Below are 72089 nucleotides of genomic sequence, written 5' to 3' on the forward strand. Positions count from 1 at the left end.
ATCTGGGATCAAAAACTAGGTCACTAGGTCAAATGAAAGAAAAACCTTGTGTATGCGATAGAGGCTGTATTTTTCAATTAATCTTCATAAATTTTGGTCAGAATGATAACCTTGATAAAATCTAGGTCGAGTTCGAAAATGGGTCATCTGGGATCAAAAACTAGGTCACTAGGTCAAATCAAAGAAAATGCTTGTATATGCAATAGAGGCTGTATTTTTCGATTGATCTTCCCGAAAGTAAGTCAAAATAATAACCTTAATGAAATCTAGGCCGAGATTGAAAATGGGTCATTTTAGATCAAAAAGTAGGTCACTAGGTCAAATCAAAGAAAAACCGTGTGTATGCAATAGATGCTGTATTTTTCAAATGATCTTCATGAAATTTGGTCAGAATGATTGCATTGATAAAATATTAGTCTAGTTTGAATATGGGTCATCTGGGGTCAAAAATTAGGTCACTAGGTCAAATCAAAGAAAAACTTTGTGTATGCAATAGAAGCTGTATTTTTCAATAAATCTTCATGAAATTATGTCTGAATAATAGCCTTGATAAAATCTAGGTCAAGTTTGAATATGGGTCATCTTGGATCAAAAAGTAGGTCACTAGGTCAAATCAAAGAAAAAAGTCCTACCTGCGAACACTTGTTTTCCTTTACTACCTGTGAGCACTTGTTTTCCTTTACTACCTGTGAGCACCTGTTTTCCTGTTCTACCTGTGAGCACTTGTTTTCCTGTTCTACCTGTGAGCACTTGTTTTCCTTTACTACCTGGGAGCACCTGTTTTCCTGTTCTACCTGTGAACACTTGTTTTTCTTTTACTACCTGTGAGCACCTGTTTTCCTGTTCTACCTGTGAGCACTTGTTTTCCTGTTCTACCTGTGAGCACTTGTTTTCCTTTACTACCTGTGAGCACCTGTTTTCCTGTTCTACCTGTGAGCACTTGTTTTCCTGTTCTACCTGTGAGCACTTGTTTTCCTTTACTACCTGTGAGCACTTGTTTTCCTGTTCTACCTGTGAGCACCTGTTCTACCTGTGAACACTTGTTTTCCTTTACTACCTGTGAGCACCTGTTTTCCTGTTCTACCTGTGAGCACTTGTTTTCCTGTTCTACCTATGAGCACCTGTTTTCCTGTTCTACCTGTGAGCACTTGTTTTCCTGTTCTACCTGTGAACACTTGTTTTTCTTTTACTACCTGTGAGCACCTGTTTTCCTGTTCTACCTGTGAGCACTTGTTTTCCTGTTCTACCTGTGAGCACTTGTTTTCCTTTACTACCTGGGAGCACCTGTTTTCCTGTTCTACCTGTGAACACTTGTTTTTCTTTTACTACCTGTGAGCACCTGTTTTCCTGTTCTACCTGTGAGCACTTGTTTTCCTGTTCTACCTGTGAGCACTTGTTTTTCCTTTACTACCTGTGAGCACCTGTTTTCCTGTTCTACCTGTGAGCACTTGTTTTCCTGTTCTACCTGTGAGCACTTGTTTTCCTTTACTACCTGTGAGCACTTGTTTTCCTGTTCTACCTGTGAGCACCTGTTTTCCTGTTCTACCTGTGAACACTTGTTTTCCTTTACTACCTGTGAGCACCTGTTTTCCTGTTCTACCTGTGAGCACTTGTTTTCCTGTTCTACCTATGAGCACCTGTTTTCCTGTTCTACCTGTGAGCACTTGTTTTCCTGTTCTACCTGTGAGCACTTGTTTTCCTTTACTACCTGTGAGCACTTGTTTTCCTTTACTACCTGTGAGCACCTGTTTTCCTGTTCTACCTGTGAGCACTTGTTTTCCTTTACTACCTGGGAGCACCTGTTTTCCTGTTCTACCTGTGAACACTTGTTTTTCTTTTACTACCTGTGAGCACCTGTTTTCCTGTTCTACCTGTGAGCACTTGTTTTCCTGTTCTACCTGTGAGCACTTGTTTTCCTTTACTACCTGTGAGCACCTGTTTTCCTGTTCTACCTGTGAGCACCTGTTTTCCTGTACTACCTGTGAGCACCTGTTTTCCTGTACTACCTGTGAGCACCTGTTTTCCTGTACTACCTGTGAGCACCTGTTTTCCTGCTCTACCTGTGAGCACCTGTTCTGCCTGTGAGCACTTGTTTTCCTGTTCTACCTGTGAACACTTGTTTTCCTTTACTACCTGTGAGCACCTGTTTTCCTGTTTTACATGTGAGCACTTGTTTTCCTTTACTACCTGTGAACACCTGTTTTCCTCTTCTACCTGTGAGCACTTGTTTTCCTGTTCTACCTATGAGCACCTGTTTTCCTGTTCTACCTGTGAGCACCTGTTTTCCTTTTCTACCTGTGAGCACCTGTTTTCCTGTACTACCTGTGAGCATCTGTTTTCCTGTACTACCTGTAAGCACCTGTTTTCCTTTTATACCTTTGAGTACTTGTTTTCCTATACTACCTATGAGCACATGTGTTCCTGCTCTCCTTGTGTACACCAGTTTCACTGCACTTCCTGTGAGCACCAGTTTCACTGCACTACATGTGTGCACTAATGTCCTTGTACTTACTGCATGTGTACACCAGTTTCCCAGGACTTCTGTTTGCACCAGTTTCCTTGCGCTTCCTGTATGCACCCATTTTCCTGCACTACATGTGAGCACCCTTTTTCGTGCACGCACCAGTTTCCCTGCACTTCTGTGTGCACCAGTTTCACTGCACTTACTATGTACACCAGTTTCTCTGCACTTTCTGCATACACCAGTTTCACTGCACTTTCCGCATACACCAGTTTCACTGCACTTCTGTGTACACCAGTTTCACTGCACTTTCTGTGTACACCAGTTTCTCTGCACTTTCTGCATACACCAGTTTCACTGCACTTCCCACATACACCAGTTTCACTGCACTTCTGTGTACACCAGTTTCACTGCACTTTTTGTATACACCACAGGGTTCGAATTTAAGCTCGCATACTCGCGAAATGCGAGTGCAAATTTCAAACTGCGAGGTGTGATTTCAGACACCAGCATTTTTTTGCGAGTGAAAGTTTTTGGCCGAATAATGTGCATTTCTAATGGTCGTCTCGATCTTACACTGTTCTTTAACACCTCGCGGTCATTACAGTGCATTGTCATTTGCAGAACGAATTTTGGAGCACTCTTTCATCTTTCGTTGTAAACGGAAGTTTACACTCGATAAATGTCCCGTGCGCATATCTTTTCAACTGCTGACAAGTACCTGTGCCAATTTTGATGACGTTTACCGCATCCGGTGGGTTTTTTAGTAATCTATAATAAGTTACTCTTTATATAGCGCAAATACGATTGGCTGGACTCGTCACGTGGATGTTTGTGTTATGTTCTAATAAAGTGACAAGTCGCGGAAAATGCAAGTAGATTTTTCATATAGCAAGTTAAAAAAAATACCACTTGCGAAAAAATGCAAGTAGAAAATCTGGCTAAATTCGAACCTTGACACTAGTTTCACTGCACTTCTGTGTACACCATTTTCACTGCACTTTCTGCATGTATACACCTTTTCCCTGCACTACCTGTGTGCAGCAGTTTCCTTGCACTACTGGTGTTCACCAAATTCTCTGCACTTACTGTGTACACCAGTTTCCCTGCACTACTGTGTGCACCATTTTCCCTGCCCTTACTGTTTGCATCTGGTTCTCTGCACTTTCTGCACCAGGATCAGGAGTGTTTTTCTCTTTGAATACTGTTTTGTAATTTGTTTTTATCTTTTAAGAGGCTTTACAACATAAAAGTGAATCAAAGTGAGATGTGTGCAGTAATATTTGCATTCTCTCACAGCTCTGAGCAGCTGCATTGATTTCATTTATTTAAGTTATTAAAGCTGACAACTTTTGCCTGTTACACTAAATGTTTTCATAAAAAAAGAAATGTTGTTTATTGCAGTTTGTTGCTCATCCGAACTGTCAACAGTTGCTAGCTACATTGTGGTACGAAGGTTGTCCGGGTTTTAGAAGACGGAACATTGTGTGCAAGCTCCTTATCACCGTGACGATAGGGTTTATGTTTCCATTGTTGTGTATCACTTACCTCATCGCACCAAAGAGTAGTTTTGGAAAGCTCATACGTAAACCATTCATAAAGTTTATCTGTCATAGCGCATCATATATTGTGTTTCTTGGTAAGTTGTGTGACCTCATTAAATTTTTTGAAATTAAAAGTACAAAGTTTTGTCAAGATTTGCATCAAAATAAATGCTATTAGCAGTGCTATTTTTGATAATATGTAACAGATTACCCAGCTGTACAACAGATTCATAAATATATGTTCCTACAAATGGATCTTATACATCAGGTGGCCTGATGGTCTTGTGGTAACATGCTTGACTGCCAGTTCAGAGGTCTGGGGTTCGAATCCTGGTCCAGGCACTTGAAACTTCTTAGATACTCTTTGAGTGTCTCCCAACTAACTAACAGGCTAGTATGAGTTCTTCCCAGGAAAGACGGCTTTGGCTGTATCAGTGCTACACATTGGGCACGTTGAAAAACCAGTGTCAATTCTCAAAGAGTTAAGGCTAATTAGCTTGACATTTCTTGCATACCAGACAGGGATTTCCGGTGTTTTCACCAGTGCTAGAAAATTCCATCTTACAAAAGTGGGTGCAGTCAGAACACAAAATACCATGGTCTATCCACTATCATCTAACCATTTATAGGATAATATAATCATAATATGGTGCACCTCTCTTGGGAAAATTGTTTCAATCTAATGTATTTTTCAGAACAATTAGTTCTTTTTGTATTAGCAATAAAGCCAATCTATCCCTCATGGACATATCCAAGCTTTATGGAAATAATAGCAGAAAATTGCTGTCATTTCCGGTAAATTTAGACATAACACAAACCTGTTTACAGGAAATGAGATAGAAAAATGTGTGTGTTACAGCTTATAGTAAATGGTGTAAACTGTCAATGATTCTTTCCTCCTGTCTTGATTATCTCAGCTTGTCTGTATTGGTGAAGCTTACCGAGTCATTCTCGCTCCAAATAAAATATCCAGTTGTTGTGCTTCCAGTAAAATATCCAGTTCTGGCACTCCCAATAAATTGTCCAGTTCTGGCACTCCCAACAGAATATCCAGCTCTGCCACATCCAGTAGAATATCCAGTTCTGCCACTCCCAATAAAATATCCAGTTCTGGTGCTCCCAATAAAATATCCAGGTCTGGTGCACCCTGGTCCCAGTAAAATATCCAGTTCTGGCCCAGTTGACAGCATTTAGTTTGATCCCTTGACCTCAAGGTTGAATAGGTTCAAGGTTAGTGTTTGACCTTTTCAATTGATAACTCATGTAAGCAGTTGCTAAACTTTTCAGAAAAGTCAAATTGGATAAAATCTGTAAGAACCATTGGTCAAGCAAAATAATAGCAGACTTGGTTTAATTGATTCTGTTCGTGAGAGGTTACGAATGTGCAACACACCTCACACCTCCTGTCATTGACTTCAGTAGAATTGAATAATTATTACTCCACAATCCTAAAGGACCAGAAAATATAGAAAGGCTGAGTGTTGCAAATGCCATGGTCCTTATCAGCACTTTCAGCTCTCAAATAAAACTGTCTTTTAGCTATTTAATGCTATTTACTATTTTTACAGTAGTTTCTTTATAAAATAACTTTTAAGTTACAGTTGATGATTTCACTAAAACTATGTTACTGATCAGACCGGAAAAATAACCATTTTATGAACACTTTTCATATTCAGAAATAAATTCCATGATAGGTGTTAATTTTAAGCTCCTTTTTTTTACTAGCAGAAACAGACAGAACATTGTAAATGATATCAGTACTCATGAACACATGTACATCTGTTTACAGTTTTGTTGATCCTTGTGTCTCAGCGTATAGAAATACCAAATATAGACAACCGCAGCTCATCCTTTGTAAAGGAAACCAAAACGGAGCTTCGTGGAGCACCAGCTACCACTATAGAATGGATGATACTGGCTTATGTAGCAGGTAAGACTGTTCAAAAATGGTGAACTGTGTCTGTGAATGGGACAAAAACAGCTTGCTACAACTTTAGAATGAATGATAATAGATTATGTAGCAGGTAAGACTGTTCAAAAATGGTGAACTGTGTCTGTGAATGGGACAAAAACAGCTAAATGCTACAACTATAGAATGAATGATAATGGCTTATGTAGCAGGTAAGACTGTTAAAAAACAATGAAGTGTTTGTGAATGGGACAAAAGCAGCTTGCCACAACTATAAAATGAATGATAATGGCTAATGTAACAGGTAAGATCGTTCTAGAATGTCATGTAACAGAGACAAAAATCCAACACTTTGAAGCACATTGCTTAAGCTGCAGAATGCAGAATACTGGTAAGACTGTTGTTTTAGAATTACAAACATTTGTAAGGTGGCAAATACGTGGAACACCTGCTACAAGAATGAAACAAACCATACTTTTCTGTCTGGCAGAGACAGTTGTAATACAATGTTGAGTTGTAAAGGGGGCAAAAGCAAAGTAACATGAAACACCTGCTTCAACTATAGAATGGATGATACTGGCTTACACAACAGGTTTTTTTGTAACAGAGACAAGAACTGAGCTATGTGAAGCATCTGCTACAACTATATAGAATGGATGAAACTTGCTTATGTGATATATAAGATTGTTCTAGAATGCTACATTTAAAAGAAAAAAACTCAGCTACGTGAAGCACATGCTTCAGCTCTAGAATGAATGGTACTGGTTTATGTGGCAGGTAAGTCTGTTCTAGAATTATTATATGTGCTCTAGACAAATACAGAGCTACAAAGCACCTGCTACAACTGTAGACAAATAATTTAGGATTATTAAGGATCTAAAATGGAGATGCATGTAGCAGTTTCCGCATCTGAATATGGAATGTAGCTGGTAGGACTTCAGAGATATATACGCCCATATTTTAAAAGAAAGGTAAATATTAAGGAAATAGGATCTCGGAGAAAATAAGGTTCTGGTTGTTGAAGTATTAGCTTCATTTACCTTCAGACTAATCATCTCAGATTGTACAACATGCAGCCATTGTTGGAGGTCAAAAATCACACCATATTGTTCCTGAAAACCTACTCAGTCTAACTACATTTTTGAGTTGTTTAAAGGTGCCAAGATGATGGCAGTACAAGATTTAATGGCTGTTTGTAAAGGGAGATGTAATTGAACTGTCTCAAAGACATTATTTCCTGCAGTCCTGTGACATTTTAATAAAATCTGCAGAAGACTAAAAAGTGCAAAGAAAAGACTGTGTCAGACATCAGATGATTTACTGACTTGAGAGTTTCTCTGTGAGAAGACCTTGATCAATATTGCTATTCAGCTTCAGGGGTAGGTAATACAGATTAGAATGTAGTATCTAATGTTTTTAGCTCACCTGAGCTCAAAATGCTCTAATGGTGAGGTGTTGTGATCGCTCTGTGCCTTGTCCTGTGTCATCCATTGATCAGTTTTACTGTTTGCACTCTTAGAGTTTATAGTTTTAGCCAGATCTTAATTAAACCTGGTCAGAATGTTTACCTTTTTGAAATCTAGGTCAAATTTGAAAGTTGGAAATCTGAGTAATGTGTTCAAAACATAAACATGATGTAGAAAACATTGAAATACTGACAGATCTGTTTTTAACAGTGTTAGTAAAGTCACACAGTTATTAGCATGCATTCTCTGCTTATACCTCTAGAGCAAAATTAAAGTATTAAAAGGGACATAAAATACTGCAAATTGTTCTAGACAGGCACTCAGTATAGCTAAATACAAACCATTGTTACATATAGATGTCACTGATATGCTGCCCTATCCATATAATATATATAATATATATTATATGCATATAGTTAACACAAACTGAAATGATTTTATCACACTGTGGAGTGTTTGGGGACCTCAATGTTTTGATTTAGATATACTAATGGCAATTTTCTGATAAACTAAAATATAATCTTGTTTCATCAGTCAGTTTTGCCTAAATTTTCTTGTGTATGTTAATTACAGTAATACTATATGAACTTACAAATGGCACTACCAGTAAAATAATTATAACTGGCACCAAAACATATATATTTGCATTTTAGCAGCTGCAGCTAGCGTTATCCAAATTTCAAGATTTATTTTAAGAGTTTTGATAGGATTTCAGTAGTTAGAAACTTCATTCAGATAATACAACATAACTTTCTGTCAGTCAGTACTGTCTCTGATCACCTTTCATTTGTTTAGTCATATAAATAATACAGCTGAGTGTTTATCTTTTATTACTGTTGCATGCAGAAAAACAAGAATAAAGTAAACGATGAACACAACTGTAGGAACTGTCTCTACTTGATACCTCTTCTTCATGTTTCTACTTTACGTCTTTACTTCTTGTTTCTGCTTCATGTCTCTACTTGTCATGTCTCTACTTCTATGTCAAGTTGCTACTCATGTCTCTACTTCATGTCCTTACTTAATGTCTCTAGTTAAGTCTACTTCATGTCTGTATTTCATATTTCTACTTTATGTCCCTATTTTATGACCCTACTTCATATCCCTACTTTTTGTCTCTACTTAATGTTATTACTTTGTGTCCCTATTTCATGTCTCTTCTTCATGTTATTACTTTGTGTTCCTATTTCATGTCTCTACTTCATGTCTGTATTTCATATTTCTACTTTGTCCCTATTTTATGACCATACTTCATATCCCTACTTTTTGTCTCTACTTAATGTTATTACTTTGTGTCCCTATTTCATGTCTTACTTCATGGCTTTACTTCTTGCTTCTACTTCATGTCTCCACTTCATGTCTTACCTCATGGCTTTACTTCTTGCTTCTTACTTCATGTTGCTTCATGTCGTACTTCATGGCTTTACTTCTTGCTTCTACTTCATGTCTGTGCTTCATGTCTCCACTTCATGTCTTACTTCATGGCTTTACTTCTTGCTTCTTACTTCATGTCTGTGCTTCATGTCTCCACTTCATGTCTTACTTCTTGGCTTTACTTCTTGCTTCTACTTCATGTCTGTGCTTCATGTCTCCACTTCATGTCTTACTTCATGGCTTTACTTCTTGCTTCTTACTTCATGTCTTACTTCATGGCTTTACTTCTTGCTTCTTACTTCATGTCTGTGCTTCATGTCGTACTTCATGGCTTTACTTCTTGCTTCTGCTTCATGTCTGTGCTTCATGTCTCCAGGTCATGTCTTACTTCATGGCTTTACTTCTTGCTTCTTATTTCATGTCTGTGCTTCATGTCTCAACTTCATGTTCTTACTTAATTTTTCATCTTCATGTTATTTCTTTGTGTCCCTAATTCATGTCCCAGCTTCATGTCATTACTTCATGTCTGCTTAATGTCTCTATATCCCTTTTTCTAAGATTGATATACTCTGCCTCAGAATTCAAAGGTTCTGCTAAATTATGTAAAACTTTAACATCTGTACATTCTAAGGTTTGGAATATTAAAATTGCAGTTGATAGTCATTGTGCTAGTTAAAAGGGGATTCATTGTACACCTTGTTCCATGTGAGGAAGTTTCTGATACATTACAAATAAATAGTATCCTCTTAACTAGCTGGCTATTGATGTTAATGTGCAAATACATTTAAATCCCAAAACTCTGTTGTTCTGATCGGGCATAAAACACATTGGTTACTATTTCAGGTTTGATATGGACAGAGATAAAACAGCTGTGGGATGAAGGAGCAGATGAATATTGTCATGACATGTGGAACATTCTAGACTTTGTCACCAATTCATTGTACATTGCCACACTCACACTCAGGGTTATAGCCTATTTACAGGTAATAATTTCATAATGTGAGGAACATTCTAGACGTTGTCACCAATTCATTGTACATTGCCACACTCACACTCGGGGTTACAGCCTATTTACAGGTAATTTCATAATGTGAGGAACATTCTAGACGTAGTCACCAATTCATTGTACATTGCCACACTCACACTCAGGGTTATAGCCTATTTACAGGTAATAATTTCATAATGTGAGGAACATTCTAGACGTTGTCACCAATTCATTTTACATTGCCACACTCACACCCAGGGTTATAGCCTATTTACAGGTAATAATTCCATAATGTGAGGAACATTCTAGACGTTGTCACCAATTCATTGTACATTGCCACACTCACACTCAGGGTTATAGCCTATTTACAGGTAATTTCATAATGTGAGGAACATTCTAGACGTTGTCACCAATTCATTGTACATTGCCACACTCACACTCAGGGTTATAGCCTATTTACAGGTAATAATTCCATGATGTGAGGAACATTCTAGACTTCGTCACCAATTTATTGTACATTGCTGCACATACACTAAGGGTCATAGTCTATTTATATTTCAAATTGTGTATAGATCATTTTAGACTTTGTCATCAATGTATTGTACATTGCTACACTATTTTCAGGGTTCTAGCATGTTTGTACAGGTTATACAGGCATGAAACACTCTCAACATTATAACTAGTTTATTTCATGTTGCCACTCTAGCACTTCAGTGTTATAACCTGTTTGTAGGTAATATCTCCATTATGATTTGAACGTTATTGACTTGTCTTTTTGTTTCCAATTCATTGTGGTTTGAGATACTTACTGTTCCTAGTGGCATTTCTGTGGGTGATATCTAATATTGTCACAGTAGTGAAACATTGTAGACTTTGTCACCAATTCATTGTACATTGCCACACTCACACTCAGGGTTATGGCCTATTTACAGGTAATTTTGCCATAATATGAGGAACATTCTAGACTTTGTCACCAATTCTTTGTACAATGCCACACTCACACTCGGGGTTATAGCCTATTTACAGGTAATTTTGCCATAATGTGAGGAACATTGCAGACTTTGTTACCAATTCATTGTACATTGCCACATTCACACACAGGGTTATAGCCTATTTACAGGTAATTTTGCCACATTCTTGACTTTGTCACCAGTTCATTGTACAATTATATTAGAATTATTCCCATGCATATAGCATTGACTGAAGTGAGGGTTATATTTTATACTAACAGTTCCTTCTATTATGGGATTGCATATCTTACTTTCATTTTAAAATGGGACTGTTTATGTAATTGTTTAACAATCACGTATTTTGCACTATCAAAAGACATTTACAGTAGATTCTTCAAATAACTGTAACAGGGGGTTTCTATCTGGGGTAGTTATGTATGCAATGACTTATGACTGAAACAGATAGATTTATGGGGGAAAATTTTGACAAGTATGTTATATCATGAAATTTCTTTGCATGATTGGGTGCTGAAAGGATATCTTGTTGAAACTTCCTGTAAAATACAGTATGAATTGTGTTACATTTGCCAAACAATTAACCATAACATAGTATCTGCAGCAACCACATTGTGCTTCCAGTAACTTGGCACATGGTACTTGGGCTTTTACTAACATAAACTAATGATAAAATGCAAAAAAGAATATACGATTATACAGCTGTATTGAGTCAACAGGCATCAAGGTAATAAAACAGGTACATTGAGTGCATGCTTACCACACACTTGCCTTTGAGAACAAGTTCATTAGACTTTTAAAAGGTTTGAACAAAATGAAATGTCCCAGTTGTCAGACAGTTTATGCTCGAGTATTGAAATCATTTAAAGCCATATTTTTATGCCTTTATTTGTAAAGTCTCTCCCAGTCATTTTTACAGGTTACATTAGATCATTTGCCTTTGGCTTCCTGGTATTTTACATTAATGAACAAGTAAACAATAGGAAAGCAGAGATTTAGCCTCCAACCACACATGCATTGTTTACTGAGAACAGCAGGTTTGTTTCTGCAATTTCCTGTCATACTCCAGACAGTGGAGGAAGTTTGAGATTTTATATGCATATACTGGAAGGCTTTAATTATGATGTATTCTTCTTACAACTTGAGAATATTGCAATACTGTAGAATCATGGTATTCTTGGTGGACTTATTTTTTGGGGGATTTAGTGGTTGTTACAATCCACAAAATTAAATTCTAACAAACAGTAACTTTCTCATTCATTTTCATCTTCAGAGATTCATAGTCACACAAAATAGACATATTGACCATGACCACACAATTTCATGCACATAAATATAACTATTTTCACAGTATATTGCAGTACACTTGAATTGTATTTCTATATATGTCACAAAATATTGCAACAGTCAGCAGCTTATTATTTGGTGGTCCTTCACAGACCCTTTACAGTGCCTGCCAATGGCAACACCTTCCTTTGATTGTTATCTTGTGACAAAAACCTATTAAAATGCCACTTTTGATCTATGAACTATATTCAGGGTGAGCTGTTAGTATAGGTGATGACTCAGCATCTGCTTGCTTTACTTATACCCCCACAAAATGAAGTTTGTGGGGGTATATAGGAGTGAGATTGTCGGTCTGTCTGTCTAGTCAGTCGGTTGGTTGGTTTTCATGGTTTCCAGACAATAACTCATGAAGGCTTGACAGATTTAAATAATTTTTGAGACACAGGTGTAACATCATAAAATATAGGTCAAGTTTGACTTTGAGATCAGTAGGTCAAAGGTCAAGGTCGCAATGACCCAGAACACTTAAACGGCTTGAGAACGCTTGGGCCAAGGATCATAAATTTCGGTATACAAGTGTAACATCATAAAATACAGGTCAAGTTCAACTTTAAAGCTACTTTCCATAGAATCGCAAGCAATCTTATCATTTGTCTATATTTTCTTTATGTTTCAGACTACGCAAATAGCAATTATTTTATCTAAGTTCCATTTTGTTACTTTGTAATCGGTTATTTTCCTCGGAGTACCGAAACCTATTTTTAGAATGTGAAATTGAAAGTAGACTATGATAATCAAAAGAGCACACTCTTAGCTGGCAAACAGTAACAAAATGGCTGCCCTAATGCACAGTAAGGTTTCTGGGTAAAGAAATTCGTTACTTAACGGCAAATATTCTAATATATGGCTTTATATGCAATGTAAATGTTTGTTGGGAGTATATTCAACAGCTTAAAGACAAACTGGCAGGGAATGTGACACAATTTATTATACATAAATTTAAACGTGATGTTAATTTCTTCTAAATGCATGTAGGGCAACGCGCATACTTGGAGAATGAATAGGGTGTATTAATCAATTAGTCAATTTTGTATGTAGCTGTCAAGGGAGAAACGCCATTAGTGAACATAATGAAGAGCAAACAATTACTATGCCAGGGAATATTACACCACTTACTGTACACCATTTTAAATGTATTTATATTGTCTTAAATTCAAATGCTTGAACATGCAATGTTCTATCATGGGGAAAGTACTTCTAACGGCATTCTCATAGAAGACATAAGGTAGAAGATTGAATGAACTACCTAAATCATACCAGAGATAAAAACCTGGGCCATAATGAATTTTAAAGACAGTAAATATCTTTAAAATGATGTATGATGAATTGTATTATATATTCCCTGAAAAGGAACCTGTGCCACACATTTTTAAGCTCTGTCGACCAATAAACAGTGTTTGCAAACGGTGTTACTACTGTTTCTGTTACTGTTGGCAAAAAAGTGGTTATCTTATAACTGCTAAGTGTTGTTGACGACAGTTAGTAGTTTACCATTGAAATCTTTGAAAGTATGCCGAATTTAACAATTATCAATATTTTACTATTGAAACCAGAATTATTTGACCATGTACAAGTAGAATTATTTTTTTCTTTAACAAAATTTAATTAGAGTGTGGAAAGCAGCTTTAAGGTCAGTAGGTCAAAGGTTAAGGTTACAATGACCCGGAACAATTAAATGGTTTCCAGATGATAACTTGAGAATGTTTGGGCCTAGGATCATAAATCTTGGTACACAGGTGTAACATCATAAAATACAGGTCAAGCTCGACTTTTAGGTCAAGGGTCAAGGTCAAAATGACCCGGAACAGTTAAACGGTTTCCAGATGATAACTTGAGAACACTTGGGCCTAGGATCACGAAAGTTGAAAAGGAGGTTGGTCATAACCAGCAGATGACTCCAATTGATTTTGAGATCAGTAGGTCAAATGTCAAGGTCACAGTGACCCCTGAACAGTTAAACCATTTCTGGACGATAACTTGAGAACGCTTGGGCCTAGGATCTCGAAACTTTATAGGGAGTTGATCATGACCAGCGGATGATCCCTATTGATTCTGAGATTTGACTTTGACATTGGCTTACTTCTGTAACAAGGCCGTATTGTGGGGGTAAAATTCATCACTCCTATTACAACTCTAGTTTCTATTTTTTTTTGTCATATTTATTAGGGCTTTGATTATTTTGGAAAACTCAATCTATCTGGGATAACGTCTTCAAAAATGTATTTCTTAGTGTCTTCACTCGGCAACGTGGCCATCCACATATTTATCAATATAATAGTGCTGACTTTTGTTAATATGATAGAGTCATTAAAGTCATTGTTATGTAAAAAGAAGTACCAATCTTTGTTAATGCACAATGACACTTGTCAGTCTGTGCTATAACTGACAGTGACTTTGTTCAAATTTCTGTGACTTTCAGTAATGTATGTATACATTATCATCGTCTTTCTACATAGCACAGCATATCACATGACAAAGTTGGAAAGTTAACAGATCTTATTTAAATTTATCATTGTGATCAGTCTTGATATATAGGGGATAGTTGTTGAAATATCTTTCATGAATGAACACCAGATGCAACAAGATATGGTGTTCATTATAGAGTGAAATATATTTTGATCTTACATGTAAAACAAACATATTTTCTTTTTATTTTGTGTTTTGTCTAAATATACCCATTTTACAGTTTCTTATCAGTGAAAAATTATTATGTTTGATATTTTTATGCCCCCCGGCATCTACTGATGCGGGAGGCATATAGTGATCGTTATGTCCGTACGAGGTTAACCAAATGGGACCGTTTCGTCTAGCATCAATACCCCTAACTAGAACGACTTGATACTAATGCAGATGTAACCTGTGACCATTCCTCATCTTCAGACATCACCTGACCTCAGTTTGACCTTGACCTCATTTTGGACTTAGGTTGCCTTATATGGGCCATCTCTTGGTTAACCAAATGGGACCGTTTTGCCTAGCCGCAATACCGCTTGCAAGAATGAATTGATACTAATACAGATGTAACCTGTGACCATTCCTCATCTTCAAACATCACCTGACCTCAGTTTGACCTTGACCTTGACCTCATTTTGGACTTAGGTTGCTTTATATTGGCCATCTCTGGGTTAACCAAATGGGACCATTTCGTCTAGCATTAATACCCCTTACAAGAATGAATTGATACTAATACAGATGTAACCTGTGACCATTCCTCATGTTCAAACATCACCTGACCTCAGTTTGACCTTGACCTCCTTTGGGCTTAGGTTGCTTTGTATCGACAAGGATGCCACCGGGGGCATCAAGCGTTTATTGAACGCAACTCCTTGTTCACTGTGAAAATACCAGTAAACAAAAACATGTAATAAAAGGCAATCTTGAATGAAAAATAATGATATTCATAACAATTTTTATTTTGTGTACTGTAGGCCCTCGACAATTTTTATATAATGTTTCCTATTTATTGGAATGCTGCTATATACATGTACAGTTTAAGTAGAATCAATTAATGTCAATTACATCTCACAGATTTGTCACTGAATTATTTAGAATGTGTCAGATTACTCAAAATTTTGTATTGATTTTCAACACAAGTTGCAACATCTATAAAGCTTCCTAAAGTACCCTTGCATTACAACAACAATCAATTAAGAAAAGTCTTTAGTGCATCACTTTCATGGTATTTTATTTAAGATTACTGTAAAATCATTAATATTCGCAGGGGACTAATTTTCGTGGTTGAGTCAATCCACGAAATTTAATCCCAACGAACAAGTAAAATTCCCATTCATTTTATGTCCAAAAGTTGAAATCCACGAATTCATATCCCCATGAAATTGCCGTTTTGACCAAAACCACAAAATTTCGTGCCCACGAAATTAAATGATTTCACAGTATATTCATGTTTCAGCCATCAAGTCTCTGTGCTAATTTTGATTAATCTTCTCATACAATTTATGATGACATTCCCAATCATCTTCCAGGTCACAAAGCCATATTTTCGTATGTGGTCCATAATTTAATTACTGTACTTTCTTTTTTTATGTGGTCAATATTTCCATTACTTCATGCAAACTGTTTATTGTATTATGACTTATGATAATGAGGATTGTGATCTTACCAATATTCAAAGTCAAAACTTTAAAGGTCACATAGCATTTTGTGCAAACTAAACTTTGGAGTGGATGTGACACTTAGATTTGCCCTTGTCTGTCTATAAGATGATGCATCACACAAGTTCTCAGACATTACAGTAATGTTATTTAGTAAGTGAGGTTGTGTACCCAGGCTTTTTATTGGGATTTTCCTCTGCATGACCAGAGGTATGGCCCTTGACTTAGTCAAAATTTACATAAAGGGTCTAAATGTTTGTGTCACGTGTGCCTCAAAATGTATTTGACCTAGTCATGAAACTATAGAAATGTTTTTCAGCATGTAAAAGTGTGCACCTTAGGTTTTGTTTGGGATTTCTTTTGGCATGACCAGAAGTTTTTGTCCGTGTTTTAGTTATGAAAGGCCTAAAGATTGTGTTATCTCGAAAAGGTTTTGACATGGAGTCATGGAACTTTATAGGAATGTTGCCCAGCTCAATGTCTTCTGTTTTATTTTTTGAAGATTTTGAGGTATTCTTACACACATCCCCACCACAGCACCCCACCACAATGTATATTTTGTACTTTCAGTTGCTGGCTCTTTTTTATCACTTGTAGTATCATCATCAAGATTAAAAATTTTCTACTCTTGAGTTCTTTACAATAAAGATGAGATGAAAGTTGGTCAGTAAGTAACATATTACTGTATAATGACAGTAGGGGGGGGGGGGGGGGGGGCACCAGTGTCCTATGGACACACAACAATTTATCCCTGCCAGTGCAGATGCAGCTAGAGCCATTTGACGAGCCAAAAACCCCAGAACAGAGAAAGAAATTTAGATAGTACATGTCCGCCTATCTTAGCTTGGTTCTTTGTGTATAAATAGTCTGGTTCTTTTATGTGCATGTTGTAGAGCACCAATCTTTCCTAGGAAGAACCAGTACTGGCTTCTCAGTTAAGGTGGAGACACTCGGGCTGAGCATCTCAGAAATATCCAGTGCCTTGACTGGAATTCAAATCTAAAACCTCTGGATTGACAGTCCAGTAAGTTACCACTAGACCACTGTATCACCATATAATGCTGGTTGAAGATGATCAGAAGTTACTGTATTAGATAAATGCTAACTTTGCAGTAATTCGTAATGTTAATATATTTCAGGTTCAAAAGGAACGGGAGACTGGTCAGATGGAACATGCCAATCTCCAGCGGAGAGAGTGGGACCCGTATGACCCAAATCTCATAGCAGAGGCGTTATTTGCAGCGGCAAATATATTCAGTTCTTTAAAACTCATTTATATATTTACTGTGAACCCACACCTTGGACCCTTACAGATATCACTGGGGCGTATGATCATGGATATCATGAAATTTGGAGTGTTGTATATGCTAGTGCTGTTGTCATTTGCATGCGGGTTAAATCATTTACATTGGTATTACGCTACACTTCGATCAGAGGAATGTCACTTGCAAAGTGACACACAAGCCACACGGTATACGGCTGCAACAAATTTACCCTACTCTGAAATTGACCCATGTGATAGGAAGTACAAAAGCTTCGCAAAGTAAGTTATTTTCCTGTCTAATGACTCTCTCTCTGACATTTGCACTGAATGTATGAAAATTTGACTTTCAAATGTAAAATCACTTTGTAAAAACTAGCATAATTCATCTTATTTATATTCATTAGATGCATAAAAATGTATTAAATAAGGGAAGATAGCTCATAATGTCCTTTCTGCTGCTATGCTGAAAGCTAATTGCCTGTTGTCATGGTTATTCATGTTTGAAGACAGTTATTATAGTGCTCGCACACAGGTTTTGTGTCTGCAAGAGAACATCAGATTTGTTGGCTGTATTTCAATTTTATAAATAATTGATAATGATAGATGCATTCAAATTGATCATTTTTAGCTTGACTTTTTGAAGAAAAAGTAGAGTTATTGCACTCGCCCCGGTGTCCACGTCGGCCTCGGTGTCGCGGTTGGTTAAAGTTTTTGATAAAGTCAAATATCTCTGTTACTATCAAAGCTATTGACTTGAAACTTAAAATACTTATTTACCATCAAAGTCTACACCAGGAGAAACAATCCCCGTAACTCTGATTGAACTTTGACGGGATTATGCCCCTTTTAAACTTAGAATTTTTGGTTAAAGTTTTTGATAAAGTCAAATATCTCTGTTACTATCAAAGCTATTGGCTTGAAACTTAAATAGTTATTTACTATCAAAGTCTACACCAGGAGAAACAATCCCCATAACTCTGATTTGAATTTTGACAGATTTATGCCCCTTTTTAACTTAGAATATTTGGTTAAAGTTTTTAATAAAGTCAAATATCTCTGTTACTATCAAAGCTATTGACTTGAAACTTGAAATACTTATTTACTATCAAAGTCTACACCAGGAGAAACAATCCTCATAACTCTGGTTTGAATTTTGACAGATTTATGCCCCTTTTTAACTTAGAATATTTGGTTAAAGTTTTTGATAATGTCAAATATCTCTGTTACTATCAAAGCTATTGACTTGAAACTTCAAATACTTATTTACTATCAAAGAAGTCTACACCAGGAGAAACAATCCCCATAACTCTGATTTGAATTTTGACAGAATTATGACCCTTTTTAACTTAGAATTTTTTGTTAAAGTTTTTAATAAAGTCAAATATCTCTGTTACTATCAAAGCTATTGACTTGAAACTTAAAATACTTATTTACCATCAAAGTCTACACCAGGAGAAACAATCCCCATTACTCTGATTTGAATTTTGACAGATTTATGCCCCTTTTTAACTTAGACTGTTTTGTTTAAATTTTTGATAAAGTCAAATAACTCTGTTACTATTAAAGCTTTTGACTTGAAACTTTAAATAGTTATTTACTATCAAAGTCTTCACCAGGAGAAATGATCCCCATTACTCTGGTTTGAATTTTGACAGAGTTATGTCCCTTTTTAACTTGGAGAAATTTTTTTACTGGCAAAGCTCTAATTCAGAGTCAAGCACTGAGAAAAGTCCAGCGTGCTGTCTTACGGACAGCTCTTGTTTTAATTAAATTTAAAATTACATGTCAGATTTGTATAAATTTTGCAGATCTTTACATGAAATGAGATTATATTTAAAGAAGGATTGCACTTTACCCTAAAGTCTGGCATGGTAAATAGTTTGTTCTAAGGTTTTGGCTCCTAGTTTATCAGTGTAGTCAAGTCAAAATGCCACAAAATTGTTTAGAAAAAAAGTGAACTTAAAGCCTGTCTTGAATTACTTTTAAAGAGAAATTCTATCTGTTTGGAAGCTGTTACTGAAATGTTTCCCGTTCAAAACTTGGCAGAAAACATTTTGTATTGCTGAAACTAGTGAAGGATGTAATTATGTTTATGTTTTACAGTAAGAATTTGAGAAATCTAGAGGGTAGATTACAGATAGAAAGGGCTTCAGTGTTTACAGACATGATTGAACAGAACTGCCTGTGAATTCAAATTTAGAGATGATAAAATTAAATGCTCTTTGTAGTTGAACTGGAGAAACATATACTGTGAAATCATTAATATTCGTGGGGGACTAATTTTCGTGGATTTCGTGGTTGAGTCAATCCACGAAATTTAATACCAACGAACAAGAAAATTCCCATTCATTTTATGTTAAAAAGTTGAAATCCACGAATTCATATCCCCACGAAATTGCTGTTTTGACCAAAACCATGAAATTTCATACCCACGAAATTAAATGATTTTACAGTACAGTTTTTCATGATTTTATTCTGCCTATCACTTGCAAACAGGAGCAACTTCTAAAAAATTGAATAAAGTGATTGTTACACAGATGTCTGTTGCAAATATTCAGTGGTAAAAATTTCTGCAAGAAAAAATTAACATACTTGCATGTTTGTTGGGGAGGTTGAGGCAGGGTGCAGTTTACATTTGCCTATGTGTTTACCTGCATCTTACTATGTAAAATCAATTTCGGCTCTTTCATGTTTCTATTATGTTATGGTATATATAGAAAATGTGTGAAGGACTTATTCAGTAAATCATCGGAATGGTATTCCGAGGCTGAGGCATCTCATTTGGCTGTACATTTTTCTTACCCTGTTGAATTTTGCCCCAAAGTGGGGCTGCAACTTTGCATGTTCTGAGATTAGCTTGTTTTCTCCCATTTATAATATTGGGATTAATTTCAATATAACAAGGGAGTGGGTTACAGTAGAGAACTTTGTTAACTTAATAAAATTTGGGAGAAAACATGTAAGCAGTTTAGTAACTCAACAGGTAGAGCCGCTGAAGGATATTCCAAAGGCCTGTATTCAAGTCTCTGTTGCACATTTTCTCACCCCATGACATGTGAAAACAAGAGGACCATGATGGTCCTGAATCGCTCACCTGTTCCCACATGACCCAGTTTTGAGTATGACGTCATATTTTCTATTATTTGACATAGTGACCTAGTTTTTGAGCTCATGTGACCCAGTTTTGAACCTGACCTAGATATCATCAATATAAAAATTCTGACCAATTTTCATGAAGATCCATTGAAAAATATAGCCTCTAGAGACGTCAAAAGATTTTTCTAATTTTAGAACTACTGACCTAGTTTTTGACTGCAGTTGACCCAGTTTCAAAACTGACCTAGATATCATCAAGATGAACATTCAGACCAACTTTCATACAGATCCCATGAAAAGTATGGCCTCTAGAGAGGTCACAAGGTTTTTTATTATTTGACCTACTGACGTAGTTTTTGATGGCACGTGACCCAGTTTCAAACCTGACCTAGATTTCATCAAGATGAACATTCTGACCAATTTTCATGAAGATCCATTCAAGGGTATGGCCTCTAGAGAGGTCGCAAGGTTTTTCTATTTTTAGACCTACTGACCTAGTTTTTGATCGCAGTTGACCCAGTTTCAAACATGACCTATATATCATCAAGATAAACATTCAGACCAGCATTCATACAGATCCCATGAAAAATATGACCTCTAGAGAGGTCACAAGGTTTTTTCATTATTTTACCTACTGACCTACTTTTTGATGATACATGACCCACTTTCAAACTTGACCTAGATATCATCAAGATGAACATTCTGACCAATTTTTAGCTCATCTGATTTTTTGAAAAAAAATGATGAGTTATTGTCATCACTTGAGCGGTTGTCGGCGTCGGCGTCTGCGTCGGCGTTGCCTGGTTAAGTTTTATGTTTAGGTCAGCTTTTCTCCTAAACTATCAAAGCTATTGCTTTGAAACTTGGAATACTTGTTCACCATCATAAGCTGACCCTGTATAGCAAGAAACATAACTCCATCTTGCTTTTTGCAAGATTTATGGCCCCTTTTGTACTTAGAAAATATCAGATTTCTTGGTTAAGTTTTATGTTTAGGTCAACTTTTCTCCTAAACTATCAAAGCTATTGCTTTGAAACTTGGAATACTTGTTCACCATCATAAGCAGACCCTGTACATCAAGAAACATAACTCCATCTTGCTTTTTGCAAGATTTATTGCCCCTTTTGGACTTAGAAAATCAGTTTTCTTGGTTAAGTTTTATGTTTAGGTCAGCTTTTATCCTAAACTATCAAAGCTATTGCTTTAAAACTTGCAACACTTGTTCACCATCATAAGTTGACCCTGTACAGCAAGAAACATAACTCCATCCTGCTTTTTGCAAGATTTATGGCCCCTTTTGGACTTAGAAAATATCAGATTTCTTGGTTAAGTTTTATGTTTAGGTCGACTTTTTCTCTTAAACTATCAAAGCTATTGCTTTGAAACTTGCAACACTTGTTGACCATCATAAGCTGACTCTGTACAGCAAGCAACATAACTCCATCCTGCTTTTTGCAATAATTATTGCCCCTTTTGGACTTAGAAAATCATTTTCTTGGTTGAGTATTATGTTTAAGTCAACTTTTCTCATAAACTATCAAAGCTATTGCTTTAAAACTTGCAACAGTTTTTCACCATCATAAGTGGACACTGAACATCAAGAAACATAACTCTATCCTGCTTTTTGCAAGAATGATGGCCCTTTTTAGACTTAGAAAATCATGGGTAGGACAATATTTCTATTACACAAAAAAAATCAGATGAGCGTCAGCACCCGCAAGGCGGTGCTCTTGTTATGAAGATCCATTCAAAAGTATGGCTTCTAGAGAGGTCACAAGGTTTTTCTATTTTTAGACCTACTGACCTAGTTTTTGACCGCACATGATCCAGTTTCGAACTTGACCTAGATATCATCAAGGTGAACATTCAGACCAACTTTCATACAGATCCCAGGAAAATATGGCCTTTAGAGAGGTCACAAGGTTTTTCTATTATTTGACCTACTGACCTTGTTTTTGATGGCACGTGACCCAGTTTCGAACTTGACCTAGATATCATCAAGATGAACATTCAGATCAACTTTCATACAGATCCCATGAAAAATATGGCCTTTAGAGAGGTCACGTTTTTCTATTATTTGACCTACTGACCTAGTTTTTGATGGCACATGACCCAGTTTCGAAATTGACCTAGATATCATCAAGGTGAACATTCTGACCAATTTTCATGAAGATCTCTTGAAATATATGGCCTCAAGAGAGGTCACAAGGTTTTTCTATTTTTAGACCTACTGACCTAGTTTTTTACTGCACGTGACCCAGTTTCGAACTTGACCTAGATATCATCAAGGTGAACATTCTGACCAAATTTCATAAAGATCCAGTGAAAAATGTGACCTCTAGAGTGGTCACAAACAAAAGTTTACGCACGGACGGACAGACGGACGACGGACGCTGCGCGATCACAAAAGCTCACCTTGTCACAAAGTGACAGGTGAGCTAAAAAAAAATCTATGGTCTACTTTTGCCGTAATTGTGCAGACAGGGCTATAAAGCCAGCATTTGTTCTAAGACTGTATCATTACAAAAACAGCTTTGAGCACAGTATCCAAGCTTTAGTTATTGCGGCATTGCGGAATATCGAAAAAATTAAGAAGTTTTTAAAATTAGATTTCAGCAGTTTTCATCCTTTTGTGGGCACGTTCCATAGGCTTGAAGGCACAAAATGGCTGAAATAAGCCACAGCCTGTAGCACAGAATTAATACAACTTATATGTGCATTTTTTATATTTCAGTATCTTTCTAAATAGATATCTTATTTTTATTTTACTTTATTTCAGTTTGTTTGAGATTATACAGAGTTTGTACTGGGCTATCTATGGCCTTGTTGACCTAGATCATCTGGAGCTCGAGGAGCCGCACGAGTTCACAGAGTTCATCGGCAAACTCATGTTTGGCAGTTATAGCTGGATAGGCTTTGTTATATTGTTGAATCTTCTAATTGCTATGATGAGTAACTCCTACCAGAGTATCTCAGTAAGTATATCAAGAGTTATCTCCAGTTATCTTTTGAAACTATCGAAAAAAATAATTATGTTGAAACCTTATGTGTGTTATTATCTGTTTGACCTATATGAAATCTGCTCAGATTTTTAGCTCTACTATATGAATTATGGAGAGCTGTCTTACTCGATGTGTCCTTCGGCATCCTCACCTTGGTTTAAGTTTTGATTCACTCTCTCTATCTCTGTAATTACTTGATGAATTTGTTTCAAGTTCTAATCATCAACCACAGCATGTGGCACAAGGGTCATAACTCTTGCACCAATATTTCACGAATTATCTCCCCTTTTTACTAAAAATTTCAGGTTAAAGTTTTGGTGCACTTTCACTCTGTCTCTGTTATTACTAAAGGGATTTGATTCAAACTTAAATTAGTTGTTCCACATCAGCACCCACATCATTTGACACAAGGGCTATAACTTTGGCACCATCAAGGGCCATAACTCTTGCAACAATATTTCATGAATTATACCCCTTTTTACTTAGAATTTCAGTTTAATGTTGATGTGTTTTCACCATATCTCTGTTGTTACTAAATGGCTTTGATTCAAACTTAAGATGGTTGTTCCACATCATCACCTACACCATATGACACAAGGTCCATAATGCTGGCACCAGTATGTTATGAGTAATGCCCTCTTTTTACTTAGAATTTCAGGTTCAAATTGTGATGCACTTAGCTCTGTCTCAGTTATTAATAACTTGATTTAAACTGAAAATAGTTATTAAGTAGTTATTGTTTTTGCCCTGTCCCTCCGTCCAACTGTCACATTTCGTTTCTGATCAATAACTGGAAATCCATTTGATCTAGACCCTTCAAACTTCATAGGGTGGCAGAGCTTATAGAGTAGATTATTGTTTTTTGGGGTCACTCCACCAAAGGTCAAGGTCACAGGTGCCTGAACATGGAAAACCATTTCAAATCAATAACTTGAACCACTTTACCTAGAATGTTGAAAGTTCATAGGCTGATTGGACATGCAAAGTAGATGATCCCTATTAATTTTGCAGCCATTCTATTAAAGGTCAAGGTCACAGGGGCCAGAACATGGAAATCCATTTCCAATCAGTAAAACTTGAGAACCATTTGACCTAGAACCTTCAAACTTCATAGGGTGATAGAACTAAGACCCCTACTGTTTTTGGGGCCACTCCATCAAAGGTCACATGGGCCATCCAGCCATCACACTTCATTTTCGATCAATAACTTGAGAACCATTTAACCTAGAACCTTCAAACTTCATAGGGTGGTAGGGCTTACTGATTAGATGACCCCTTCTATTTTTGGGTTTACTAGATCAAAGTCAAGGTCACAGGGACCAGGGACCAGAACATGGAAAACGGTTTCAGATCAATAACTTGAGAACCATTTGACCAAGAACCTTCAAACTTCATGGATGATAGGACTTACAGAGTAGATTATCCTTATCATTTTTGGAGTTACTTGAGCTAAGGTCAAGGTCACAGGGGCTTGAACATGGAAAACCCTTTCTGATCAATACCTGAAGAACCACTTGACCCAGAATGTTGAAACTCATAGGGTGATTGGACATGCAAAGTAGATGACCCCTATTGATTTTGGGGTCACTCAATCAAAGGTCAAGGTCACAAGGGGTCTGAACATAAAAAATCATTCCCAATTCATAACTTGAGAACCACTTGGCCGAGAATGTTGAAACTTAGTAGGATGATTGGACATGCCAAGTATATGATCCCTTTTGCAGCCAACCATCAGTGTCTCTTTGACTTTTGCTCCTGTCCCCTATTGACTTCTTGCCTATTATGACTATGCAATGGGGGAGACATGCACTTTTCTACAAAAGCATCTTCTAGTCCCTTTTTCAGTAGTCATTGTCTACTGATTATTATCGAGCCCGCTGGTGGTGAGCTTGACATAGCTGTCACCATGGTGGTTCAGTGTCTGTTCGTGTGTGCATCCATCCAGCCTTCCTAGTTTGTCCGGGCTGTAACTTATTTATGGATCAAGGGATTTTTGAGTAACTTGGCACATATATTTGCCATATTGACACAGTGTGTTACGTGCAAGAACCAGATTGGTAGCTTAAAGTCATACTTTGAGGTCAAAGGTCAAAACTCGGTGCTGTTTTGCTTGTCCGGGCTGTAACTCAGCCATGCATTGACAGATTCTTGAATACTTTGGCACAAATGTTTGCCTCAATAAGATGATGTGTCATGTGCAACAACAGATTGGTAGCTTAAAGGTCAGGGCCAGCTGGCGGGTTCGACATGTTGCCCGTGGGCATTTAGTCATGAAACTTTCTCTATGAAATCTGGCTGAAGCATGAAACTGGGTCAACCGAGGTCAGTAGAAAGGTCACCAAATCATATCGTAAAAAACCATGTTTACATACTATATAGAGGCCACATTTTATTAGCTCACCTATCACAAAGTGACAAGGTGAGCTTTTGTGATCGCGCAGCATCCGTCGTCCGTCCGTGCGTAAACTTTTGCTTGTGACCACTCTAGAGGTCACATTTTTCATGGGATCTTTATTAAAGTTGGTCAGAATGTTCACCTTGATGATATCTAGGTCAAGTTCGAAACTGGGTCACGTGCGGTCAAAAACTAGGTCAGTAGGTTTAAAAATAGAAAAACCTTGTGACCTCTCTAGAGGCCATATTTTTCACAAAATCTTCATGAAAATTGGTCTGAATTTTCACCTTGATGATATCTAGGTCAAGTTCAAAACTGGGTCACATGCCATCAAAAACTAGGTCAGTAGTTCAAATAATAGAAAAACCTTGTGACCTCTCATTAAGGCCATATTTTTCATGGGATCTGTATGAAAATTGGTCTGAATGTTCATCTTGATGATATCTAGGTCAAGTTTGAAACTGGATTATGTGCGGTCAAAAACTAGGTCAGTAGGTCTAAAATTATTAAAACCTTGTGACCTCTCTAGAGGCCATATTTTTCAATGGATCTTCATGAAAATTGATCTGAATGTTCACCTTGATGATATCTAGGTCAGTTTCGAAACTGGGTCACGTGTGGTCAAAAACTAGGCCAGTAGGTCTAAAAATAGAAAAACCTTGTGACCGCTCTAGAGGCCATATTTTTCATGAGATCTTCATGAAAATTATTGAGAATGTTCACCTTGATGATATCTAGGTAAAGTTCAAAACAGGGTCACGTACCTTCGAAAACTAGGTCAGTAGGTCAAATAATAGAAAAACCTTGTTACCTCTCTAGAGACCATATTTTTCAATGGATCTTCATGAAAATTGGTCAGAATTTTTATCTTGATAATACCTAGGTCAAGTTCAAAACTAAGTCACTATGTCAAATAATAGAAAAAACGACGTCATACTCAAAACTGGGTCATGTGGGAAGAGGTGAGCGATTCAGGACCATCATGGTCCTCTTGTTTTACTATAAAAGTGCTATTGGGCATGAAGAGTGTTGCATATTTCATTACCTCTCACAAACAGACACAGTCAAACCAAGTCTGCTATAATGTTGCTAGGTTGTGTTCTGTGCTTTCAAAGGATCTTTTACAGTTAGAGCCATAATGGAAGGTAATAAGTAATGGATTTGTTCAAACTTTTACTATATTAATTGTCTCTACTATGTTTATCATCTCTCATATCCAGTTTTGGTTTGAAGTTCAAGATGAGATATTGTTTCATCACCTATGAGAATGTAAGTTCATCAACTCATTGTTTTAGCCCAAGATAAGACTTGTATTTCAATTTCTCTTGGTTTTAGTAAGTTCCATATGAGACTTTTATTTTGCAGAGCCAGTCAGATGAAGAATGGAAGTTTGCTCGCTCAAGATTGTGGATCAGTTATTTTGATGAGAGTGGAACCCTACCTGCCCCTTTCAACATTATTCCCAGCCCGAAAACATTCTATTATATCTTGCTATGGTTTCGAGAGAAACTTTTCCTCTGCTCAAAGGACCGCAAACGCAACAGATGGCAGAGTATACGGGTATGTTGAGATATTTTAGGTATTAAAGACTGCTATTTTCATGACTATAAGACCATTCAAATGAAACTTGAACATGTTTATGAATGGAACTGTATCATAACTCAATAAACTGTAAGAGCAACTACAGTGAATTTTTGCAGAATATAGAAAAATTAGGTTAATAGTATTTCAGCTATCCAATAACTTCATTTTCTACTGACATATTATATATTTTCCATCAAATTTTGAGGAATTATTTTGAAGCTAAGGTAGTGTCAGACTCAAAGAATATGTTAAAATCAAAGATCTAAATGGTCTGAATGGGATGACATTTAAACAAAGAAATGTTAGTGATAAACTGCCCCATAATTATAGTCCAATTTTTTCATGGCTGGTGACTCCAGTCTCCAATATAAACGGATATAGGAAATACAATATGGTGATATCTGTCATACTTTGTTTTCTGTTTGGTTTCCCAGAGGCACTAATTATGCACATTTAACACAATATTCTGCAACAGTGAAACTTTAAAATGAGCACGAGAAGTATATTGTTTTGTATATTATGCAGACATGTAAATAAACTGTCATTGGAATATACAGATGAAAAAAATGGGAGCCACAGTGCAATCACATTATACCACAAATTGCATTAAATTTACCTGCCATGTTCTGAGTTTCTCAGCAGTTCCGTAGAAATGTTTTAAAGTCCATATGACAGCTAAGCAGCTTTGGTGCTTTAAATTTTGGCAATCCAGTGCAAAAAATGAAAGTTTTTGCAAGTACTAGACTGAACAGGATTATGTGGAGAGTATAGCTTCCGTAATGATACTCAAAACCTCTAAACTGTTTTATATTACCGATCAGGCTGTTAGATTGGTTTTAAATTAACTCTGTCTGCTTCACTTCAGATATTTATGACATCTTATGTTCCTCTTACCCATAGGAATGCCTACAATCTGATACAATGTCTATCATCTGGCAGAATTTCTAGTAGTACTGGTCATTCGGAGATGTTTTTTATGGCCTTTACACACTTTCCACAGACAAAATGTCCTCAATTCCTGCAAATAAGGAATTTCTGTTTTCCCCCAGCTGTTAAGACTAATTTAAGCCAAAAGTGATGCAGCAATTTTGAGTTCTCCTGTTGTGTTGACCTGATCATTAAATGCTGTTTTACCAGAAATCTAGGCATGGTACCAGATCAAATTTGTTTTAGATTTGATTTTATCTTGTGATTTGTTGCCTTGATTTTTAATGCATTGCTTAAGATTTTTGTTTAGATCCACTTTTTTTCAGAATATATAAAAGCTATAGCTTTGAAACATTGCAGTCTTGTTTGTCATCATTAGATCAGTAAATAGGCCATATTGAAGCATAATGCGAATGCATTTTTATCAGCATTATGGCCCTTTTGTACTTAAAAAATCTGCATTTCTTTTTCAACATTTTTATATTAGGTCCACTTTTCTTAAATACTATAAGAGCAAATTAGCATTGAACCTTTTCACACTTGTTTATTATCATTAGATGAATATATTTGCCAAGAACAAAAGCTCTTGCTGTAATTTGTCAGAATTATGGCCTGTTTTGTACTTAGAAAATTGGAATGTCTGGTGTTATGACATACAGTAGGTCCACTATAGCTTTGAAAATTTGCAAACTATTAATAACTAGAGAATGCTTGGGCATACAGTGATCAAAATTTATAGGATGATTGCTTGAGGTCAGTAGCAGGTCAAAGGGCAAGGTCACAGTGACCTTCAGATTGAAATTGTTTCTGCTCAATAGCTTGAAAAACTTTGGCTTTATGTTTTCAAACTAAAAGGACACTTGTCTGTGGTCATTTGATGACTATGTTTTGGGGGTCAGTAGGTCAAAAGTCAAGGTAACAGTGACCTTGAGGCTGAAAACAGTTTCTTTACAATAAGTAGGGAAGGCTTTGGCAAACTGCCTCTAAATTTAATAGGATAATTGCATTAAGTCCACAAAGACCCCAAATGTTTTTTATTCAAAAGGTTTCTTGTCAATATCTGGATCAGTTTTGAGGGTATGGCTATCAAATTTCATAGTCTATAGTTAAGAGATGACATTTTTTTAGCTCACCTGTCACATAGTGACAAGGTGAGCTTTTGTGATCACGCAGCGTCCGTCGTCCGTCGTCCGTCCGTCCGTGCGTTAGTCCGTCCGTCCGTCCGTAAACTTTTGCTTGTGACCACTCTAGAGGTCACATTTTTCGTGGGATGTTTATGAAAGTTGGTAAGAATGTTCACCTTGATGATATCTAGGTCAAGTTCGAAACTGGGTCACGTGCCGTCAAAAACTAGGTCAGTAGGTCTAAAAATAGAAAAACCTTGTGACCTCTCTAAAGGCCATATTTTTCATGGGATCTTCATGAAAATTGGTCAGAACGTTCACCTTGATGATATCTAGGTCAGGTTCGAAACTGGATCACGTGCCATCAAAAACTAGGTCAGTAGTTCAAATAATAGAAAAACCTTGTGACCTCTCTAAAGGCCATATTTTTCATGGGATCTGTATGAAAGTTGGTCTGATTGTTCATCTTAATGATATCTAGGTCAAGTTCGAAACTGGGTCACGTGCCTTCAAAAACTAGGTCAGTAGGTCTAAAAAGAGAAAAACCTTGTGACCTCTCTAGAGGCCATATATTTCATGAGATCTTCATGAAAATTGGTCAGAATGTTCACCTTGATGATATCTAGATCAAGTTCGAAACTGGGTCAAGTGCCGTCAAAAACTAGGTCAGTAGGTCTAAAAATAGAAAAACCTTGTGACCTCTCTAGAGGCCATATATTTCATGACATCTTCATGAAAATTGGTCTGAATGTTCACCTTGATGATATCTAGGTCAAGTTCGAAAGTGGGTCACATGTCTAAAAAAACTAGGTCAGTAGGTCAAATAATAGAAAAACCTTGTGACCTCTCTAGAGGCCATATTTTTCATGGGATCTGTATGAAAGTTATTCTGAATGTTCATCTTGATGATATCTAGGTCAAGTTTGAAAGTGGGTCACGTGCCATCAAAAACTAGGTCAGTAGGTCAAATAATAGGAAAACCTTGTGACCTCTCTAAAGGCCATATTTTTCATGGGATCTGTATGAAAGTTGGTCTGATTGTTCATCTTAATGATATCTAGGTCAAGTTCGAAACTGGGTCACGTGCCTTCAAAAACTAGGTCAGTAGGTCTAAAAAGAGAAAAACGTTGTGACCTCTCTAAAGGCCATATTTTTCATGGGATCTGTATGAAAATTGGTCTGAATGTTCATCTTGATGATATCTAGGTCAAGTTCGAAACAGGGTCATGTGCGGTCAAAAACTAGGTCAGTAGGTCTAAAAATAGAAAAACCTTGTGACCTCTCTAGAGGCCTTACTTATGAATGGATCTTCATAAAAATTGGTCAGAATGTTCATCTTGATGATATCTAGCTCAAGTTCGAAAGTGGAGCACGTGCCATCAAAAACTAGGTCAGTAGGTCAAATAATGAAAAAACGTTGTGACCTCTCTAGAGGCCATGTTTTTCATGGAATCTGTATGAAAATTGGTCTGAATGTTTATCTTGATGATATATAGGTCAGGTTTGAAACTGGGTCAACTGCGATCAAAAACTAGGTCAGTAGGTCTTGAAATAGAAAAACCTTGTGACCTCTCTAGAGGCCATACCCTTGAATGGATCTTCATGAAAATTGGTCAGAATGTTCACCTTGATGATATCTAGGTCAAGTTTGAAACTGGGTCACATGCCTTAAAAAACTAGGTCGGTAGGTCAAATAATAAAAAAACCTTGTGACCTCTCTAGAGGCCATACTTTTTCATGGGATCTGTATGAAAATTGGTCTGAATGTTCATCTTGATGATATCTAGGTCCAGTTTTGAAACTGGGTCAACTGTGGTCAAAAACTAGGTCAGTAGGTCTAAAATTAGAAAAATCTTTTGACATCTCTAGAGGCCATATTTTTCAATGGATCTTCATGAAAATTGATCTGAATGTTCACCTTGATGATATCTAGGTCATTTTCGAAACTGGGTCACATGCGGTCAAAAACTAGGTCAGTAGGTAACGTGGGTCACGTGCTATCAAAAAACTAGGTCAGTAGGTCAAATTATAGGAAAACCTTGTGACCTCTCTAAAGGCCATATTTTTCATGGGATCTGTATGAAAGTTGGTCTGAATGTTTATCTTGATGATATCTAGGTCATTTTCGAAACTGGGTCACGTGCGGTCAAAAACTAGGCCAGTAGGTATAAAATAGAAAAACCTTGTGACCTCTCTAGAGGCCATTTTTTCCATGAGATCTTCATGAAAATTAGTGAGAATGTTCACCTTGATGATATCTAGGTAAAGTTCAAAACAGGGTCACGTACCTTCGAAAACTAGGTCAATAGGTCAAATAATAGAAAAACCTTGTGACCTCTCTAGAGACCATATTTTTCAATGGATCTTCATGAAAATTGGTCAGAATTTTTATCTTGAAAATATCTAGGTCAAGTTCAAAACTGGGTCACATGAGCTCAAAAACTAGGTCACTATGTCAAATAATAGAAAAAACGATGTCATACTCAAAACTGGGTCATGTGGGAAGAGGTGAGCGATTCAGGACCATCATGGTCCTCTTGTTTTAATTGGTACCTCAAAGGTCAAGGTCACAGTGACCTGGAGTTTTAAGCTTGGAGTTATGACTAGAATGATTGTGTGTAGTCAATAGAAAACCTGGTTTGATTTTCAGGTTATTAGGTCAAAGGTTACAGCATACAAAATTACATCATCACTTGCCTCAGACAGGCCATCATGGGAGCATATGTGTTTTAAGATAGCTCTTGTTCAATTCTAAAATCGAATTCAAGACAGATTCTTTTATCACAGTAAAACACCTAAGTAAGCCAGCACCTCATACTTTAAATTCATTCCTAGAATATACTTTTTCTAAAGCTTTCTGACACTCATCTGACAGCCACATTAAAGGTTCAACAGATATATTTCCTTGTTTTTGGTGTTACAGTCCTTAAATAGTTGTCTTAACCTAGCAGGGACTTGGGAGGAAATAGACATATGATTGATTTCCCATGAGGTTAAACGTTACATTTTTCTCTCATTTTTTCATTACAGGGAAATAGTTATAACTAAAAAGAAACAAGGAAATTGGAAAAGGATAATGCTTTTTTGATATGTAACAGTTATTAAAGCCAAGAAGATCTATAAATATTTTGAAAATAATTTGCTTAGTTCTTAGCTACTGATACAGAATATTTTGCTTCATGTAAAACATTTATTGAACTGTCAGACTACACTAAAATGATATAACATTTTAGAATAATAAAAATAAAAGTTTTATTTGTACATACACCCATTGACTGTCATCTGAAATTCAGAACTACATAACCCATTTTCCCATTTACTTTACACCAAATAATGACAAATAAAGGTTGCCACCTCAACAGGTCTTATTTAGGGGACTATAAGAATGCCCTCCTTCTGTCTGTCCATCTGTCTGTCTGTCCTCAAATCTGGATCCTGCGATAACCAAAAAAGTATTCAAGCTAGATTCATAAAACTTGGTATGTGAATAGAGGGAAATCTGTAGATTATGCACATACATGACATATGCTTGTAGGTCAAAGGTCAAGATCACTATTGAAGGTCAAGTAAAAATTGTTTCTGCTCCATAACTTTTATATGCATTGATGTATTATCTAAGTGCTAAAACAAATGTTCTCCATGATGAGACAATGTGTCAAAGCATGATCTATGCTTGTCGGGTAAAGGTCAAGGTCACTGTTCAGTGTTAAATAAAAATTTGTTTCTGCTCCATTACTTTTAATTGCATTGAAGGATTTTTATGCCCCACCCCACCCCCCCAAAAGTGGGGGCATATAGATTTGCCCTTGTCCGTCCGTCCTTCCGAGAATGTTGTGTCGCGCCTAGCTCCAAAAGTATTTGACGTTGAGTCACAAAACTTTACAGGAATGTTGGTCAGCATGTGTAGTTGTGCACCAGGGGTTTCGCGTCTGGATTCATTCAGTCATGTAGGAGTTATGGCCCCTGACTTTTAAAAATTGGTCATTTTAGTGTTGTGTCGCGCCTAGCTCCAAAAATATTTGACATAGAGTCATAAAGTTTTACAGGAATGTTGGTCAGCATGTGTAGTTGTGCACCTGGGGTTTTGCGTCCGGATTCATTCAGTCATGTAGGAGTTATGGCCCCTGACTTAGTAAAAAAATTGGTCATTTTAATGTTGTGTCGCGTGTAGCTCCAAAAGTATTTGACACAGAGTCACCAAAGTTTACAGGAATGTTGGTCAGCATGTGCAGTTGTGCACCTGGGGTTTCGCGTCCGGATTCATTCAGTCGTGTAGGAGTTATGGCCCCTGACTTAGTTAAAAATTGGTCATTTTAACGTTGTGTCGTGCGTAGCTCCAAAAGTATTTGACCTAGAGTCACCAAAGTTTACAGGAATGTTGGTCAGCATGTGCAGTTGTGCACCTGGGGTTTCGCATCCGGATTCATTCAATTGTGTAGGGGTTATGGCCCCTGACTTAGTTAAAAATTGGTCATTTTAATGTTGTGTCGCGCGTAGCTCCAGAAGTATTTGACTTAGAGTCACCAAAGTTTACAGGAATGTTGGTCAGCATGTGCAGTTGTGCACCTGGGGTTTTGCGTCCGGATTCATTCAGTATTGTAGGAGTTATGGCCCCTGACCTAGGAAAAAATTTGTGTCCTTTGTCATGTAGTGGGGGCATCTGTGTCCCATGGACACATTTCTAGTTTTAGTACTACACAGAAATGTTCCCCATGATTAGACTACGTGTTGTGCACATGACCCATGGTTGTCTGTCAGAGGTCAAGGTCACTATTGAAGGTCAAGTAAAATTGTTTGTTCAATGGTAGGGGACTTCTGTATTGCCTGGTGACTGCAATGCTCGGTCACTTGTTTGTCATATTAATGTCAAGTTCTTTTGCCTTTATTTGTGATACTTCTGTATCTTTGCCACCAGCCCTCCCCCACTAACTTGCCAAAAAAACAAGTCTTCAAAAACATAAAATTCTGATTTTGTTTGCCACCTTTATTTGTCATTTAGTTCATGTGAAATCTGTCGTTTTCTTGCTGGTGTTATAATATTTGCCAAGCTGCCTGAATGTTAACTGGACAAATTACTGAGTGTAACAATTACTGGGTATATCATATTGTAGTGATGTAATGTTGGTGGGCACAGACAAAGAACATTGTTGCCCTAGAACAACATTATCAAACCTGCCAACTGTAGAAGCTTGACAAATTGATTTGCCAATCTGGCACTCTCAGCTTTTTCTTATTTGAAATATGTTGAATACTTGTATTTTTTAGTGCTGTTATTTCTCGTTATATTGCATGTCCAATGCACCAAAATCAGCTAAAAAAAGTTGTAATTTATTTTTTAGGAAAAATAGATATAAAAATTTGATGTTCTTTACCCTGATTTTATACAAAATCAAGTAACTGTTAGTATTATTTTTTTCTTCATTTGCAGCATATGAGAAACTATAATGTAAGCTTTTTTTATATCAGAGAGAGAGGGAGTACTTTAGATGAATGTAGTATTGTAAGTCTAATAGTGGGTTAATACCTTAATTTCTGCTGATTTGGTCCATGCATAGATGTCTTTCATAAAGATTTTTTTCTTTGGTTTTCTTTTTCATTGATATAATATGGCTGGTACATTGATTGCAGGCTCAAGTCAGCTTTGATGTAGAATTTATATATCATTGTAACAATTATAGAATGCTTTAAATTTAAGGTGTGAGGGGTGACTGAAAAGTTTGAGATATCATTGAATAAGTAATTTAAAGTTTTCCCATTTCCTGATCTTTTCTAATAACGAGCTCCTATATTAAAAATGTGAGTTACTAGGTATGGCCCCATAGACAGCAACATAAATGAACTTTTGAATCACCCTTTTTTTCTATCTACATATTGTTGTGTATTAATACTAGCGTAGGGAATCAATATAAATGCAAGCTGATTAATCAGTACCACATAAAGCATGATTGTCAATTAATCAGAAAGATTTGTCTAAATGTCTAAATTGGTGAAGTAACTTAATCGGTATTTCTCTTTTTGGTGAATTAACTCAGATATTTCTCGCTGTTTGATGGATTTATTGCAATTTTATTTCATAACAAAATATTTGACCAGGAATAGAAGACTTTCATGAGAGAAAGGCTGTTAACTGCTGGATTCAGCTTAACTTTGTGTGACGTTTGAATGTCTCGTGTTTTTAGGGCTGATTTTGTGGCTGGAATTGGCCCCATTCCCCTCTTCAGAAAGTATGTTTCTTCCACCCATTTTTGACCAAAAAAAACCTAAAAAAAAATATCCTATTAGGCCACAAATTATTTTTTCTATATAATATATTTGGAACCCATAAAGACATCACCTTAAAATTTATGACAGGTTTTTAAGCTCAATGGAAACTTCGCATATGAGGTTCCACAACACTGACTTCTGTTTAGGCACATTCTTACCTTGTTCTTACTTCAAAATGTGTCAGAATTGTCATTTTCTTAGATATTTCTGAAATCTATTCATACATTTAACTGAAACTTCATGCAATTATAGAAATTAAGTCAGGGTTTGTAGCTCTGTGTTTAATTTGGACAAAATTTAATTATTTCTCCTTTTGGACTTGAAAGGTGGGTATATAACTGGAAGAAAATGTGGCAAAATCATTGTTTCCAGTGGCATGTCTTTATATCAACAGTATATTTAACATGCTAACTATTTTATTACTTGTCATTTTAGTACCTTTAACTTCAGCTGTTAATATCAGAAATGTTGCATGGAATATGCTCAGTTTTGTTTCGCTTGCATGATCTACAGGAATAGATTCCACATAGTTTTTAGATACAATGACTGAACAAGAGGGCCATGATGGCCCTATATCGCTATATCACCTACTGACCTAGTTTTTGACCTCACATGACCCAGTTTCAAATTTGACCTAGTGATCATCAAGACAAACATTCTGACAAAGTTTCATAAAGATTGGGTCACAACTGTGGCCTCTAGATTGTTAACAAGCTTTTCCTTTGATTTGACCGGGTAAACTAGTATCTGACCCCACATGACCCGGATTCGAACTTGACCTAGACGTCATCAAGACAAACATGCTGACCAGTTCTCATGAGTTTCGAACTTAAACTGTGGACTCTAGAGTGTTAACAAGATTTTCCTTTGATCTGGTCTACTGACCTAGTTTTTGACCCCCAAATGACCCAGTTTCAAACTTGATGTAGAGATCATCTATACAAACATTCTGACTAAGTTTCATAAAGATTGGGCTACAACTGTGGCCTCTAGAGTGTTAACAAGCTTTTCCTTTGATTTGACTGGGTGACCTAGTTTTTGATCCCACATGACCCAGTTTCAAACTTGACCTGGAGGTCATCAAGACAAACATTCTGACCAATTCTCTTGAGTTTCAAACTTAAAACTGTTGACTCTAGAGTGTTAACAAGATTTTCCTTTGATCTAGCCTACTGACCTAATTTTTGACCCCACATGACCCAGTTTCGAACTTGACCTAGAGATCATCAAGACAAAGTTTACATTCTTACAAAGTTTCAGAAAGATTGGGTCACAAATGTGGCCTCTAAAGTGTTAACAAGGCAAATGTTGAAGGACGAGGCAAGTCACATTATGCACAATGAACGGACACTGGTCACCGATCACAATAGCTCACCTTGAGCAGTTCGTGCTGCTAAAAATCACATTTCAGTAAAGACTTTCTACAGTGACCAATTTCAAAAATGTTGTTGTAGACAGGGAGTCTCTGACTATCTGACTAGGAGAGGTCTTGGTTTAAGGCAGATAAGACATGTTCTAGGTAGCATTCTATTAAGGACCTTTAAACAGTCTGACAAAACATGGAATATTTTAAATGACCTTTCAGTCTACTTCATTAATTTTCATTTGATATGACTGTGACGCAGTTATTTAAAGATCTAGAACAGCACTCGGTGATTTGTACTGGAGAAGCTTTCTCCCTTTGAGAAGAGGGGTCAAAAAGTCGTTTTAAAGGTTCGAAGTTTTGATTTGGGGCTAAGAAATCATGGTCTCTGTATGCATCATACATGGGGTTGCTAGAAACAAGCCAATTTTAATGTGAAATGGAGCGGGAGGAAATAAAACAGATCGTTGTAGACAGTAAGTCGCTGAAAGGAAGTGGTCACTAAGGCAGTCTTTACTGTATTTAAAGGAGGACTGCAGTAACTCTTAAGATGATTCATTACATTAAATATCATACACTTGTCTCCCTTTATCTGAAGTTAAAGATGCCCTGAGGTTGAAGTTTTAATTTTTGCTTTAGTTTTCTTGTTTTCTGATTGTTTAGTTTTTATATATAATTTTGTTTGTTACAGAAAGTTGTGAAGAAAATAAATGAAAGAGAAATCCGGTATCAGGTTTGTATATTAAAATATTTTTATAAATATTCTTTGCTTTCAAACAGTAAAAAATATATTAGTGTGCACTAAATTTCTAAATATATGGTCAGAAATTGAAAGCATCTTTAAATGACAAAGAGGCATGCGTTATCATAATTATATCCCCACCAAACTTCATTTTGACTTTGTCCTGTCCCAGCTATGATAGAGCTAAAATTCCTAAACTGCTAGTTTGATTTTAAAATAATTTCACTCAAGTGGTACTTCTTTGACTCCTTCCAAGATTGTTCAGATTATTCCAATTCGTCATGGCTGCCAGGGGGTTTGGTCACTTCCCAATATGTATATAGTGGAAACTTTTCTTGTATGAAATTGCTGGCCTGATTTTAAACAAGAACAATGCCTTGAAGGTGCAGATGCTCATCTGATTTTTAGCTTATGATGGTGAACTAGTGTCGCAAGTTTTAAAGCAATAGCTTTGATAGTTTAGGAGAAAAGCTAACCTAAACACAAAACTTAACCAAGAAATCTGATTTTCTAAGTCCAAAAAGGGGCATAATTCTTGCAAAAAGCAGGATGGAGTTATGTTTCTTTCTGTACAGAGTTGGCTATTAATGGTGAACAAGTGTTGCAAGTTTTTGTGAAAAAAAAATGAGTTATTGTCATCACTTGATCGGTGTCGGCGTTGCCTGGTTAAGTTTTATGTTTAGGTAAGCTTTTCTCCTAAACTATGAAAGCTATTGCTTTAAAACTTGCAACACTTGTTCACCATCAATGGATGTACCTGAGGTGAGTAGTGTAGGGTCATCATTGCCCTCTTGTGAATATTGAGCAGAATGGCATTACCTCCATTAAAGGTAATCAGTATTAATAATTTTTCTGCCTTTCTGTATTTCTCATCAATTTTAAAGCAATTACCCCGACACCACTAATGGGAATTTAATGTGACAACACAGTTAAAGATGACAATGAACTAAAAGAAAGAAAATAAGAACAATAATTCTGTCATGAATATTTATTACATGTTGTTGTTGTTGTATAAGTTTCTCTTGTAATTCAGGCTGTGATGAGAGATCTGGTAAAGCGATATGTGATGGCTAAACAGCGTAGTCCGCAGCGAGGCGAGGGCGTAACCGAAGATGATGTGAATGAACTGAAACAAGACATTTCTTCATTCAGATACGAACTGTTGGAAATACTGCGCAATAATGGCATGAAAACACCAAATTTGAATTCGGGAAAACCTTCGAGTAAGAAGAATCTTCTTCGATACTGGAAGAAATTTGCGGATAGCGAAAGTTTTGACAGCCTTAATAGTTTTCCAGAATCTTTGTGATTCTATTATTGTTATTGCTGTGATATAATTGTTGTTGCTTCTAGATTGGTTACCATGCCAACTGTTTGCAGCGGTAACTTAAACTGGAATAGAAGCTGCAGTGTGCAATAGAATTTGTTAGAAAAGTTGTCTTCTCCAGACAAGAACCAAAAATTACAATTTATGTTGTGTATTTTGCATGTTTGTCAAGGTCATGTTAGACAAGACAGCCAACTAGAATTATGAAAAAAAAAATGAGGTTTTTGTCATAAACCTCAGAAATTCTGTTAGTTTATGATTATTTGTTTTTGAATCTATTTTTGTCTGTAGTGCTTTTTAAACTTCTATTTGCTACTTTTTGCAAACCTTTTAAAAACAACCAAGTTTGAATTTTTATTTTATCAGAAAATAGTTCATATCAAGTATTATTTATAATTTTTTAGTCTGCAACCTTTCTCAGATTTTTAGCTCACAAGGGTGAGCTATTGTGATCGCTCACCATCTGGCATCCGGCCGGCCGTCCATCCACACTTACCTTTAAACAACATATCCTCCTAAACCACCAGGCCAGTTTTGATGAAACTTCACAGGGATGTTCCTTGGATAGCCTTCTTTAAAAATTGTTCAAAGAATTGAATTCCATACAGGACTCTGGTTGCCACGGCAACCGAAAGTAAAAACTTTAAAAATCTTCTTATCCAAAACCACAGGTCATAGGGCTTTTGTATTTGGTATGTAGCATCATCTAGTGGTCCTCTACCAAGATTTTTCAAATTATCCCCCCTAGGGTCTAATATGGCCCCACCCTGGGGGTCACATGGTTTACATAGACATACAGGGAAAATTTTGAAAATCTTTTTGTACAGAACTACAGGTCCTATGGCTTTGATATTTGGTATGTAGCATCATCTAGTGGTCCTTTACCAAGATTGTTCAAATTATCCCCCTGGGGTCAAATATAGCCCCGCCCCAGAGGGTCACAGTCATGGTTTATATCTATGGACTTACATAGGGAAAAACTTTGAAAATCTTATTGTCCAAAACCACAGGGCATTGGGCTTTAATATTTAGTATGTAGCATCATCTAATGGTTCTCTACCAAGTTTGTTCAAATTATCCCCCTAGGGTCAAATATGGCCCCGCCCTGGCGGTCACATACGGTTTATATAGACTTACATAGGGAAAAAACTCTGAAAATCTTCTTGTCCAAAGCTTAGGGCTTTGATATTTTGTTTGTAGCATCATCTAATGGTCCTCTACCAAGATTTTGCTAATTATCCCCCTAAGGTTAAATATGGCCCCGCCTTGGGGGTCACATGGTTTATATAGACTTATATAGGGAAAAACTTCGAAAATCTTCTTGTCCAAAACAATGGGGCCTAGGGCTTTGATATTTGGTATGTAGCATCATCTAGTGGTCCTTTACAAAGATTGTTCAAATTATCTCCCTGGGGTCAAATATGGCCCCGCCTCAGGGTCACATGGTTTAAATAGACTTGTAATGGGGAAAAACCTTTAAAAAAAATCTTGTTTTAAACCATAAGGCCCAGAGCTGAGATATTTAGTATGTGTTATGCTCTAGTGGTTCTCTACCAAGATTGTTCAAATCATGACCCTGGGGTCAATATAGGCCATGCCTGGGTGGTCCCTTTTTTACATAGATTTATTTGTTTTTGAAGCAGTGGCAAAGAAATTTGGATCACAAGCATTATGTTTGATACAGATTTCAGTATTCATCTTGAATTGTCTTAATCATGACCTACTGACCTACGTTCTTGTTTTTGAAGCTAAGCAAAGAAATTTGGACCACCAGTTTAATTTTTAAACAGATTTCAATAGTTATTTTGAATAATCTTTGCCATGATCTACTCACCTAGTTTTTGGTAGTGAAGCTTAAGAAAAGAAACTTGTGTAAGCAATCAACTTAACTCAGGTGAGCGATAAAGGGCCATCATGGCCCTTTTGTTAGATGATGTTGTTGCTGTTACATGGACTGTTTTCGCTCTCAGTTATCCCAGTTCTTTGTATCAACTACCTTTGATTAAAAAACAACTTAATTTTCAGTAGACCAAACAGCTGTATTTTAAAACTAGTCATTTCTAAGCAATATAAGAAATATTTCTGCGAAGAATTATTATTTTCTTCATGTTTTGTCTGTTGTCTTTATTTATTAAGGCACATCATTTTCATGTGTATATATCTGTACCCTGTCATGTTGAATAGTACCTTTTGACAGAAAAATGTCAGTACATTGTGTAAAACCAAAATCTACCCTTAAAATGTAAAACATTAAACAGAAGTAGCAATAATTGTCATAAAATTTTTAATTCCCTTTCTTGTAAATATTGTATTTTAGAATGGAAAGTGTTTGATAAAAGATTATCATGAAGGGCCTGAAATTTATACATCTGAAGATAAAACAAAATATAAGGTACAATTTTTTGTGACATGGCTCATTTTCTCATTTCACCTAAAACTTAAATTAGCAGTGTCATTGTGTGTCACATTTCTGTGTTGTTGTAACCTGTGTATTTTTTTTTTCACAGTTCACACTTTGTTTATCTTAGAAGCCAGCACATGTTGTCAACAATTTTTGAGCTTCTTTTCTTCAGCTTTTTTAGCCCTTAGATCCCCAAACCTACCAGCCATCTACCAGCTATATATACTGTGTAACCTGTATAACACAGCACACATTCCCCACAAGGTAAAGTGATCTGCACTAGCACATATTTCAGCATGAAACTTTATGTTAATTTCCTATATCCGTACAATTTATTTTGTACTTTCAGTTATTAATAAAAAAATAGTCATCATAATGAACAACTGTATTGCAAAAAGTGTGTGTTGCAAAATATAACTGTATGAACTACATAAATGTTTGCTTCTCATATTGAATTTCTGTTTTTCATTTCACACTAGTTGTAATGAAAAAGAAATTATTGAATGTTTCAAATTAAAATATTCCATTTTAATTTTGATAAACATTTTGGATAAGGAATATATATACAAGAAAGAAAATGTGCTTTTTGCAATGCAGTTTAACTCTGCTTCTCAATTATTTTGGTGAAGCAATAGAATTGCCGAAAGGAGCATATGTAAAATGTAAATTTTGTTTGCATCAATCTATGAACAAATAAAACATAATTTTTAATATATATTACAGTTTTTGGTACAGCATAAAAGGATACATACTGCTTGTCTATTTCACCTAAATAAAGCTTTGAGATATATTCATTGTTTGACTGTATTCTTGTGTGAAGAGACTGAATTACAGTACAGCTTAAGATGCATGTTTTCATGTTGCATGCAAACTGAACCAGTAGATCTTCTCTAGCATGGCATGTTGCTTTGGTACTATAAAATTTTGTACTTACAGGTAACTATATACTACAGACAGAATTACAAAATTTATTAGTCCCCTACTGGTTGAAAACCAGTTACAGGGACTATAGGATGCACTTTTCCGTCATTCCGTCTGTCAGTCCGCAATTTCGTGTCCGGTCCATAACTCTGTCATCCATAAAGGGATTTTAATATCACTTGGCGCAAATGTTCCCCATGATGAGTCAACGTATCGTGCGCTAAACCCGGACTCCTAGCTCAAAGGTCAAGGTCACAATTAGAGGTCAAAGGTCACCAGGGCTGTTTTCCTGTCCGGTCCATAACTCTCCCATCCATGAAGGGATTTAAGTATTACTTGTCACAAATGTTCCCCATCATGAGACGACCTGTCTTGCACAAATCCTGGACCCCTAGCTTAAAGGTCAAGGTCACAATTGGAGGTCAAAGGTCAACAGGGCTTTTTTCCTGTCCGGTCCATAACTCTCCCATCCATGAAGGGGTTTTAATATTACTTGGCACAAATGTACCTCATAATAAGATGATGTGTCATGCACAACTTTCAGACCCCTAGCTCAAAGGTCAAGGTCACACTTAGCAATCAAATGTTAACATAGCATGAACAGGGTCTGTTTCGTGTCCGGTCCATAACTCTTAACATTTATTAAGGGATTTTAATATCACTTGGCACAAGTGTTCCCCATGATGAGCTGATGTGTCAAGCGCAAATGCCGGACCCCTAGCTCAAAGGTCAAGGTCAAATTGGGGGTCAAAGGTCAACAGAGTTTTTTTCCTGTCCGGTCCATAACTCTGCCATCCATGAAGGGATTTTAATATTACTTGGCACAAATGTTCCCCATGATGAGACAACTTGTCATGCGCAAAACCCGGACCCTTAGCTCAAAGGTCAAGGTGACAATCGGAGGTCAAAGGTCAATAAGTTTTTTTTCCTGTCCGATCCAGAACTCTGTCATCCGTCAAGGGATTACAATATTACTTGGCATAAATGAGACGACGTGTCATGCGCAACACCCAGTACCCTAGCTTAAAGGTCAAGGTCACACTTTGAGATCAAAGGTCAATAGGATTTTTTTCCTGTCCAGTCTATAACTTTGTCATGCAAATCAGTTGGCACAAATATTCCCCTGGATGAGACAACATGTCGTGTGCAAAACCCAGGCCCAAGGTCTAATGTCAAGGTCACACTTAGAGACCAAAGGTCAGACACAAGAGTGACTTTGTCTGGAGCATTTCTTCTTCATGCATAGAGGGATTTTACAAATGTTAACCAACATAAGACGGATTGTCATGTGCAAGAACCAGGTCCCTAGGTCTAAGGTCAAGGTCATATTTAGAGGTCAAAGGTCAAATTCAAGAATGACTTTGTACAGAGCATTTCTTCTTCATGCATGGAGGGATTATGATGTAACTTGGACCAAATGTTCACCACCATGAGGCACCTTTGTTTTTAGAATTACGTCCTTTTGTTATTACTATAAATAGATTTTATTATAACTTTTTTATTACTGGCGGTAGAGAAAAATTGAGACCACTTTTCTGTGGTACAACATGCATGTTACATCCAATTTTTAGGTGTATTTTCACCTATCTCTACCTAGTAAAGAGTTTTTTGTGGATTTATATTATATAGATTTTTTTTTTTTTTTTTAGAATTAATGTATAGTACAATATTGTTTATACATCATTGACAGATATATCAGTTCATTAGGTTATACTGCAGTAGAGAAAATTAGGTGCCTTCCAGTAGGGGACTTTGTATTGCATGGCAATACTTCATTCACTTGTTTACAACTGTCCTTGTTAGTATAAAGTTTTCTTCTTTTATGGTTCACACAAAGTAGGTGTTCACAAGTATGTGCATTAGGCATATCCGCCTCTGTAATAATAAACCATATTTTATCCCTTTGTTTGATGTCATTTTTTTCTGCTTTAGTAATATTCATGCATATTCTGCTTGTAAAGAAATCCTTCGTTTGCTTATAAAGACACACTGTGAGTTTGCATCAATCGGCATGTTAAGACACCATGTAATTATTTATCAGTCTGTTAGTAAAGATGCCCTATGATTATATGCCAGTCAGCTTGTAAAGGTGCCCTTTGATTATTCACCAGTCATGTTAAAAAGAAATCCTTTTACTATTCGCCAGACTGCTTCTAAAACATCTTTATTATTCAACTGTTTCCTTATAAAGTTGCCCTTTGATTGTTCACCAGTCTGCTTGTAAAGATTCCCTTTGTTAATCAGCAGTCTGCTCTGATTATATTCACCAGTCATCGTTACAAAGAAATCCTTTAAGTATTTATCAGACTTCTTCTAAACCATACTTTATTATTTCCCTTTAATAAAAGTTGCCCTTTGATTGTTCACCAGTCTGCTTGTAAAGATTCCCTTTGTTAATCAGCAGTCTACTCTGATTATATTCACCAGTCATCGTTACAAAGAAATCCTTTAAGTATTTATCAGACTTCTTCTAAACCATACTTTATTATTTCCTTTTAATAAAAGTTGCCCTTTGATTGTTCACCAGTCTGCTTACAAAGATGGCCTTTGTTTTTCAGCAGTCCAGTTCTAGATATTCTTTGATTATTCATTACTATGAATATTAAGATATCTTTCAGTTATTCAACAGTCTGCTTGTAAGGTCTTGATTCAGTTCAGTTGCAGTTTTCTTGTAAAGACATCCTTAAAAAAATTCAGCAGTCTGCTTTTAAAAACACTCTTTGTTATACCACTGTGTGCTTTTAAAGAAATGAAAAGTGGTTTCTTATCAAGAGCTGCAGAATATTCTGTCTAAGCATACTGTTCAGCATGTTTATCTATGGTTAGTATACAACTCTATGGGACTTGAATGTATTAGGATGTTTAGCTGGAAAAAGCTTAGACCATTGATCATGAAGCTTTATTGCATGTGTTTTTTAAGGTTATTAGGTCAAAGGTAAATGTCACACCATACTGAAGACTGAAAATTACACAAAAAGTAGCCTTTGGCATATGTGTTTTACAAACAGTTCTTGTTCTGTTTAGATCCATTTTAATTACTTTAACATAATTGTGGAATCATACGAATTTTATTATGAAATTTCATAATGGAATACTAAATGTTTCAGATTATTAGAAATGCTTAAGTTAAAACATTCAGTTTAAAAAATGAATATTTAACCTAGAAAACAATGATGAACTCTCACATTGTTTTTCAACTTATTTTTCAGATCGTAGATTATCAAGAAGAAAAAATCACAGGCGCTCATTAGAAAGCTTGAAAAAGTCATTTACTATGAGCAGCCTTGTGGATGTGACAAACAGCTTGGGAAGTGAACAAAAGAACAATATAAGCAGCCTAGGACCTGATGTACTTAGCTCTTTCAGACCAACACCTGTCAGCATGGGCTGCTCAAAAGACATACCTGAAACAATTGAAGAAGAATCAGAGAGTCGCCGAGAAAGTATGGTAGATGCCAATATACGTAGGTCAAGTGCTGGTAAAAAGATAGAAACTCTGGCTGATATTGCACAGAGTTCTGAGGAATCTAGTAATTCTGCTACTCTTCTTTCACCTTGGGTTGAGGAAAACAAGACTGGTGCTCAGAATTCTAGTTTTTGTTATAGTGATATAGACTTGGATGGGTTAGAGATGAATAGTTTACCAGTCAATGTTTGTGGATCTGTTAAGGATGATACACAAGGCTTTCAGAAAGAGACATGTGAATTAGAAACGGACATCAGTTGCCAAGTTGTTACAGAAGATGTCAGTGCTGTACAGTACAATATGGTGACTGGTAACAGTAAGGTTAAACCAGCTCAAAGTGAAAGTTTAGAAAAGGCAATAGGATTTTTACTGGAATCCAAGTCCAAAAAAAATAAAACACATGCACCAGTAAAACGAGTTAAATTTAACTATGTATGACTTGCTGTTGTTATAACAGATGATCATCTATTGACATTGGGAACATATTTCAGATAGTTACAGCTTTAGGCGTTAGTATTCATGTTCTAAAATATTGTCAGACAAAAACATTACAGGCCAGGCTGTTTAGATTATTACTGATGCACGCAGCTGTTATCAAAGTAAACTTCCTTTATAAGGAACAGTGTTATTAGGAGTTTCGCTCTGTAGCTTTCATATATGAGAAAAAGGTGGCCAGGAAAAGCTGTTGTGATCACCCTGTGTCTGTCCTCCATTGTTGGTCAAGGAAAGCTGTTGTGATCACCCTGTGTCTTTCCTCCATTGTTGGTCAAGGAAATCTGTTGTGATCACCCTGTGTCTGTCCTCCATTGTCATGCTTTGCTAACAATTCTATTGATGGCAATTTAGCCTAATATTGAAGAAATTTAGTTCCAATGTTTGCCTCAATAAAAGCAAGGGCAAGTTTGATACTGGGTCTCTAGGGATCAAAAACTTAAGATCACTGCATCAAATAATAGAAAACCCTTGAGGCCATACTTTCCACCTGATCTTTATAAACACTTTGTGAAAATTTGTCAGCATGTTTGTCTTTACAAAGCATGGCCGAGGTTTCAGCTGGGTCATCTGAGGCCAAAAACTTAAGTCACCGGGTAAAATCTTAGAAAAACTTCATTATGACTTGAAATGCCTCATATATAACTTGATCTTAATAAATCAAGGTCAATTTTTAAACTGCATAATCCTTTATGCACAAACAAGGTCATTACGTTAATTCACAAAAAAACCTTGAAACACACTCCAGAGGTGACATTTTCTACCTAATCTGTGTGAAGAATAGTCAGTGTATCTGTTAAATAAAATCTAGGTCAAGTATGAAACTTAGTCATCTGCGGTCAAAAACTAGGTCACCAGGTAAAAATATATATAAAAAACAAACTTATTAACTCTTCAGAGATCACATTTTCAAAATAATTCTTCATGAAACATGGTCAGAATGTTTATTTTTCTTTAATCTTGTTCAGGTTAGAAAATGCATGGGTCATCTAGGCTAAAAATATAGGTCACTGGGTCGGAAGGAGTTGTAAATACTCTGTAGGTCACGTTTTCTACTAAACCTTACTTACAGTGTAGAATTCTTTCATGTCTATCCAGCTGGCTTGAAGAAGGTTGTTGAATCTACCAAGGTGCTAACCAGTACTTCCAATAATGCTTATATTGGATGGGCACTTTGGAACTTCCTCCACTTTAACAGGCTGGAAAGTCACCATATAACCTAAATTGTACTGGTGCAATATTAAACCAAACAAAACTCAGAAAGTTTCTACTGGATCTACATGAACCATGTCAGAATGTTAAACTTATTGAAATCTGGGTCTCATTGGTCTCATAAAGATTAGGTCAGGCGAGCGAACAGAGCCTTTGTGGCCATCCTATTTTATAAAGAACACCTCATTTTAAGAAAAGGTTATAGATCTAGGTCAGGTTTTGACCTAATAGATTTAAGTTTTGCAGTTACAGAGCACAACAAAGCAAAGGCAATTTCTTAATTCATTAGGAAGTCAGTAGTGATCAATAATCTGTTTATAACTTACTAAGTAAAATTGCAGGGTTACTATTAGTAACCCCCATATTTACCATATAATAAATTACCTTAATAGATTCACAGAACTGGCATAATATACAAATTTGAACCATTTGAAAATCTTTAGTTGCTGATTGGATGTTACTGGTTTTACTGTAAGATGTTGGTTATTGGAGCTATTCTTACGGTCCAGTCAGTCTGTTAGACATCATTATGCTCCGCTTACTTTATAGGCACATTTGACAGATTCCTTGTGATAGACAGAATTTTCTAAAATTTTGTTCATTTTTCGGCTCCAGTGAAAGAATTAAAATAGCCAAAGAAAAGGAATAGGTTATGGTGTTCATTTTAAGTTTATTACATGCTCATTTTTTTTTTACAAATGCAAAACTACCAAAATGAGCAGTATTGCCCAAAATGATTTTATCTCATTTTGAAATTTAGTCTTTGCTTTCTATAAGTTGCTAATAGAATTTATCTCCATACTTAAGCAGATTACACAAGAAGTAGAAATATTAAAACATGGGAACAAGTTGAAAATGATTTAATCCACTTTTTAAGCGAAAATGCCTAAGTTAATTGGCTTAAGGAACCAGTAGCCAGACAGAATCTGATGTTTTGTTTCACCTCTTACTACCTCTGCAAAACTAACCAGTACTATCTACTTACATAAATACTGTGTTTCGGAGGGTCTTAGATGGAGTCATAACAGACAGTAATTTTAATCCTATGTGGTAATTTTATTTGTCCGGAAACTGATTCTGTCCAGCTGTTGAACAAATAATTGTTATAAGAAATGTACAGGGAGATTTTCTTCAAAATAAATCCCTACATCAAGAACATTGCAATTTTTTAAAATGCATAGAAATAATGATAGGTCACATTGCTTTTGGAAGAAACAAATGACTTTTATATTCCAACGTTAAATATTTGAAAACAAAAATTACCTTTTACAATTTCTTAATATTAATACTAAAGTTTGATTTATTTAATATAAAGCATTCCAATTGAAAACAAGTGATATTTTCTGAAGACATTTTTGTGTAAAAAAGGAATTATTATTATACCAGATTGGTCAGTCATAAGAGACTTTAGTCAGAAACATCCAATCAGATGGCTGGTAACTATTCTCAGTTTTGTAACCTTGTATTTGGCCACAGACTGATATGTTTATGATGAATGAGCCAGTTCTTAGTACAGGAAAACATAGACTACCATCTTTGAAACCTTTCTCCATCTGTGTTATAATATTATGTTATACTTCTGATTCAGTAACATTGTCCTCAGTTATCCAGTACTTTTGATCTGCCTTTTCTTTGGCAATTTCATTTCAAATACTTCATAAAAAAACAACATATATCATTGTAAAAAATGGGGTGAATAAGGCATTTTTAGATTTTCAAAACATGAATTATTATATCAATAATTTTTTTTATTGTAGATGAGTTCAGCCAATACTTTTTAACTCATTCTCTTAAGCATTCTTTTAAAATGATCAGGAAGTTTTAGTTAGCATTAAAGGACAATGTTCTTGTAAAAATTTCAAAAGTTCATGAGAATACTTTTTACGCAAGAATTTTCTTGTGAAAAATACATTTTGGGCCTTATTACTAGAATTAACAAAGATATCTCCAGACAACATGAAAAACCTATCACCCCTGTAGACCTGAATGATGTATGGTTTATAGTTTTGTTTTAGCAGAATAAAGAATTTAGACCCCATAGCAGAATTGCTTTATTTTGCGATTAGATTCTAATTGTTTTTCCTATTTATCATCACGTGTATGTTGTAATTTATTATAGCCCATTTCTGATCTCTGACATCCTCATCAACTTTTCATGTTTGTAATTTCTATCCACATCCTGTAATTTACAGTGATGACAACCATTCTTATATGGTCAAACCTGTTTGTAAGGACCACCCTTGGGAGAGACAAAAAGTGGTTGTTATTGGCAGGTATTTTTTATTCACAGATATAGTACATTGTAAATGTTAGAATATGGAAGCATAGCTGTCTCAACAGTCAGGTGGTCACTGTTCAGAGGTGGTCTTTAGATCAGGTTTAACTGTATTCCATGTTACTTCATGTTTTTATTATATTATATTATCATAATGTTACATGATGAAGGGCTTTCATTTACTTTGAAACAATACTAAAAATGTATTCATGTTATTAGAATGTTACCATTTAACATATTTATAAATTATATCCCAGATTTTCAAAGCTGTCTTAAGGACATTTTTAGTGGACATATTTCAGAACAGAGAACTGAGCCAGGAATGATCTGCTGTTCAAAGACTTGAGCTAAGACTTGCTTTGTGAATGTTTTTTTTCCAAAATTTTATATTTTTACACACTTTCTAAACATGATATGATAAATAAAAACCTTTGAAGATTTTGGAAAAAAGATTTTTTAAACAAAGTATGCCAGTATACAACCTTGAAGTGCAGCATTGCTGTTTGTAAATGTTGTGACTTTATTGGCTCACCTGAACAAATCTGTTTATGTAAGTGGTATTGGTCTGTATTCTAATGTCCTGCATCAACATTGTAACTTCTGAAACCAATGATCAGAATTAAACCAAACTTGGTCAGAAGCATTGTGACTGTGACCACACCTTGTAAGGACCTCTTTAAAATTTAATCATTTTGTTCCACTCAACCTATTTTAGGGGCTGCCAGAGCTAAAAGGATAAAGACCTTAAAACAACTTCTCATGTACAGTTTCCATGGATCTTCATAAAACTTGGTATGTTGTAGCATACTTGTATAGCACTCTATCAGTGACGTTTAGATGGTCTCGCTTGGCCTGCCAAAGTTAGAACTGAAAAACCTGTAAATGACTTCTTTTTGTAAACTGTTTATTGTATCTTTATCAAGTTTGGTCTGTAGAGCACTTGTGTGGACCTCACTCTAGGTTGTTCATATGGTTACAGTTGACCCCTTACAGGTCTCCAGAGCTAGAAATAGAAAGTAAATCTGCTTGATGGATCTTCATAGTACTTGGTTTGTAGTATCCTTATATGGACTTCTCTTAAGGTTGTTCAAATGGTTGCATTTAACCCCTTACAGGTCACCAGAGCTAGAAACTTGGTTTGTAGCATCCTTGTACTGACCTCTTAAGTTACTGGTTTTTCTTGACCCTTTTTAGGGGCTGACTGAGCTAAAAATTGGAAATCCAGATCAAAAGGTTTTGTCAGGTGAGCGATTTAGAGCCTCATGACACTTATTCAGGACAATTTACATAAAAATAATAAATGTACCTTCTCAGAATAGAAAACACAATAATGTTTTCTGTATGAATCTTCTATTTCTACCTCAGAGCATTAATGAATACTGGACCAAGGTAAATTTGTCTAGTTTCTGTGTATAGGTTGCCAGTTATACATATTAACAACACAAATATAATGGTTTTCTCGGTATCTTTTAAAGAAAATTATTTATTATGTTTTGTTTAAATTTGAAAATTTGGGAGCTATTTTATAATATCATCACATGTATTTGTATATATTGTTATAGTCCAAATATTTTAGAATTTTTGTTCTTAGATTGTTAGAAATATCTTCTATCAATGGGACCCTAAAATATCTGCATATTCGTGTCAGTTATGAATAAAGTCCTGGTTAAGTATTTAAGATTATCGCATTTAACAATTTTGTGTATATTTTCCTCATAGGATCCACTGATTCCTTTAAATTCTAATTTATTGTGGTTATATCCAAATTCTTCCACCAGTATATTTTAATCAACGCCCAAATGTTCCCTCCAGTATTCAGTGGTTATACATCAAAGTTTCCATGGAATATACAGCTGTTTTATCCACATTCTTCCACCAGTATATTTTAATCACCCCAAATGTCCCCTCCAGTAAACAGTGGTACTACATCAAAGTTTCCATGGAATATACAGCAGTTTTATCCAAATTCTTCCACCAGTATATTTTAATCACCCCCAAATGTTCCCTCCAGTATACAGTGGGTATTTATCAGTGTCCATGGAATATACAGCAGTTTTATCCAAATTCTTCCACCAGTATATTTTAATCACCCCCACCCAATGTTCCCTCCAGTATTCAGTGGTTATACATCAAAGTTTCCATGGAATATACAGCAGTTTTATCCAAATTCTTCCACCAGTATATTTTAATCACCCCCAAATGTTCCCTCTAGTAAACAGTGGTTATACATCAAAGTGTCCATGGAATATACAGCTGTTTTATCCAAATTCTTCCACCAGTATATTTTAATCACCCCCAAATGTTCCCTCTAGTAAACAGTGGTTATACATCAAAGTTTCCATGGAATATACAGCAGTTTTATCCAAATCCTCCCACCAGCATATTCTAATCATCCCCAAATGTTCCCTCCAGTAAACAGTAGTTATACATCAAAGTTTCCATGGAATATCGGCAGTTTTATCCAAATTCTTCCACCTGTATATTCTAATCACCCCCAAATGTTCCCTTCAGTATTCAGTGGTTATGCATCAAAGTTTCCATGAAATATACAGTGATTTTTTCCAAATCCTACCACCAGTATATTCTAATCACTCCCAAATGTTCCCTCAAGTATTCAGTGGTTATACATCAAAGTTTCCATGGAATATACAGCAGTTTTATCCAAATTCTTTCACCAGTATATTTTAATCACCCCCAAATGTTCCCTCCAGTATTCAGTGGTTATACGTCAAAGTTTCCATGGAATATACAGTAGTTTTATCCAAATTCTTCCACCAGTATATTTTAATCATCCCAAAATGTTCCCTCCAGTATACAGTGGGTATACATAAAAGTTTCCATGGAATATACAGCAGTTTTATCAAATTCTTTCACCAGTATATTTTAATCACCCCCAAATGTTCCCTCCAGTATACAGTGGGTATATATCAGTGTCCATGGAATGTGCAGCAGTTTTATCCAATTCTTTCACCAGTATATTTTAATCACCCCCAAATGTTCCCTTCAGTATACAGTGGTTATACATCAAAGTTTCCATGGAATATACAGAAGTTTTATCCAAATTCTTCCACCAGTATATTCTAATCACCCCCAGGTGTTCCCTCCAGTTAACAGTAGTTATACATCAATGTTTCCATGGAATATACAGCAGTTTTATCCAAATTCTTTCACCAGTATATTCTAATCAACCCCCAAATGTTCCCGCCAGTAAACATTAGTTATACATCAACATTTCCATGGAATATACAGCAGTTTTATCCAAATTCTTCCACCAGTATATTCTAATCACCCCAAATGTCCCCTCCAGTATACAGTGATTATACATCAAAGTTTCCTTGGAATATACAGCAGTTTTATCTAAATTTTTCATCCAGTATATTTTGATAACCCCCAGATGTTCCTTCCAGTATACTGTTGCTACATACAAATGTGGTCAAGATGTTTCTTCCAGTATACTGTTGCTACATACAAATGTGGTCAAGATGTTTCTTCCAGTATACTGTTGTTATATCCAGATATTCCCTCCGATATACTGTGGTTATATACAAATGTTCCCTCAAGTGTACAGTGGTTATATCCAAATTTTTCTCTTCTGAACACAGGTATCAAAGTCTTTCTCCAATTACTGTATTTGTACACAGACCTCTTGATAGTGTATAGTGGTATATCCAAAATTTTCCCTCCAATATTCAGTGAACAATTCTGTATTATTGAGATTTTGTTCAAAGATTCAGCCTTATCCATTTCAGGGACTTCTAGAGATGAAGGCAGAAAACATTTAAACGACTTTTCTTATTACCCACTTCTTTGATATTCACCATTCTTGGTCTGCATTTTGGACCTTTTTAAAGTTAGATCAAATGGTTCCACTTCACCCTTTATAGAGTATCAAAGGTAAATAATATAAATATAGAAATTCAAAAAACTTCCCATGAACTGCTTCTTAGTTCCCACCAAACTTGGTCTAGCATTCATTTATGGACCTCTCTCAAGTTTGTTCAAAGGTTTCAGGGACTTCCAGAGATGAAAAAAAAAACACCTTTCTGAATCTTTCTCATTACCCACTTGTTGGATCTTCACCAGACTTGGTCTGTAGCATCTATTTTTTGACCTCTTTCAAGTTAGTTTAAAGAGAATTCCTATAGTTTTTTTCCTTTCATAGAATTTTTTTATATTCACATATATGATAGGAAAATTTGTGCTGAAAACAATGAACAAATAAAAACAATAGGTCACCAGGCTTGTTTTTGTGAAAAATTGTTTTGAACACACCCACTGTTGCTGAAACTGCCAGCGATTTTTCAACATTTTCATAATTTTCTGCTTTTTTATAAATACCAACCAAAATATACATCCAGGCAGCATAATACGTTTTTTTCTTTTTACAGATTTTATTATGCCCCCCTTTGAAAAAGGTATATTGTTTTGCAGATGTCGGTCGGTAGGTCGGTCGGTCGGTCGGTCTGTCGGACGGTCGGAATGTAGACCTATCCGTTTCCGGATGATAACTCAAGAACGCTTGGGCCTAGGATCATGAAAGTTGATAGGGAGGTTGGTCATCACCAGTAGATGACCCCTATTGATTTTGAGGTCTGTATTTCAAAGGTCAAGGTCACAGTGACCCTGAATAGTAAAACGGTTTCCGGATGATAACTCAAGAACACTTGGGCCTAGGATCATGAAAGTTGATAGGGAGGTTGATAATGACCAGCAGATGACCCCTATTGATTTTGAGGTCAGTATGTTAAAGGTCAAGGTCACAGTGACCCTGAACAGTAAAACGGTTTCCGGATGATAACTCAAGAACACTTGGGCCTAGGATCATGAAAGTTGATAGGGAGGTTGGTAATGACCAGCAGATGACCCCTATTGATTTTGAGGTCAGTATGTTAAAGGTCAAGGTCACAGTGACCCTGAACAGTAAAACAGTTTCTGGATGATAACTCGAGAACGCTTAGGCCTAGGGTCACGAAAGTTGATAGTGAGGTGGGTCATGACCAGCAGGTGACCCCTATTGATTTTGAGGTCAGTATGTCAAAGGTCAAGGTCACAGTAACCAGGAACAGTAAAATGGTTTCCAGGCAATAACTCAAGAACGCTTGGGCCTAGTGTCAGGAAAATTGATAGTTAGGTTGGCCATGACCAGCAGATGACCCCTATTGATTTTGAGGTCATTAAGTCAAAGGTCAAGGTCACACTGGCCAGGAACAGTTAAATGGTTTCTGATCTTCTTGTCCAAAACCATAGGGCCTAGGGCTTTGATATTTGGTATGTAGCAAAATCTAGTGGTCCTCTACCAAGATTGTTCAGATTATTTCCCTGAGGTCAAATATGGCCCCACCCCTAGGGTCACATGGTTTATATAGATTTATATAGGAAAAAAACTTTGAAAAACCTCTTGTCCAAAACCACAGGGCCTAGGGCTTTGATATTTTGTATATGACATCATCTAGTGATCCTCTACTAAGATTATTCAAATTATTCCCCTAGGGTCAAATATGGCTCCGCCCTGGGGGTCACATGGTTTACATATACTTATATAGGGAAAAACTTTGAAAATCTTCTTGTCCAAACCGCAAAGTCTATGGCTTTGGTATTTTTAATGTAGCATCATTTAGTGGTTCTCTACCAAGTTTGTTCAAGTTATCCCTCTCGGGTGAAATATGGCCCTGCCTCAGAGGTCAAATGGTTCATATAGACTTATATAGGGAAAAACTTAGAATCTTCATGTCCATAACTTACATCATTCAAATTTGGACCACATGTATAGTTTTGAGTGGCAAGATGAACCTTGACATGAGTTGACCTTGATCTTGACCTAGTGACCTACTTTCACATTTCTGTACCTACAGCCTTCAAATTTAGACCATATGCATAGGTTTGTGTACTGAAAAAAACTTTGACCGTGTTATTGACTTAGTGACCTACTTTCACATTTTTGAAGGTACAGGTTTCAAATTTGGACCACATGCATATTTTTTTGTTCCAAAATAAAATTTGACCTTGATTTTGACCTAGTGACCTAGTTTCACATTTCTCAAGCTACAGCCTTCAAATTTGAACCACTTGCATACTTTTGTGTACAGAAATGAACTTTGATCTTGAGATTGACCTAGTGACCTACTTTCACATTTCTGAAGGTACAGGCTTCAAATTTGGACCACTTGCATAGTTTTGTGTTCCGAAATAAAATTTGACCTTGATTTTGACCTAGTGACCTACTTTCACATTTCTCAAGCTACATCCTTCAAATTTGAACCACATGCATAGTTTTGTGTACTGAAATGAACTTTGATCTTAAGATTGACCTAGTGACCTACTTTCACATTTTTGAAGGTACAGGCTTCAAATTTGGACTGCGTGCATATTTTTGTGTTCTGAATTGAAATTTTACATTGATTTTTATCTATTACCTGCTTTCACATTTCTCAAGCTACAGCCTCCAAATTTGAAGCACATGCACAGTTCTGTTTACCGAAATGAACTTTACCTTGAAATTGATCTAGTGACCTGCTTTCACATTTCTCAAGCCACCGCTTTCAAATTTGGACCACGTACACATTGTTTTGTACCTAAATGAAATTTGACCTTGATTTTGACCTTGAGCTAGTCTTGAAATTTGGAACATTCAAAAATGGCTCAGTGGATGGCGCCAAGATCAATCTGTAATCTCTTGTTAGGTTAATAGGTTAAAGGTCAAGGTCAGATTAAACCAGAATGGTAGTACTTTTGTTTACAGTGAGCATATAATTTCTGTTCCTTGTGCAATTACTAAATGCATCAAGGGGGGCATTTCGTGTTCGACGAGCTCTTGTTATATACTTATTTGATATCATAGTCATATTTGTAATACTCTATCCTTACAATTATAGGTACAAATGAAAAAAAATATTGTTTCATATTTACTTTTGTGAACTTTTTTCAATGAAAAATACCCATAGTGAAGAATATTTTTTTTTAATTTTGAAAAAACTCTTTCATAGAAATTTTTCTTTTTCTTCTTGTGTATAGATAATTGTATTGTGAGCATAAAAATGGCTAAAAATATATGGGTCACCAGGCTAAATTTTATGTTAAGACCACTAGAATACAACACCTGTTCGGACGGAAATGGCGCGAACCTGGCCAAATTGATTACATGTATGTCTGCTAAAAGTTTAAAAAAAGTTTTAAAAATTCTTAATTTTTTCTATAATTGAATACTAAATAATCTGAAAGGTGATATTGTCTTATCAGTACTAAGTCAGTTATCTTTCATTATATGAACAACACTGTCTTTGTACTAAAATGCGATGTGAAAACACAACCACAAAATTAGCAAGATACCTGTCAGGCATGATACTTGTCAATACAACATAAACCAGTATCAACATTTGATTACTGATATAACTTACCAAAAATGTTATTTCATTCAAAATTCCTCATATTTAAGATTGTCTGTAACATGTTTCAACAAATGTTGACTTCAGTTCAGTTTTCCATAGAAAGTGTCGGCTGCGCAGAAAGATGCGCATAAAAAACTATAGGAATTCCCTTTAACTGGTTCCATTACACCTCTATTAGGGTCCCAAGTTAAAAAACTTCTTTTTATGAAGTTCAACTGCTTCTCAGGTCCCAACCAAATTTGGTTGGTAGCATTCTTGTTTGGACCTGTCTGAAGTTTGTTCAAACGTTCATCCTTACCCATTTACAACTTTTCTTGGATCTTCACCAAGTCTGTAGCATCCATTTTTGGACCTTTTTCAAGTTTGTTCAAATGGTTCACCATAATCCCTTACAAGGTCTCAAAGCTTAATGTAGTAGTTAAACATCTTCTTCTCAAGAGCTGCTTCTTAGGTCCCCACCAAACTTGGCCTGTAGCATTCTTGTATGGACCCGTCTCAAGATGAATCAAAGTGTTTACCTTGAGAACTTTAAGGGGTAGTCAGTACTAAAATAGAGAAAACCTCATAAACCACTAGGAAGATGTTCACAAAACTTGGTTAGAAGCAAGGTCCAATGGTATAGGTCAGATGAGCAACAAAGGGCCTCATGACCCTCTTGTTCTACATACATGTAAGTTTGGTGGGTGTTGGAGATGTTTCTAAGAACCTGAAATACAGGCTTTATATGGTTATGTAATGCAAATACATAAAAAAAACATCTTAGGGAAAAAAGAGGTAAAGAATAAATACCAATAGCTTTAAAATCATTAACATTTTAGTGCTGCATATTTTAAGAAATACATGTTGACTTGGTATAAAATTGTAATATCCATATAAGTTGGCCTAATTTAACATTCTAACACGACCAGCAAATAACCTACATACATGTAGAGCAAAATCTATCTCGGGGTTATTCTGCAATAAACCACTCGCATGCAATGACGTCATCCGATCCAGGTGCATAGCACGGTCGTAAAAAGTAGTTACCATTTTTTCTAACACTGTTGATACTAGTATGTCGTGTTAGAATCGAAATAACAAGTTCCCAAGTGTGATTTATCGTAGAATAACCAGAGTTTTTCGTTCTAATGCGAAACAATATATCTCAGGCCTACGGCCTTTGTGATATATTGTTACGCATTAGAACTCAAAACGGGTTATTCTACGATAAACCATGTTTGGGAACTTATTATTTCTTAAGTAAAACAATCATTTAATAACCATCAATAGTTGCCTCAGTAGTAAACTGTTGTATATGCTTCTTTACCTATGTACAGTTTCAGTAGTTTTAAAGCAAGGAGACGTAATAATGTCTATTTTTAAAAGTACAAGACTGACTCCATTAAATGGCACTAAGTCAGTTTGATTCTGCCGATTATTGCTTTGTGTCAGTCACTTTAGTTCAGTATTTTGATAAAGATGCCCAGGGATGAAAGCAATGAAGGTCTTGAGTATACGTATAAACCAAATTTTTAAGTACTGCTACTGAAATGAAATAAATGTAAATTAATTTGAGCTTAAAATTCACAAAGAAATATTTATGTAAGTTGTTAAGAATTATGAATAATTTATAATTAAAATAAGAATTGTTGTGTTAGCAATAAAACTTCTCATACTACATATCACATGTTGTTGTTTTGATGTTCTTCCATGATTCCTTATGTTTATGGAGACAGTAACACAGTTAAGGTTACAATAAGACAACCAAGTCTACCTGTTCGATGGCTTAATGAGACACAGACTGCAGCAGTGGTCTGGTTAAAAAAAAACAATGCAGTGTATTTGCTGATGGTGTACTGGGTAATAATATAATCACAGAATGTTGCAGTGATCCGACCTTGACCCAAGCTACCTAAAATGAAACAAAACAAGAGCTCATAGAACACGAAATGCCCCCTTGATGCATTCAGTAACTGCACAAGGAACAGAAATTATATGTGCACTGGGCGTTTGACGTACTGACCTAAAACCAATGATTATGGGTCATAAGTGACATTCGTATCAAGTGTGATCTTAGACCAAAGCATTCTCTAGTTATCTGGCCAAAAAAGGTTCCACTGTTCTGGGTCAATGTGACCTTGACCTTTGACTACTGACCTGAAAATCAATAGGAGTCATCTGCTGGTCAAGATCAACCTCCCTATCAAGTTTCGTGATCCTAAGCCCGAGTGTTCTCAAGTTATTGTCCAGAAATGGTTTAAGTGTTCTGGGTCACTGTGACCTTAACCTTTGACCTACTGACCAAATCAACAGGGGTCATCTGCTGGTCATGATCATCCTATCATGTTTCGTGATCTTAGGCCCAAGCATTCTCAAGTTATTGTCCGGAAATGGTTTAAATGTTCCAAGTCACTGTGACCTTGACCTTTGACCTACTTACCTCAAAAGCTATAGAGGTCATCTGCTGGTCATGACCAACACCTACCTTCAACTTTCATAATCCTAGGCCCAAGCGTTCTCGAGTTATCATCCAGAAACAGTTTAACTGTTCTGGGTCACTGTATCTGTTTGATAGTATAATGGTATTATCACACTCACTGTCAGACTGCTATGTCTGGTTTCCATTAAGATGCACAAATTTGCCTGCTAGATGGTGTATTGGCTAAATCACACTGTCATGTTCTGGTTACGTTTGCCTGCTAGATGGTGTATTGGCTAAATCACACTGTCATGTTCTGGTTACGTTTGCCTGCTAGATGGTGTATTGGCTAAATCACACTGTCATGTTCTGGTTACGTTTGCCTGCTAGATGGTGTATTGGCTAAATCACACTGTCATGTTCTGGTTACGTTTGCCTGCTAGATGGTGTATTGGCTAAATCACACTGTCGTGTTCTGGTTACATTAAAAGGCACAAGTTTGCCTGCTAGATGGTGTATTGGCTAAATCACACTGTCGTGTTCTGGTTACATTAAAAGGCACAAGTTTGCCTGCTAGATGGTGTATTGGCTAAATCACACTGTCGTGTTCTGGTTACATTAAAAGGCACAAGTTTGCCTGCTGAATGGTGTATTGGCTAGATCAACTGTCGTGTTCTGGTTATATTTTAAGGCACAAGTTTACCTGCCAGATGGTGTATTGGCTAAAGCACACTGTCATGTTCTGGTTACATGAAAAGGCCCAAGTTTACCTGCCAGATGCTACAGTTGAGTCAAACACTAACAAAATGAGTCTGCCTGCAATAAAGCTAGTCTGGTTAAGTCAAACAGGCAAATAGCTGAGAGTTAGTGAGGGAACAATCTTCACTACAGTCTGGCAGAGGACAAATCATCTGGAATCTTTTGACTTCTTGGGGAAAATGTAACTTTAAAAAACAAATAACCTGTGCTGATTCCACCCAACAATCAAACAATGTTGTAATAATCTTTCTTTTATGCTGTAACCTTTATGAAATTTATTACAAATTACAATAAAACCTTACAGTTTGATTTCTGTGTAATAGACATTTACGGATTAAGTCTACGTTGACTGTGAACACCTAAGACGATCGATTTTTCAAGGGGACCGTCTCAACATGATAATTTTAATTTATGTTTGGTAGGAAAACATTCCTATAACGATGGTAAGGTCTGGCTTAATATGTCGCTGCACAGGATAATATTTGGATTTGTCTGTCCGTCCGTCTGTTCGCCAGAGAAATGTTTTGTTATACATATCGCAAAACGTATTTGATCTAGCGTCATAACACGTTCCTGAAATGTTCTTCAATATTATAAGTTGCGCATCTGCGACAAAGTTGAAAAGATGAGCTAGTCTGATCGCAATGTATCCGTATTCCATCGTCGTCGTCGTCCTACATGAAAAAATCTAAACAGGGTCAGTTGGGATCAAAATGTAGGTCAGCAGGTAAAACATTGTGAAAACTGTAGAAAACGTAATATCTTGCGTCTCCATTCCTTTGTTGTTATTATACGCCCGAAGGGACGTATTTTGGGATACCACAGGTGTTCATCTGGCTGTTTGTCTGTCTGTCTGTCTGTCTGTCTGTCCGTCTGTCCGTCTGTCCGTTAACAATTTCGTGTCGACTCCGCTCCTTGAAGGATTTTAAACAAACTTGAAACAAATGTTATCCACATCAAGAGGACATGCAGAGCACCTGTATCAGGTGGCTTGCTTTAAGGTCAAGGTCACACTTAGGGGTCAAGGTCATATGACTTTGTTTCGTGTCCGCTCTGTAACTCTTGATCTGTATGAGGGATTTTAAAGAAGCATTGCACAAATGTCCACCACATCGAGTCGACGTGCACAGCGCATGTTTTGGATGGCTAGATACAAGGTCAATGTCACACTAAGGGGTCAAAGGTCATATAACTATTCGAGTGAGATGTGTAACTGTTGAACTGCTTGAAGGATTTTAAAGAAACTTGGCACAAATGTTCACCACATTGAGACGACGTGCAGAGCGCATGTTTTGGATGGCTAGATACAAGGTCAATGTCACACTAAGGGGTCAAATGTCACATAACTATTCGAGTGCGATGTGTAACTGTCGAACTGCTTGAAGGATTTTAAAGAAACTTGGCACAAATGTTCACCACATTGAGACGACGTGCAGAGCGCATGGCTCGCTTCAAGGTCAAGGTCACACTTAGGGGTCAAAGGTCACATGACTTTGTTTTGTGTTTATGTTGCTTTGCATTGCAGTGCTCTTGGTTTTATTTGGCATATCCATTTTTTGTTCACTTACAATATTTTTTTATTGAATTACTTCCCTTTTATGTTACTATAAATGGGTTATTTTGTAACATTTTTATTACTGGCCGTAGCGAAAAAACCGATACCAGTTTTCTGTGGTACAACATGGATGGTACCTGCAAAGTTAAGGTGTATTTTGACATATCTGTACCTGGTAATGATTTTAGAGGACTTATGGTTTTTTCGGGGAATTTCTTCCCTTTGTTGTCCTATTCGTTTGGGCTTCAACAGTAAAGTTCTTTAAATTTTGCTCCTATCCCCTGATATAATCCTTCGGGCGTATATTGCCCCGCTTGGCGGAGCACTTGTTATTTCTGTATTAGCCGCGTTAAAGACTTTGTATTCGTATAACTTTATTGTTTTAATTTGTCAGTAGTGGATGGACGAAGAGATGGACAGCTTTTTTACTAGATAAATGATAGTAACAGAGATCTTTGCCTTTATCAAAAACTTTAACGAAAAATTCTAAGTTAAAAATGGGACATAATTCTAACAAAATTCAAATCAGAGTTATGGGGATTGTTTCTACGCGTGTAGACTTAAATAGTAAATTAGTGTTTTAAGATTCAAGTCAATAGCTTTGATAGTAACAAAGATATTTGACTTGATCAAAAAATTAACAGAAAATTCTTAATTAAAAAGGGGCATAATTCTGTCAAAATCCAATCAGAGTTATGGGAATTGCTTTTCTTGGTGTAGATTTCGATAGTAAATAACTATTTTAAGTTTCAAGTCAATAGATTTGATAGTAACAGAGATATTTGACTTTATCAAAAACTTTAACCAAAAATTCTAAGTTAAAAAGGGGCATAATTCTATCAAAATTCAATTAGAGTTATGCGGATAGTTTCTCCTGGTGAAGCCTTTGACGGTAAATAACTATTTTAAGTTTCAAGTCAATAGCTTCGATAGTAACAGAGATATTTGCCTTTATCAAAAACTTTAACCAAAAATTCTAAGTTAAAAAGGGACATAATTCTAACAAAATTCAAACCAGAGTTATGGGGTTATGCGGATTGTTTCTACTCGTGTAGACTTAAATAGTAAATTAGTATTTTAAGATTCAAGTCAATAGCTTTGATAGTAACAAAGATATTTGACTTGATCAAAAAAATTAACAGAAAGTTCTTAATTAAAAAGGGGCATAATTCTGTAAAAATTCAAATCAGAGTTATGAGGATTAATTTTCCTTGTGCAGACTTCGATAGTAAATAAGTATTTTAAGTTTCAAGTCAATAGCTTTGATAGTAACAGAGATATTTGACTTTATCAAAAATTTTAACCAAAAATTCTAAGTTAAAAAGGGGCATATTTCTATCAAAATTCAAATCAGAGTAACGCAGAATGTTTTTGCTGGTGTAGACTTCGATAGTAAATAATTATTTTAAGTTTCAAGTCAGTAGCTTTGATAGTAACAGAGATATTTGACTTTATAATAAAATTTAACAGAAAATTCTTAATTAAAAAGGGGCATAATTTTGTAAAGATTCAAATCAGAGTTATGGGGATTGTTCTTCCTTGTGTAGACTTCGATAGTAAATAACTATTTTAAGTTTCAAGTCAATAGCTTTGATAGTAACAGAGATATTTGACTTCATCACAAACTTTAACCAAAAATTCTAAGTTAAAAGGGGCATAATTCTATCAAAATTCAATCAGAGTTATGGGGATTATTTCTCCTGGTGTAGACTTCGATAGTAAATAACCATTATAAGTTTCAAGTCAATAGCTTTGATAGAACAGAGATATTTGACTTTATCAAAAACTATAACCAAAAATGCTAAATTAAAAAGGGGCATAATTCTGTAAAAATTCAATCAGAGTTATGGGGATTGTTCTTCCTTGTGTAGACTTCGATAGTAAATAATTATTTTAAGTTTCAAGTCAGTAGCTTTGATAGTAACAGAGATATTTGACTTTATAATAAAATTTAACAGAAAATTCTTAATTAAAAAGGGGCATAATTTTGTAAAGATTCAAATCAGAGTTATGGGGATTGTTCTTCCTTGTGTAGACTTCGATAGTAAATAACTATTTTAAGTTTCAAGTCAATAGCTTTGATAGTAATAGCAACCACAGCTGATAAAGAAATCAATGGCTTATCAGCTGGAATTCTGGTGATTTCTAGGGGTTAGTGTATTTTTTTCCCCATAAAATCTTTTTTTGTCATGCTACAAAAATATAAAAACTACCATTTAAAAGGTGATAAAATTATCTTTCTAACTGTATAATTCATTCATAAATCTGATTTACAGTCATTCCAGATGCCCCAGTAATTAGTTAATCTGGCCACTGTTTATTGACAGTTTGTTGTTAATTGCTTTATTACTCGCCGCGGGCAATATGTACTCCTTTCAAATGCAAACGCGGGTCGCGTAGTGCTCATTAATATTCATATGACTTGTATCAGAAGACAGCCGATTGGACGACCTACACGTAGGTGTGTCTTAAATTTGCATACGACCCCCCAAACCGGAGAAATCGTTCCGTAAAGTTGACGTGAAAAATACGCCCAAATATACCATATTCGCTGAATTAACATTTATTTTTAATAAATACAAACCCTAACAATTAATTTGATACCAAAATTATGTTTCGGAACCTATTACAAGTATGCCGCATTTTCATTTTAAATTCAAACTCCCCCGCTTCCATTTTTTTTCACTCGGCGGTCCGCCATGTTGGAAAATTGATCAATTAGGTCAATGCGCTAAATCGATTGATTCGGCTCGAAAATCATGTAAAAAGACCTATTTCCACCGGTTTTCATTTGGAAAATATGTATGTCTGTAAAATATATTAATATTTGACTGAAACTACGAAGCAGAAGTAATATTTATTGAGAAAATTCAATGTCGGAACAACGCTGACGAACAGCTGACCGGAATTGCACTTTCGTTATGAATTATTTTCTTATTTAAGGAAAAGAGTCACGATTTGCCCCCAGAAATGAATGTTCCAAGAAAGTGTTTTTATTTCCAATTAAAGTCTGTTAATAATTGTTATTACTTACGCAATTTCAATGCATAAAAGGACGATTTTTCATACGCGTTTCGTACTCAACCTGTTCGTACCTAACGGGTACGAAAAAATGAAAATATCAATTCAATAGTATTGTTCATACATAGCACGTGTCTAATGATTATTATATATTTTTTTTTGTTTAGGAAATCATTTGAAAAGTATATGTATAATAATTTAAAATGTATAGTCATATACTGATACAGTTTACACTATGTATTTCAGAATTACATCTGGAGTCATGACCGGTCTAAGCCATTTTGCCAGTCCGCTGGAATATCTGATACATTAAATTTCTTAATTAAAATGATAGATTTAGTTTTTGTATGCTTTATTTTAGAATCCTTGTCCTATACATTATGTCTTGTATGTCTTATGAAAAAAACAGTGAGAATATGGTAACATACTTGAACTTGGACAGCGTTGGAGTCGAGATATAACAATTAGAAAAAAAAAAAAATCATAACCATGTCTCATTGTAAGTGAAATATAAAGGCAACTATACACCTTATGCCAAAACAGACACCAGAAATGTATTCTACAGGAAAAATACCATAAGTATGCCAAATTTCAGCTACTTATCATTTAAAATGAGTGGAAGACCAAACATTAATGTAAACATAGGAGTTTTAACGGTCCGCGACTGCGAATCAGTTCCTTATTATTTATATAGAGGAAAAATTCCAGAAAAAATGACTTTTAAGAAATTTCAAATCTTCATAACTTTTTTATTTTTTAAGATATTTCAAAAATTTAAAAAGTTCTTTGTTTGATTATTTAAGCAGAATATGAATATGTTATTAAAACACTGGTTAAGCTACTTTGAAAAATCAGCTGTGGTTGCTAATAGTAACAGAGATATTTGACTTTATCACAAACTTTAACCAAAAATTCTAAGTTAAAAGGGGCATAATTCTATCAAAATTCAATCAGAGTTATGGGGATTATTTCTCCTGGTGTAGACTTCGATAGTAAATAACCATTATAAGTTTCAAGTCAATAGCTTTGATAGAACAGAGATATTTGACTTTATCAAAAACTATAACCAAAAATGCTAAATTAAAAAGGGGCATAATTCTGTAAAAATTCAATCAGAGTTATGGGGATTGTTCTTCCTTGTGTAGACTTTGATAGTAAATAAATATTTTAAGTTTCAAGTCAATAGCTTTGACAGTAACAGAGATATTTGACTTTATCAAAATTTTTAACCCAACGGAGACGCCGACGCCGACGCCGGAGCGAGTGCAATAGCTCTTCTTTTTCTTCGAAAAGTCGAGCTAAAAACAGGCACATCCAAATTTATATCACCTACCGCATAGTGATGATATAATAACTCAAACCCTATTGCCGTTATAAACTCTTTTTCATATCGCGCATAATATAATTAAACTATGTAGAGACGGTCCCCTTGAAAAATCTATCGCCTTAGGTGTCCACAGTCCACGTAGACTTAATCCGTAAATGTCTAATAGTAGTCACTTGACAAACAGACTGTACTATAGTCTTGGTGACGTCATAACAGCTTTATGGCATCCTGTGTTGTTCTCATCTTGTATAAATTGTATGTGCTAATGAAGCATTCATGTACAAAACAATGCATTCAGACAAAAAATACTGCCGAAAACGACTCCTGAACGCAGACTCCCAGTGCACAAAATCATCGGATGGCACTGAAACACTGGAATGTACTGAAATTACATACAGGTCACAGAGCCCTAAATAGCATTCCCTAAACACTCTATCTAAAACTGACAATTTTCACACAGCTGCCACACATAAGTACACCCATTTCAGAGTACAGAAAAGCATAATACAAAGACTGTAAAGCACCGACTAGATTTGTATGAATTGTCTAAATAAATAATGTGACAGAAAAATGACACTGTTTTACATACAACTGACAAGAGGAGCTAGCCAGTATTTAACTCCATTTTTGAGTAACATGTATTTCTCTTACACCTTTCATCTAAAAATGCAACACTGCTTTACCTATAATTTACAAGAGTAAGCTAATTTTAAAGCACTCGACTCTTTTTTTCTAAATAACTTTTATCTAAAAATGCATCACTGCTTTATGTATCATTTCAAGAAGAGTGAGCCGGCACTCGACTCTCGTTTCTAAATAACTGATATTTCTCCAAACCAGCACACAACTCGTATTTCTGAGCAACTTGTATTTCTTTCACACCTGTTATCTAACAAGAAGGCACTTTGTCACTCACATGACATTGACTGTTTGAACTTGAATATATATGTATAACACACTGAATCATGAATGGTAACAACTATATTTAGTATAAACTAGTGCAACTATTTCAATAAATTTGGGAGATGATTCTACAGACCAAGTTTCTCCAAGCAGTTCATTAGAAGAAATTACTCAAGTTTTTTTTATTTTTAACTCTAGCAAATCTTAAAGAAGCCAAGTGCCTCCATTTGAATAAGTCCAGGAATGGACCTTATAATGGTGCTACAGACCAAGTTTGATGAAGATCCATAAAAAAGTTCATAAGAAGACTTCATTTAAAGTTATTTTGATATTTTCAGCTCTAGGTGCTCTTACATGGGGCAACGCCGTGCCCCCACCCCCACCCCTTTTGTATAAAATTTGGAGAAGACTTTATAATGGTGCTACAGACAAAACTTGGTGCAGATCTATCAAGCAGATCAGGGGAAAAAGTTGCTAAAATATATTTCTATTTAAAGCTCTAACAGCCTCTAAAATGCAATGGAAGTAGATATAAGCTTTTAAAATGGATCAAGCAATCCCACTTTAATATATCTATGAGAAAACCTTATAATGATGCCACAGGCCAACTTTGATGAAAATCCTTCAAGTGATTCATGAGAAGACGCTTAGAAATATTTCTATTTTCAGCTCAAGTTGCCCCTGAAAGGTTCCTACCTCCTTCATTTGAACAAAATTGGAAGAGGACCTTACAATGAAGATCTATCAAGCTGTTCATGAGAAGAAGGTATTTTTGTTTTTATCTCCAGCAGCCCTTAAAAGGGGCAAAGTTTCCCTATGTGAACAAATGAGGGAGATGATCTTACAATGATGGTACAGTCCATGTTTAATGAAGATCCATCAAATGGTCCATGAGAGGAAGTTTTTCTATTTTTAGCTCTAGCGCCCCTAGAAGGGGCTAAGTGGTCTCTTTTGAACAAATTTGAGAAAGGACCTTGCAAGAATGCTACAGACCAAGTTTTGTGTAATTCTGACCTGCAGTTTCAGAGAAGATGATGTCTATGTAAATTGTGAAAGACAGACACTGGACACCAGACCATCTGCCTATATCAATATCTTACCCTGAACCTGCAGGTCAGGTGAGAACCATGACCAATGGCTCAAGTATCAGGACTGACTCGAGAACCCGGCAGTTTTTCTTATTTTGTCTATATTTGGATCCCTCTGTAACTCATTTTGTTTATCCCCTCACAACTGAGAGATCGATGTATTACTGTAATATGCAGTATTTGTACCATATTTCGCTTAAATATCAAGTCTTTAACTGCAATAAAATCAACAAGAAGTAATAAATTCTAGTGAATGTCAAAATACAACAAACACTTGAAAAGAATAATAAGTAATTTTTTCTGTAAATGATTTATTAACGTCTCAGCAAAATTTAACATTTTTCAAGTAATCCTTTAATTCAATACTAGTGCCATATTTGGTCAAAGCCGATGTTATGATCTCCCTTGTATCTATGTTCTTTGCCATCTTGATTTTTCTCATAGATATATTTAGTCTGGAAATACTCCTGATTTATCTGGTACCTCATTTTTCTGTATTCTAAAAGCTTGTCTATATGGTCTTGCTTCATTTCAAACTTATTTTCTGGAAGTTGATCAGAAACTTCAATATTGTCATCAATTTGTTTGACTGATTGTAATTTTTTCTTTACAATAAATTGTCCATTATCTGCTATATAACAGTGGTCTAGATCCTCCTGTGATTCTGGGAGTCCATACGGGAACGTGACAGGAAATATTTCAATGAGATGCTTTACTTTCCTCAGTAAACCATTGGTCACTTTTTTGTTCTTTACTATGACCACTTTGTCAATCTGAATAAAATAAATCTTTTATTACTGTTAAGAATTTTATAACAACAAAGATACATTGTCAGTACACAATGTTATAGCAATAGATGAAGCAGATTCAGTTTTATATGAGTCTTAACAGATGAACATTTTCATTCAGAATTTAACTAAAATTTCAATGTTTATCATAAGTGCACAGAGTGTAATAACATCAATTTAAGTCTTAGCCTGTTGTGTTAATAAGCTTGTTAGAATAAAATTAAGCAAATCTTATCTTATCTAACATGGCCAAAACTGCATAAAATATTTAGAAGTGTGACAACACAAACTAGTCTGTCAGTTTAACTTAAAACATTCTATATTATTGGTGCATGCATTTTTCTCAGCTAATTACATGTATTATAAAACAAACCAAAACAAAAATGTAACCAGACCTTGCCAAAGATACCAGACCATCTGAAAAGTCAGACATATCCTGTATCTGCATTAGTTGTAGAGACAGTAACTTGCAAGCAAAACTTTAACCAAGATTTTCTAAGTCCAAAAAGGGGCATAATTTGGCCAAAATGCATGTCAGAGGTATGGGACTTGATGTGATCACCTAGTTTTATAACCCCAAAGATACATGTGAAGTTTCAATTCAATATCTGCATTGGTTTTGGCGATAGTAACTTGCACGCATAATTTTGCCAAAATACATGTCAGAGTTATGGGACTTGACCCAGTGAGGTTGGTTATTGACCTAGAAAAAGAAAAAATAAGTTTCAAAGCTATATGCATTAAAGTAATAGCTGTATGTACTTGCATGCAAAACTTTAACCAGGATTTTCTAAGTAAAAAGGGGGGCATAATTTGACCAAAATTCATGTCAGAGTTATGGGACTTGATGCTATCACCTAGTTTTATAACCCCGAAGACACATGACTGTGAAGTTTCAATTAAATATCTGCATTGGTGGTGATAGTAACATGCATGTAAAACTTTAGAAAGGATTTTCTAAGTCCAAAAGGGGGCATAATTTGGCTAAAATACATGTTGGAGTTATGGGACTTGACCGAGTGAGGTTGGTAATTGACCTAGAAAAAGAAAAAATAAGTTTCAAAGCTATATGTCTTTAAATGATAGCCATATGTACTTCCATGCAAAACTAACTAAAGTGTGACGCCGATGCCAGGGTGAGTAGAACAAATAGTCGAGCTAAAAATGTAATATTTTGATCTTAAATGTTAAACAAACATTCTTTTAACAATGTGTCTCCAATGAATTTTTCAAATTCGCCATCACATTTCAAAATAAACTAGAACTGTCACAGGAGTGACGAATACTCCCACAATACAGTCTTGTCACAGAAGAATGGCAACCATAAGAAAGACATGGCCACAAGAAAGTGCAATTTAAATCGAACTTGACCTGTATTTTATGATGTTACACACGTGTACCAAAATTTATCTAAATCTGTCAAGCCTTTTGTGAGTTATTGTCCGGCCACCATGAGTTTGACAAATTTTAAGTTGGAAATGGGCCGTAACTACATATAAAACTGGTGGTTTATAGCCAAAGTTGAACTTTACTGTATTTTATGATGTTACACCTGTGTACCAAAAACATTTAAATCTGTCAAGAACTGTCACTGGAGTGTTTAACTGACTCCAATGGTGGATGAATATTGCACAATAGTTTGAGTCTGTGTTAAAAAATATCAAAGAATAAGAGAGGTACAGATAAAGTGTATCAAAACACTATTTAAGTATAATTCTAAGCAAAAAGGGGGATATACTGGTGCAAGAGTTATGCACCTTGTGTCATATGATGTGGGTGATGATGTGGAACAACTACTTCAAGTTTGAAACAAATGCATTTTGTAATAACTGAGTTATAGTGAAAATGCATCAAAATTAACCTTAAATTCTAAGTTAAAGGGGGCATAATCATGAATTATTGGTGTCAGAGTTATGCACCTTGTGTCACATGATGTGGGTGATAAGGTGGAACATCTATTTTAAGTCTGAATCAAATCCATTTTGTAATAACTGAGATATAGTGAAAATGCATCAAAATTTACCTTAATTTCTAAGCAAAAAGGGGCATAATTCATGAAAAATTGGTGTCAAAGTTATGCAACTTGTATCACATGATGTGGGTTATAAGGTGGAACATCTATTTTAAGTTTGAATCAAATCCATTTAGTAATAACTGAGATATAGTGAAAATGCATCAAAATTTACCTTAAATCCTAAGTAAAAGGGGGCATAATTCATGAAAAATTGGAGTCAGAGTTATGCAACTTGTGTCCCATGAGTTGGGTAATAAGGTGGAACACTATTATAAGTTTGAATCAAATCCATTTTGTAATAACTGAGATATAGTGAAAATGCATCAAAATTAACCTTAAATTCTAAGTAAAAGGGGGCATAATTCATGAAAAATTGGTGTCAGAGTTAAGCTCTTTGTGTCACATGATGTGGGTGATAAGGTGGAACATCTATTTTAAGTTTGAATCAAATCCATTTAGTAATAACTGAGATATAGATTTCGGGACGCGACGGGACGGGACAAAACTGACTCCTATGTAACTACAAGTACTGTAGAATAATGCATGTTTTTCATAAAAGTGTGAGGCTGACTGTCAAATCTCACTAAACCTCAAAGAACTGTTTTAAAATGAGATATTATTAGAGTACCTCATCTAATCCAAGCCTCTGGATAATTTTTTTCTCTTTTTCAGGAACTCCCCACAGTTTGTCTCGCCGTCTAATCATGAGAAGTTTTGTAGGCTCTGCAGGGGGCATGGCAGCCATAGCTTCTTGTCGTTTCTTGTAGTCTAGGACTGTTTTCTTCCATGGTCTATTCACATATTCCATACGTTTTCTCTGTGGTAAAAAGTA

The 72089-nt window shown here is 35.8% G+C and overlaps 2 protein-coding genes across 2 annotated transcripts in view; one reads left to right on the forward strand and one right to left on the reverse strand.

Annotated features, from left to right (window-relative positions):
• The first annotated feature begins 3869 nt into the window (after positions 1–3869).
• LOC123556865 (transient receptor potential-gamma protein-like) lies at positions 3870–46750 on the forward strand. Its single transcript, XM_053543089.1, has 9 exons — positions 3870–4100; positions 5795–5935; positions 9598–9737; positions 17303–17706; positions 23304–23499; positions 27287–27481; positions 37875–37916; positions 38959–39148; positions 45784–46750. Exons 1-9 carry the CDS (start codon positions 3983–3985, stop codon positions 46476–46478), a joined length of 2121 nt encoding a protein of 706 aa, XP_053399064.1. The 5' UTR covers positions 3870–3982; the 3' UTR covers positions 46479–46750.
• Positions 46751–68749: 21999 nt separating this feature from the next.
• Positions 68750–72089, reverse strand: part of LOC123556864 (uncharacterized) — an 8896-nt gene continuing 5556 nt past the window's right edge. Inside the window, exons 3-4 of the mRNA XM_045347916.2 lie at positions 71886–72074; positions 68750–69228 (exon numbers count right to left, since the gene is read on the reverse strand). Of these exons, the coding sequence (XP_045203851.2) occupies positions 68821–69228; positions 71886–72074 (597 nt within the window). The 3' untranslated portion in view covers positions 68750–68820. The remainder of the gene's footprint in view (positions 69229–71885; positions 72075–72089) is intronic.

Source organism: Mercenaria mercenaria, chromosome 5, assembly GCF_021730395.1.
Source record: "Mercenaria mercenaria strain notata chromosome 5, MADL_Memer_1, whole genome shotgun sequence".
NCBI lineage: Eukaryota > Metazoa > Mollusca > Bivalvia > Venerida > Veneridae > Mercenaria > Mercenaria mercenaria.

What these genes read in the sequence shown, in the direction of transcription:
- LOC123556865 (XM_053543089.1), top strand. Translation starts at nt 3,983, where the DNA reads ATGTTTCCATTGTTGTGTATCACTTACCTCATCGCACCAAAGAGTAGT. An exon ending in ATCATATATTGTGTTTCTTG is followed by an intron (nt 4,101 to 5,794) that starts GTAAGTTGTGTG and finishes ATCTGTTTACAG; the next exon opens with TTTTGTTGATCCTTGTGTCT. An exon ending in ACAGATGGCAGAGTATACGG is followed by an intron (nt 27,482 to 37,874) that starts GTATGTTGAGAT and finishes TGTTTGTTACAG; the next exon opens with AAAGTTGTGAAGAAAATAAA.